Here is a 72,089-nt window from a genome sequence, read left to right on the forward strand (position 1 = left end):
CCTTGCTCCATTTGACAAGAACTGCAACCATACTCCCTATTTTTGTTTCCTTTTTAAACTGCTACAAGCTTTGTTCAGTGTCCCCTTGTCCAACTGAAGAGAGAGTGAACAATATATCCTCATTTCCTTTCTCTGTGCTGCCATTTTTCATCTTCTGTTGTATATTCTCTGTGGTTTTGTTTTGTTTTGTTTTTATTTTATCCAGATAGCAGAGTTCTGCCTCAGTTATCACTACATGGAAGCCAGTCCATGTCTTTGATTATATTTATTACTTCTTCTGATCCTTTTTTTTTTTTTTCAGTCAATGGAGGTTTTTCTCTCCACTACGTACTTCTTAGCTGGAGTCACTGGAAGGTGTAACAGATGTATATTGCTCCATTACCTCATTAAAATATTGTACGCTTCAGTTGTTGCATGTGCATCAGATGATGGATCCCTGTGGATTCCCACAGACATCCACGCATTTAGTTGCCACTAACAATGAGAGGTTATGATTTTCCCACCTTTTTTACAAGATGCACATTAGTTCACAGTATTTTTATGTAACTCACACTTTCTTTGCTTGCCAAGATGACATTAAATAGCATCTGAAGTATTACAAAGGACAAAACATTTCACATTTACTAATTGTCCTGACAGAAATAAAACAAGGCAGCTGTTTCCACGTGGACAATGATGCAGCCACAAGCGACCAGCTCAGAGTGAACAACACCACACCCACCGCGCATCAGCACGCGCATCTCACTTCCGGCCGCTGCCCATCGCATGCGCACTTCCAGGCTGCTACCGCGCATGCGCAGAGCGCCGGGTACCGCCGGCGGCCCGGGCGGTCTCGGCGGTCTCGGCGCTGCCGCCGCCGACGCCGCTATGGGCTGAGAGGAGCGGTGCGGCTGTCGGGGGCTGTCGGGCGGGCTGCCCCGAGGATGGAGAGAGCCATGGAGCAGCTCAACCGCCTCACTAGATCCCTGCGTCGCGCCCGCACCGTGGAGCTGCCGGACGGTACGAGCTGAGGGGAGGCTGCGGTCGTAAGGGATCGGAGCCCGGGGTTAGGGGGAACGCTTCGGCTCCGGGGGTCAGAGCCGGTACTGAGCGGGGCCGCACGGGGAAGTGAGAACGCGCTCCGGGCACTGTCACTGCGCTTCTTCACGGAGTTGTTGTTACGGCTGAACCTGGCTGTGTGGCTGCCGGCTCTCGTTTCCCGCTTTGTGGGGATGGAATAGGTCTGTTTTCGGCTTGCTTTTCCTCTTGGGATTTCCTGCCTGGTACGTGGGGCCTTCTGCTGCTCCTTATCCCTGCGGATGGCTTCAGTGCTGCGGTGCGGTTACTGATACATGTCCCAACGGTACAGATGCTGCATAGGGACTTTGCTGCTTCTCACAAGCTCTAAAATAGTGGCAGTGAGTGTTGATCTGGTACTGCCAATGTAGGATCAAACTTGTGGGAATAATGCGATAACAGTTTGACCAATTAAAAATTGGCAATATCATAGCATCACCAAGGTTGGAAAAGAGCTCCAGGATCATTCAGTCCAAACATCCAGCAGTCGACAAAATATCCCACTAAACCATGTCCCTCAGCACAACACCTAAGCATTTGAACACCTGGGGACTGTGACTCCACCACCTCCCCTGGGCAGCCTGTCCCAGTGCCTAACCATTCATTTGGAGGCGTTTTTCCTAACATCCAACCTGAATCTCCCCTAGTGCAACTTGAGGCTATTACCTGTAGTCCTGTCACTAGTTACAATGTGAATTACATTCCAAGATAACCTCAGTTCAGTGACCATCTTCCTCTGGTCCATATAATGTCTCCTTTCTGGACTTGGCCATTCGTTGGCCTCCTCACATTTTTGAGGAGCAACTCTTGTGTAATCAGTTTGGGATTCAGTGCTTTGCTCCAAATGTGTGCTGACAGGATTGGCTTAGAATATACCACTCCCAGTCTGGTATGACACGTGGTTTGTTGGCTTCTTGTGTGCCATGAATCACTTTAATTGTAAAGATGTAGAGTTCACCTCCCCTCTCCCTCCTTAATTAAGTGTTACAGTATTCATAGGAAAGAATGGAGGAGTGGAGAGAGCACACCATCACAAGAATACTGTCCCTGTAGCAGTGGGTCTAGAGGAGTTCAGGAAGCGTGTAGATGTAGCACTTAGGGACATGGTTTAGTGGGCAAGGGTTGATGAATTAATTGTTGGGCTAAATAATCTTAGAGGTTCTTTCCAACTTTAATGATTCTATGAGTATGACATGGTGTGTTTGAACTTCCTTATGCTGATGAAGTTGAAGCTATGTGTTTGTTTTCCTCTACATGGACTATAGCCATTAGAGTGCTTCTTTAAGATGTTGATCTCTGCTAAATTCAAGCCTGTTACGAAATAAAACAATATGTGCATTTTGTAGAACTGGATTCTAGATGATGAATTTTAAGTGATTTTTTTTTATTTTTATACAAACATTACCTTGTAAAGTCCAGCGCCAGTGAGTACACTGAGCTGACCTTGCCAACACAAAAATATTTGTAGTATTTTTTATCACTATTCACTAGGCATTTTTTGGGCGCATAAGAGCTCAGCACAGATATCTGGATTCCACTGGAAAGGCTCAGTGCCTGAAAGCCAGGCCTTGTAGCCTGATGCTGCAACTTTTAGACCCTTAATAATCGTGAAGTGGAAGCAAGTTAGATAATGAGCTCTGTAAGTTCGTGAGGTATATAATGCTTTCCTCCCTTGTATTATGTATTTTTATTTTGAGTCAGTAAGAGCTTGTTTATGAATAGGGATAATATTTACAAAAAATAGGCACTAAAGCTCTGTAGTTAATTAGCTCTGTATAGAAAAATTCTGGCAAAATCAGTGTGTTGCAATGTGTACATCCTGTTAATGGAATAGGAAAGGGCTCCAGCTAGTAACTGTGTCATAAACACCCTTTGTGGCCTGGCTATACTCATATTTAACTACTGCTTAGAATTACTTGATGCTAACAAGTTCTGTTGTTGTTGTTTTTTAAGCAGACTTTTATTTTCCTGCCAAGAGGCCTTTGGAACAGAGCTAAAGCAAGAGGTTTTCTTTATTTTATTTTTATTTTTTCATTTTGTTGGTTTATTTGTGAGATAACCATGTATATTTTTCAACAGCTCCTCCCATAGGGCTGTTTTAGTAAATTAAAGTCATTTTTAAGTTTTGTCAAATTAAATTCTTCTTAAAAATAGTACTTCACTCCAGAAACTCGGTAAGTGATCAGACAGGAGGATCTCCATGTGTGTTATTTTCATATGTGAAGTGGTAATACTGACAGAGACTGTATTGCATCAATTTTCATCATTGATTGGCATCTTTGTGTTCCAGTGTTTTTTCATTGCAGTCAGATAAGGAATATGAAGAATTAAAGTATACTGTATTCAAGTTTCAAGATGAGAGAAAAATAAATGATTGTGGTGTAACTTTCACAAACTCATAGGTATGAGGATTATAGTAGTCACCTTGGAGCATGGGAAGTTTATGTCTTCCTAAGATACATTTTGTAATATTTTTTCTTAATGAACGTTTCTTAAGTGCTTCAATGTAGCAGAGTTATCAGTTAAAATAAATTGATGGAAAGAGAGAAAAATGCTACGTTGAAGTTCTGCATACTGCAGTCATGTTCATTACCTCTTTCTGAGTATGTTGCATCTTTCTTTATGATGTAACTCTAGGTACCTATAACCTGTGTAATAAGAGTGATCTATTGAACAGGGGGCACTTTAAAAGGTGAATAATTGCTGCTGGATTAACTTATGTTAGGTAAAATATTTCTATATGATAACCGAGTCATTTAATTTCTTTGCAGATAATGAAACTGCTGTTTATACTCTAATGCCAATGGTGATGGCTGACCAGCACAGGTGAGAGCTTCTTTACATTTCATATTTTTCTTTTAAGATCGTAGAAAGCAGCATCTTTGTTACAGCTACAGCCGCTGGAGTGTTCTCAGTGGTTCTAGTGCTGAATTGAGGTATCTTTTATAGCTGAAGTTAGTAATTGACTGGGACTGGCTGAGAAATCTAATTCATTTTATACTTTAAACTGCAGCTGCATCGTTTTCTGATGCTCAGAGAGGAATTTGCTCCAGAGTAAGGAAAAGATAGTTTTTTTAACTAGGTTGTAGCTCCAGGTGTGTATTTCTTGATGACATAAAAGCTGTTAGTCATATCTAGATGTCTTCAGAAAAACATGGGATGAATGCTGGACCGTGGGATTGAAGCTTCTGGGATTCCTCAGATGAGCAGCTGTTTCTCTCACTCAGTTGCCCTCAGTGTGTTTGAGATATGTGAGCTGTACAGTGCCGACAAAGTGGTGTAGGCAAGCAGGTAGTACCTCCTGCTGAAAGTAGAAATTGCTTATCTAATCAATATAAACATTTGTTATACATAATATCTTGTTGATACTTTGTGCAAAGGTTTTGCATTATGTGATTAGTTCATAACTGGAAGTTGAAATGACCAGTTCACTTGCAGGCTGACCTACTTAGAGATATTGTGTCTTATCAATTGAAGGGTTGTATTTAAATTTGTCTTATTATCATACAACATGTCTTCCTACATAATGATCTCCTATACCAGTCTTCCTTCTGAACTTTGTTTATATTTGGGAAAGCTGGTAGATATCTCAGCATAGACATCCTATTCTAGTAGAGGAAAATGAGAGTAAGTAGTTTTTTCAAACATAAGCATGTGACACAGGCTTGTTTTCTCTCTGTAAGGATGTCATTTGGCCATTTGGTCTAATGGCTAGTAGTGCACATTTGAAACAGTTGCCCATTGTCACAATTCCTTTTTATGTATAGATCAGAAGTGAAAGAGTTAAAGTATCTGTTAATATAGAAATGATTGAATACTGTTGGAACTCTTGTTCAGAAGTTGGTTGTGGGGAAAAACATTGTGATCAAGTAAGAAACAGAGTGCTTGTGTACAAGCTGTGGTACATACTCGGTGATTGTGAGCTATTTCTTTAACGTCTGCTATTTCTGTTGAAGGTCTGTCTCAGAGCTGCTATCAAATTCAAAATTTGATGTGAATTATGCGTTTGGACGGGTGAAGAGAAGTTTGCTTCATATTGCAGCAAAGTAAGACTTATTTGAGTCCAGTCCAGAAGTTAACAATGAAAATAATACCACAAATCTAAGGCATCAATGTAAGCTGGAAAACTCTGTAGTATCAGTATTTGTTTTTGCACTTCTGTATTTTTTTTTAATCAGTGTGCCTGTCTCCCTGTTGGGAGACAGGTGTTGTATGTGATATCAAATGGCTTTCCAAATTCTGCTGAATTCAAGTATGTTGGTGGATACTTTTTTTTTTTTTTCCTTTCTGGGAAGAAATGTAGTGATTCTATATTTCCTTAATAGCTGGGCTACCCTTGCCTCTTGATTCAGAGAAGCATCTGCCTGCTGTGTGTAGGTGCTGCTTGCTTTTTGAAGTATTTTGAAACAGTGGGAATCATTTGGGTGCTCGTTGGGAAGCAGCTGTTTTGAGTTTCTTCATTATCTTAATGGAAGGAGTCATTCACTTCTAAGATGTTTTTAAATAATAAATATCTCTCCTGGATAAAAACAACTTGCATGCAAATTTCAGATGTGTGACCCAGATTTCTTATTTATGTTGCTCTTCTATGGGATAAATCCACATTGCCAAAAAAACAGGTTAATGTCCTTAACAGAAATGAACCAGATAGTTTTTGTAACAGCCTTTTAGGAAACTCAACTTTGTACTAATAAGAGAATGCATTCTATTTGATTCTCATCTTCATTATCTTGGAAGTTCTCACATTTAAGCCAGAAGAAAAAAACAAAGTAGTAGTACTGCAATAAATAGCAGATGTGTGTGTATATATATAAGTACATGTAAACAGCAGATATTTGGGCACAAGTTTCAACTTTTTCAGTAGATGATTTAAAAAAATGCAAGTAAATTTTTTGCATTTGTCTTAGAAGCTTCTTTGAAATGCTAGATTTTTTTTATTGCAATACACAAGAAATTATGTTGTTTGTCGATTCTCTTTTATCTTGGCAATTTGTTGGATCATTAAGAGGTCATCAAGATGCCATTTTTTGCAACCTATTGAACAACCAAGCTTCAGTTTGTGTTAATTGCAGTCTGCATGTAGTACTGCTGTTGTCTTTATGTCAATGTAAATTCGGTCTGTAAATATCCTTGTTAACAGTTTTTTTCTTTGTCTTGTTCTTAGCTGTGGATCAGTTGAATGCCTTGTTCTATTACTAAAAAAAGGAGCAAATCCAAACTATCAGGACATCTCAGGTTGCACACCTCTCCATTTGGCAGCAAGGAATGGGTAAGAAAAATGTTTTAAAAACTTAAAAAGGTTTTGCTCATAGTGCACTTCATATGCCATGATGTTACATGCCTTCACTATTACTTCTGTTTACTTTTTGAGAAAGCATCAGATCATATTTTGTCTTTTGAAAGATTTTCTCCTTTCTTGTGAAAAAATAGCCTTTAGCCTGACTAATGTGTCTCCCAATTGCTTAATAGTTATTTTGAAGGTAAAGTTTTGCAGTGCTAAAGATAAAGCAGTTCCAACTCTTGTGCTAGTGATGTCTTTCTCTCTTCAGTTGTTACTGGCATTTCTGTAAGTCTGTTTTTGGTAGCACATTATGTTGTTTTTCAGTAAAACTTGTCAAAATTACTGAACTGTTAAAATATTACTTAATCTTTAATTATCTGCTTTCTCAAATTATGTTATGTGAAAACACACAGCTGATTATGGTAATAGTTGCTTTTTTTTTCTAGAGCATCTGTATGTTAGTTGTAACTGAATTGTATCACAGCTGTTTGATCAAGAGAGGAGGAGAGTGTTTAGTAAGGAGCAGGAGTGTCTGTAGGAGAAGGAAGAAAGAAACAGCCATAATGAAACACCATAATGAAATAGGGAAGTTCATACTGGATATGTGAAAGGGAAACATGAGAAAAGGTGTGAGAAGTAGTAAATAAAAAGAACTGAGAGTAAAGTCTTGTGGGTAAAGCACTTTGAATATTAGAGAGCAGTAAAAGACCAACAAAACATGAAAGAGGAAAAACACTCCTACTTTGATTAAGGCTTTTTTTGTACTTGCTAAAAACGCATGTAGTGTTACAATGCGTGTCTGATTAAATAGTGATTTAAAGTGGTTTACTATAAATATATTCAGTGAAGTGTATAGATGATGACAAGCCTTATGGATTTCCATTAGCTCCAGCAACTCGTCTTGAAAATGTAATTCATGCTGAATGGAAGTTGTTAGAATGATAGTTCTTTGTACACTTCTAACAGAAACATTCAGCTACACCGTTGTTTTTTGTCCCTTGTTGTCATGTCACACTTACTAGACAATCTCTGATGCTATTAATGATTATTTCACTCTTTCAGGTGCCTCAGTGCTGTAGTCTTTTGTAAAGTAAAACTGTCTGCTGTTGTTTTTTAAATGATGAATTAGAGTGGAGCTTAAGAATATGATTTTGCCTTGCTCAATTTTAATGTATTTTTTGTTTACAGCCAGAAAAAATGCATGAGCAAGCTGCTGGAATACAGTGCAGATGTCAACATTTGCAATAATGAAGGTTTGACTGCAGTAAGTGCTGTTAATTCTCATGTTGAACTTAAAATGAACTCAGAATTTGAAGATCCTGATTTCTTAAGCTTCTGCCATCTTACTTGTTACTAGACAAAACTCCTGTGTTCAGTGCTTTTAGGAATCAAAGGTGTAACTGAAATATGCAAATATTTGATATTCATAGCTTCTCTGATGAAAATGTTATAAATCTGCAGTCAGATTTAAAAACTTATTTATGAAATATTTGTGTTGTTGCTAATGGAAATATATAATTGTTTTGTACTTAGATTCATTGGTTGGCTGTCAATGGACGGACAGAATTGCTTCATGACCTTGTGCAGCACGTCAGTAATGTAGATGTTGAAGATGCAATGGGACAGACAGCCCTTCACGTAGCTTGTCAAAATGGACACAAGACAGTATGTTTTTAACTTCATTAACTCATTACAGGCACAGAGAATTGGGTAATGCTTAAGTGTTTTTGCATGTTATTTTTTTTCAAACTCCAGGCTAGTCATCCATGTGATGATGGTAAAATGTGAAGAGCTCTATTGTCTTAATACTGACTCTATATTCATCTTGTAGAGATAATTGATGTTGCTGTTTCTGAGACTCCAAATGACTTTATATACTCAGACTTACTCTATAGATGTTCTGTATTATTATTGCCTTGTTGACAGCGGGTTTTGATGTAATGGTAAAACAAGGAAGATGTTCTTCCTTGTTACTTGTAATAGCTATAATTGTACCAGCTAACAGCTATTATAAACTTTTGACATCTGAAATGGTCTTAATTTACTCTGAATAAAACGTGCACTGAGTTTGATCAGGTATGCATTTAAAGTTAGATGTAAACAAATTCACAGACTCTTCATTTATTGATGTACATGTCTGTAATTGTAGATGTGGTCTTGCATTAGAGCTGAATTTGTACTCTGAGTACAAGTCTAGATGCTGTTTGTACTTGAGCTGCATCAAAGACATATAGAGCAGTGATCTTGAATTATACACATAATTGCCTCCAAAACTACTTAGTCTGAAAAATTGTCTTTCTACCCAGCTCCTTTCTGTTGTCATTGTCAGATCTTTACTTTGGAGGTGAAATTTTGTGGAACTAGTATCTGTTATCTTATTTACTTCACGTGAACAGAATACAGCAAAAGTTGTTTGAATATCAGCTCAGTATTTTCATTACGCTTACATACAAATATATCTTTTCTTTTGTCTGTATGTTTAAAGCTTAACCTTGAGGTAAGCTGTCCTTAAATTGAGGATTGCTTCTGTATTAAAACAAACCCCAAAACATTTGTAATTCCAGGGGCCTGAAGTTCAGTAAGAAGTGTTGTAATGAAAATAAGATCTGTAACTTCTGACAAGCATGGTTCTCCATGCAGTGTTCAACAATTTTGCTTTTGAGATTACTATAAATTAAATCCTTCAGTGTAATTAGATGTGTACGGTGCTATCTAGTTCTAAGCCATTAGACCTCTCTGCTGCTGTCTCTCTAATGGTGTTTTTTTGTTGTTTCAGACAGTACAGTGTCTGCTGGACAGTGGTGCAGATATAAACAGGCCCAACGTGTCAGGGGCAACTCCTCTCTATTTTGCTTGCAGGTATGTACTCTTACAGTTTAAATATCATGCTAAAGGTATTTTTTTTCTCATCAACAACAGCGATGCAAAGGCAGGAAAAATTAGGAAACATAAAAGCTGACTTTAAAATCTTTCCTCATGTTTGAATGTAGTTTGATGCCTTATCTAAATGTTTACCTTGGTTCTTCAGCAGTATATACTTCTTTGTAACAGACACATTAAGCGTATAGCTGTGCATGTTACAGCAAGAATCAATGACTCAAGAACTTTTTTCTGAAAAAGAGGAGATCTATCAACCTTGGTTATTTTGATGAATATTTTTCTCTTTCTTGTGACAATTTAAAACCTGTGTATTTTATGGTAATAATTCAAGTTGCTCTTTGTACTGGATCAGTATTCTGTGCATTAAGCTCTTATGCATGGTTAAGATAGATAAGCACTGATAACCTTCCCAGCACACTTGTAAATACAAGTCTGCCAGGCAGATAACTTTAGTGACATTTTCAAGATATCATCTAAATTATTTTTTGTCTAATGTGAGAAGACCCCACATGTTGATGCATAGGTACAATTAAGCTAATGATAGCTACATTATTAATTTTGTAGAAGTGCAAGCTTTATACAGCAGTTTTGACTATTTGTTAATGTGTTACGATGTTGTAGCATACACTGTTCAACTTTATTTCAAATCTTTATGATAAATGATTGTTTTTAATTGGACCATTTTTACTATTATTTCTTTTGAAATTCTATAATCCCTAGGCTGTCGCTATAGGTTAAATAGTTCACTTGTGATTAAATGTTAACAAAAGCAGAAGGAGAAGTGCTGGACTACTAGAAGTTCCATTTTGGGAGTCTTAGTTTCTGGAGCTTTGGGGTTAGTGTGTGCTGTTTCTTGGCAATTGATAAGGAGGGAAGTAGAGAATGAATAGTTGTTAGATTTTGGCACCCACTTTAAAAGATGAAACCAACTTTGTCTCAGCTTGGAGCTTTTCCATGGGAAGGGAATGCATTGCAAGTCCATTGTGATATTCTTTTAGAAGCAATGGAGAAGCTGGAAGGGTAGAGTGGACAGAGCACATTGTGGAAGTAAGCGTTATCAGAAGTGCCAACTGATGGTGCTACCAGCCAAGGAGAAAGTTCACTGAGGACAGGGTGAACAGCAGTGGCAGTGGCTGGTAATGGCTGGAGAGAGGGTATGAGTGCTTGAAGTCTAACTCTGATATCCCTGTTTTTCAAGGTGTGGAGACTTACAGTGAAGAGGTGCTTCATAAGGCAGTTAATCTTAGCTCCTATATGAGATCTGGTTGCTGTCTGTGTGTTTGTATTAGGGTGAAGTCTGGTACCTTAGTTTAACCTATTGGTTTCCTGATCTGCAAAGACATGGAGGAGGCAAACTCAGCTGGACACTATTGAGATGACTAGTTTGTGATCTGAAACTTTATTGGGCAACTTTATCTATAGCCTTAGTTACTACATTTTTTATCTTTTGTTATAGCAACTAGATACTTAAATATTACATTTTTGTCAGATGTGCAATTGAAATCAACAGTTAACTAGGCTTCAAATTTGTTTTTAATTAAATCAGCATGTAATAACTGGTACTTAATTTTTCATTTTCTTCAGGGAAAAAGGAGTTTTGGCATAACTAGATAATGTATTAGTTGAATAATGGTTTTTTTTCCCCCTAAATCTATTAGGAGTGAGCGAAGAACTAATTTAGCAAAGAAAGCTTTTCAGTGAAGTTCTCCTGGGTGCAGGAATTGGAGCTCATAGATACTTATTAGGCAAGGATGGTACATTTCTGAATGATGAGGATGACTCTGGTTGCATAAATGGGCCACATCTAATTTTCCACTAGGCTTCTGCGGTGACTTGGAAAGGTAGTGGTGGGGCATGTGAGTGTCACATTGTCTTCTGTCTTGTGTTTCTTAGTTTCTTATTATATAGCTATTAGTTTCCTCCTAATTTTTTGTTGCCTGTTTGTAAGGTGTAATAAAATTCAACTCGTGACAATGCATAACTGCTCTGTTAACTCTTTTTCTTCTTTTGGATAGTCATGGTCAGAGAGACACTGCACAAATTCTTTTGATGAGAGGAGCCAAATATTTGCCAGACAAAAATGGCATTACTCCACTAGATCTCTGTGTACAGGTACTGTTACTAATACTCTTTTTTTAATAAGAACTGTCAGTTGCTAACAATATCAGTTATGTTTAGGCCAAAGAAAGATGATAGTTCTTTGACAAAACAGAATTGCAATATGTATGTATGTATATATATATTCAATGAAATCGCAAATTTTGTTTTGGAAATTTCCAGTTTGTACCCTATGCAAAAGTTTGTAGTGGGGATCTCATTAACATCTTTGCCAGATAGGAGCTCACAAGAAGCATAGGAGTTTGCAGAAATCCATTTGACTAGAAAGTCTGGAATCTTTGTCTAATGGTAATAGGCTCTGTCTAGGTTTTTGTGCGCTTAACTCTTAACAAACAACAGAAGTTGTGCTGACTTTCAAAGGTTTCTGAATTCAATATCTGGATGATGAACAAAGAACAAAGCTGCAAAATCTTATGTATTTTCAACTGTTGTGCATTTTGTGTTTGGTAAAATATTATTCATGCTACTTGCTAGTGTGTCTTTTCTTGATCTGTGAACACTTACATAATTTTATGTAGGATCAGGTTGAGGATAGTGTGTAAATAAATGAAGGGAAGGAAGATTTTGAAACCTTTGCCAAGTAATCAGAAGACTAGAAAACTATTAACGTTGAACTCTTCTGTAAAGTCTTGTTTTTGAGTGCGATGTGTGAGTCAACTGTAGCTATATCTGATTCATACTACCACTGGAAAGGCTTGTGAAGGAAAAAAATGGGAGGGGAAAATCCTCCAAAGTGTGACTTAGAGATATCTCTAAGGAGCAGGAAGTGATCCAGAACACTTGAGAAGTAGATCCAATTGCATTTCATCTTAAACTTTTGCTGATGAGATCTCTAGAAAATGGTGAGGGTTGTTTTAGAGGAGATCCCTCACTCCTGCCTTCTGTAACTCAAACCTTTAAAAGCAATGTAAGGCATCAAAAATAAATGAAGTATATTGAATGTGCCTGAAAACTGCTTAGAAGTACCAGTTTCCTTTACTGACTCACTGATGTCTTTTCTGTGAAGCTCAGAGGAATGTATTATGTCATCATTATGGCAGAATGACTTACTATTACTGTAAAACCACACTGTACTTGACTTTTGAGGCTTCTTGTAGCCACAAACCTGTAAGGAAGTACAGCAGTATGTACTTAGTGGTACCATTCTTATTTCTTTTTTGTGATTGGAGTATCAAATATCTGCTTCAGTTTCCAGATCTGCAATCCCTAGGGAAGTAGAAGAATGAATACCACTCCAGAATTCTTTTTTTTTTCCTTCTTAAGTTGTGACTAGTGACATCTGGTGTTTGCAGTTTTGTAGGGAGGGTAATAGTGTGTTTGAGATCCTCTAGGCAATACAAGCTTGTAAAAAATAAAAATAAAAAAAGAGAAAACAAAATATATTATTTCTTTTTACATCGGTAGTTTTATTTTTTGATTATGGATTTGGTTTTCAAAGTAGATTTGTGCTTCAGGAAGACTGAAATTATAGATCTGTATATTTCTTGCCAGTAAAACCTTGCTTTTAAAGAGATGACATTGATTAATTCTTGAGGATTAAGAATGGTTTAGATTTGAATACATAAGTTCTTGGCAGTAGGAGCAATTTAGTGAATCTGTTTATGAATCTCCTATCACTGAAGTGTGTTCTAAATTGTTGTGCACAGAGAAAGATACTCTGGAGTTACAGCTTTTAATAAATTACATCTTTCCAGTTTGTGACATCTATTCAGCTGCTAGGTGTCATTTTAAAAATGCAGCTGTTGAATAAAATTTTATAGAAGTAAACCACAAAGTTCTGTTCTTTCCAAATAACAAAACTGAGAAGAATGTTGATTAATACTATAGTTCTGGGGCACACATAGAATCATACATGTGTCTTCCTTTTGAAGTTAAAAAACCTTTTTCTATGTTCATCCTGGTTTTAATTTTAACAAATCAGATTCGTACCTTATGAAACAAGCAGGATTTGTTTCAAAGGGATTAAATTTCAGGTATACTTAGGTGGTTTAGTGTCATCTACCAGCAGAGGGGCTAAATGTCGTGCTGTATTTAATCTCTTTGGTGAGTTGCTGTGAAAGTTGTTTAAGTGTAATCTAACTTTGATTTTCCAGGTAGGAGAACTTATCCACTCCATTAAAAAAAATACAGGATATGTTTGGTCTAATGTACTGAACTAACTTGATTCTGTCTTTTCTCAAACATTTAGTGATGTCAAACATTGATGCGTTTCTGATTTTATTTTAGGATGTCTGTAGTCAGTGTTTAAGTGTTTTCAGTCCTCAGTAGGTCTTAATGCCTATACTAGGATAAAGCCCAATTTGAATACTTCTTTTAATTAAGAACTGTTTTGAACTATTGTTTTTTAGGGTGGATATGGAGAGACTTGTGAAGTCTTAATACAGTACCATCCTCGGCTTTTCCAGACAATAATTCAAATGACTCAGAATGAAGATCTACGGGAAAACATGGTAATATGGTATTATGTTTTGTAGACCTACCAGAGGAATGTTAGTATGGGTTACTTTTCTTCTCTCCCAACTTAGATGGCTTTTTTTTTTTTTAATATTCTGTTTACTTGAAAGGAACTGCAAACAGTCTTGCAGACTGTTAGATTAAAAAGAGAAATATTAAAGGTTTGGTTGCCACTTCACTGAACTTGGTGCACTAGATTGTGGAAGTTTTTATTGATTTATGTAATCCCATTACCTGCATTACAAGGTTGAGGACATATGTCTCCATAGTTTGATAAAGTGAAATGATACAGAGGTGAGAATTGCCAGCATGTATTTTAGAAACATGGGAATATGGGGTAGATAATTACAAGTAAAAGGAATGTTAAAGGTTTAAAACCATGGAACAAAAATGGCTTTCCACACAAAGGTAAATGACAAAGCACACTATTGTGTATTGCAGAAGTGAAGACAATAAGAAGGGAAAATGGGTGTTTCATCTGAGCAATCACAGCAGTGTGTGTGAAAATCAGATCTGAATGGAAATCCATGTAAAATATATCAGATGATTCGTTGTATAGTTATACTGCTTGTAAAAAATGAAGCTTTAAGTATGTTTTTTTTCAACCAAGTCCAAACTGTTTTGCCCAGGGACTTGGGTAATGGCCAGTTCATATTAACTGAAAGTGGTGACAAAGATTTAGAAGTTAAGTCTCACGTTTTAAATATTCTTGACAAACTGGAAAAAATACTGATAAACAGTAGAGTGAAAGAATGGGTTTCGCAAGTACAGTGCTCCCATGCTTAGGTAGGAACAATCAGTTTTGAAATAGAGTATGGGAAGCTGTTGCCTCTGGAGCAGCTTTGTAGAAAAGGATCTGACATTTGTTGTAGGCTACAAGTTGTGCTGACACGTTGGTATCTTGCTTTTGAGCTTGTGAGAGTGAGGAAGAAGGAAGGAACTTCTGTTTCCTTTAAGAGACACAAAGCTGTCCTGCTGCACAAGTTCTCTTTTCCTATCTTAGTTGAAATATTGCATCCAACTTTGGGAACTATGTTCAGAGGAAGATGAAGACTCCTAAGAATTTGAAGAAAATAATAAACACAAGAAATGGGTTCTATAAGAAGGTTTACAGTTATGTAGCCAAAAGAAGTTAGGGGTAGGAAGAGGCTTGCTGACTACCTTAAATACATAGAAGGCCACTCAATATTATTTTACAGTAAACATAACAAATGTTTTGTCTTAGACATTTATCGTTAGTTATTCAACTTAGCACCAAGAAAGACTTTCATGTAGTTAAGGATAGTGGAGTATTAGAGAAGAGCATACTGAGTCTGCCTCGAGTCTTAGTATTTAAATACAAACCAGGCAAATTGGACAAACTGTTATGTTCTGCTATGGGAGCAGAGTGTTGGACTAGACTGCCTTTGTGAAGTTCCTTTCCATTTTATCTCTCTACACTGGATTGCTGAACTTTCTGAAAGTTGGAGTGACAGAAGTGAAGTAAATGAGAAGATTGTAGGAATGCATGATGAGTGGTGTCACTGAAGAGTTAATTGTGAGAAAATGCCTAGGACAGAGAAAAGTGTACAACAAAGGAGTTAATAAAGTGCTAACTAAAGTTAGGTTAGACGTTCAACAACAGAGGTGTGAACATTAACATTTTTAGAAATTAGAGCTAGACTCTGTAATAATATTCTAAATTAAGCTTTGTTCTGACTGTCGGTGCAATCTCCTTTGTTTTAATGAACCAGTTGCGGCAGGTTCTGGAACACTTGTCTCAGCAGAGCGAAAGCCAGTATCTTAAAATCCTGACAAGTCTTGCTGAAGTTGCTACTACTAATGGTCACAAGCTACTGAGGTAAGTGTGAGAATTCGTTGACAGTCTGCCAGGTCGTTCTCACTGCTTAATAGATTTAATAATCTAAACCATCTGATGTTGGGCACATGCTAGAATAAATGGATCTCACATCTAATTCTGTATAACAGGACCTGCTTAGATCACTGTCTTCACAAGGATCTCACTTGAGAAAGTTGGTATCTTCCTTGTGTAGCTGCTAGGACCAGGAAGATGGAATTGCAGAGAAGTGGATTTTTAATTTTTTTAATTAGTTTAATACATCTAGCTTTTTAGCAAGCCATCATTATTACTTCCCAGCCCCTCTTCTATTTTTCTCATAACTTTTCTTTACTTCCTGCATGTTTTCCTCTTGTGTCCAAGAAGAATTTTGTGGGTTTTTTTTCAGACATTTGTATCATGTCTGCTGGTTCTGTTTGTCTTCCATGGTTACTAATGTATGTATGAAAGCACCTGTACTGCACCAAAGCAAAAATAGCATCAAACAATGTGCTATCTCAGCAGTGCTAGTAGCAGTTAGCTGAAGAAACATGTTAAATGTTTTCCTAGTATGATTTCCTAATTTTTGTGGCACTTGTTAAAGGCAGTTTATGCAAAACACCTCATCTGTAATGTGTTGGAACTTCAGATGTGTTTAATGTAAATTAAACTGACAATTTTGTATTTCTCTTTGATTTATTACTATTATTGCTCCATGATATTGAGCAACATTCTCTCACTGTGGCTCTAGAAACAGACTGTAGAAACAGCTTGTACATGTCTCAGAATATGAGTTGCTGTGTGCTCTGTAGTTGCTGAATGTGGATTGTCTAGCTCAGGCTGAAGACAGATTAAAAGCACTCTGTTGAATGGGCTGACATTTCTGGAGATGCGTGTACCGAGGGTGTTCTTTAGGCTCTTACTGACCAACTTCTTTTTGGTATATTGTCACCAGGGATATGGAGTAATTTTTCTATTACAAGATATAAATTTCAAAAACTGCAATCAGTTTGTGCTTCAACTAAGTATATCTCAGTTGCTTTTAGCATTAACATAGTGAAGCTGAAAGTACTACTTGGTAAAAAGACTGCTGAGCTACAGCCTCTTTCCTGTCTCTCTTCCTTCCAGAAAATTGTTTGGGAAATACAGTCAATGTATTTAAACTTCTGACAATGTTACTCTTGTGTGGCTGAACCGATATCACTGGAGTATTAGTTTCCTGGACAATAACTTACAGACCATTGCTGTTTTGTTCATTGTTTAGTTTGGAATCATCTGAAGTAAATTTTTGTAACACTTCTAGCATGTAGCCTGGAGTGACTGTGTATGCAGACTTCTGCCTTAAACACCCACTATGATCACATGAAATTAGCATCTCCATACCCTCCATTGCCCATTTCCTCTTTCCATGAAATAACTGTAGTTGTTTGGTCTTGCTGGTTTAGATTGGGTTTAGCAAAATGTTTCCAAATAAGCTAGTGAAAGCAGCAGTAAACTATTGACAGCGCTTAAACACTTTTCTGTTTAAGTGAGTCCACTTCCTGGAGACTGAGAGATTTAAACTGTTTCACCGAGAAAACACTGTTGCTGATGGTAAACTTGAATTTAAATTCTTGAATCTTGAATTTTGCATTCTTGTATTAGCATACTGTATTCATAGATTGTTTTGGTCTGTGAGCAGAAATTTTTTTCCATACTAATTTTCAGCTGTGACCAGTACTTTCGGTAATGTAACTAAGGCCAACTAGTCAGGAGATTTATGTTACCAAGTTGAAAATTAAACTTTCTCATTCTTGCCATGTTTACCATTGTATTCCTTTCTTATCCAGATTTATTGAAAACTTCCCTGGTTCAAGTCAAAGTAATGACAAGGAAGTTATGCTTTCTGTAGTAGTTGTGTAGTAGTTTCCTTAGGTAGATGTATGAGTGTGTTGTTTTTTATTTTTCTTAACACTTCACTGACAGTCATTAAAATGTTATGCTGTGAACAATAAGTCTTTTGCTTTTACCCATACTGTAGGGAAGCAAAGTCACAATGAAGGTACGGTCGTGCTACAGTTGTCCTTAGCAGTGTTCCAACAATATTATGCATAACTGATGTTAGAAATTTCTAATTCTGTTTAAATTTAAGAGAGCTATGTCATATCTGTGTCATATGTATGATCCTACTGTGTATATTTCAGTGCTTTTTTTTGTTTGGGGGGTGGGAGGGTGTTGAGTTGTTTCAGTAAATTTGCCTGCAGCGCACTGAGGGAAGAGCTGTATTCAGAAGTACAGTTAGATTCTTGAGTTTAGATAGCATGAAACCAGCTGTGAGTTAGCAGATAAGTCATTGCATCAGCAGTATACAGCATCCTCAAAGGGTCAGTCTTCTGGTCTGTATTGATCTTATAGTTAGAAAGCAAGTACTTCAAGGATAAAACTAAATAAATGTGTGTGTGTATTATGGAGTGGTTTGGGTTGGAAGGGACCTTTAAGAGCATCTAGTTCCATTCCCCTACTGTGGGCAGGGACATTTCCCAATGGATCAGGTTGCCATTGTCTCTATCCAACTTGGCTCTGAACATTTAAATGGGTAGAACATTCACAACTCCTCTTGGGAGCCTGTACCAGTGTTTCATCACCCTATGAGGAAAGCATTTCTTAAATCTTCCCTCTTTTAGTTTAAAGCCGTTACCCCCTACCCAGTTGGTAATGCTCCCCAATAAAAAGTGAGTGTTTCCAATTCCACACTTTGTGGTGAGAGAGTTCTTACAGATTTCAGTGTTAGCCAGTTAAAAAGGCATCAAATTTTATATATATTAAATAAGTAAAAAGCCAATACTCTTACGTTGCATCTTCTAGGTCTCTTGTTTTCCTTGAGTAAAACAGTGGCATTTATCATCCTGACCCTGTAGCTGATTAAGGTAATTAATGGACATTTAGGACAGGAGTTAGGTTATGGATGAGCTGTGGCAGTATATCTGCTTAATCGTTACAGTTTTACCATTGGATGTGATCTCTTCTGGAATGAAAAATGCTTTTAAAACTGATTAACCCAATTTTTTTCATACATTGAGATCTTTACTGTAATAAGCTGAACTTCTTACCCATGACCTATGCAGGAAATAAAAGTTCAAATGCATTAGGATTTAAAGACTAAGATTTTTTTTCAGTGTGTGTGTGTCATACCGTAACATTAAGATTTCTTACTCCTTAATATACTACTTTGTTTCATCCAGGAAAACAAACTTAAATATTCCATTTCTTCCCCCAGCTTGTCAAGTAATTATGAAGCTCAAATGAAGAGTCTCTTAAGGATCGTGAGGATATTTTGCCATGTCTTTCGCATTGGCCCATCCTCTCCCAGTAATGGAAATGACATGGGCTACAATGGAAATAAAACTCCAAGAAGTCAGGTGTTCAAGGTCAGAAAAGTATATGATGTTGTTAGGAAGATAGACGTTAAAGAGATGAATTTCACAAAGCATGCATTCATTAATCAGACATCTCATGAACAGGAAGTAAGTTTGGTTGATGTCCCTCTCCCTTCTTAAGTTAAGTTTGACTCTTTCCTTTTCTTTAGTTATTTTTTCCACTGGATTCATTTAAACACTGCACATTTCACCTTATTATTTATGTTTATTTTATGTTTGATTTTCATGTATTATTTATTGGATGTTAAAAACTTAGTTCTCAACTGGTTTTGGTAAACTTTGTTTTTAGTTTTAATAATTTATTTAAGAAAGTAGTGATCTCAAAATGTGGTAATATTAAGCAATATAGAAGTCACTGTATTAATGTTAATTCAAAATTAGGAGTTCTTATTCAGTTTCTATTCTGTTTGTTGTTATCACTCTGATCATGAAATTTTTTCCCGAGTTATTCTTGAATGTTGTTATTGTATGCTTTAAAATGAACTACCACTGCAAGATTCTTGATTTATAGCTGGTTTCAAAAATGTGCTTTAGGCTCTACCCATTTAGGTATTTAATTTCTAAAATTTTTTAAATACTCGTTTGTGAGAAATCCTGTCAAAAATTATATCTTTACTTTCTGTAAAGCCGTCTCAGTTGCCTGCATGACACTCCATCTACATTCGGAGTATAACTGATAAGCTTTTCAGAGCACCCGAAGAATAAAAACTGAAGGATATATGTATTTTTTCTTTTCTATTTTTCTTTCTTCTTCCATATTCTTGATGACACAGTTGATATCACCAAATTTAGATGCCAGTGATTAAATGATGAGAATATTCCTTAACCTTCACGTTTCTTTCAGGTGTTCTAAAAATGGGGTATTTTGAAATTACTGCTTTTATTTTTATTTTATTTGTGATCTGATATGTTTATCAGATTATTTCTAATGAATTTTAAAACAGAGCTATGTTAATAAGTTCATGAAAATGACACTAATTAAAGGTTGGACAGATACTACCTTTTTTCTTTTTATTTTTTTCCTTGGGAGTAGCTTTATTTTGTTCTGCTCCATTTTGTTCTGGATTATAGCCTAAAATACAAAGAACATTCTTTTCAACTCATTTTTTCATCATTTCAAAACTCACTGTAAAAGTAAAACAAAGAATAAAACAAAAATGTCACAGTTTGTGAAGTAAAGCTGTATTTCAGCAAAGTTAGTTACCTGTTTGGCCATACTGTTTTATGTGCTGGGGAAATTGTTTCAACATTTGGTTTGTAGGTTAGTTTTGTGCAGTAGACTAATATTATACAACTGGCAAAGTTACCCCAGAAAGTATCATTAATTCTGTGTTCTGTAAAAACAATTTTAATGTTTTCTTTTTTTTTTTTTTAATGAAAGTGAAGAGTATAAACTGTTGTTGCATGAGCTAACAAAGCAAAACATTCACGAAGATTTAAAATTTGTTATTGTTCCTTTTTAATTTATTTTTGAAGTTTTAAAACTTGGCTAGACCCTCCTCGGGGCCAGTGCTTTCTCCAAGATATTTTTAAGGTTGATTTAAGTTTTGGAGTAAACTGTGGAAGATAGTTGATGAGAGTTTGGTCTGGTTTAGGAATGGAGTACACTGGTCTGGCAGTGCAAATTTAAACTTAGTTGCAGTTGGACTAGCCTGTAATTTTCTGGATATGCTGTAACTGGATAGTTACTGCGAGATGAGACGGTTTGAAGTCCATTGAACTCCTCTTTGTATCTCTTAGGTTATTATGTTGGTAATTACTGTAGCCATACTTAAAGAGACCTGGGAGTTGCCTGTCTTCATTGATACTAGCGTCACCAGTGCTTTCTTTGAATGCTGTTTATTTGAACAAGTAAAGACCTATAGATACTGTCTTATTTTACTGTGTAGGATGCTAATCATTTGTCCAATACAGTCTCCTTTCAAGAGTGGATTGGGAAACTTTCATTTGGGGGATGATGTTCAGGTAGCAGTGGCAGGAGTTCTGTCTTCTGGCACCCCTGTGTGATACACAAAGGAATATTTGTTAGGTGTCTGTGACTTTTTTTTCCTTTCTTCTGAACATATTCCCTTTATGTTCTAATAGGTCTGTACATGCTGACTTTTAAAAATCTGATGCAAAAACATTTTATCCAGTGTAAGAAATGAAGAAAAGGTTTTTTTTTTTTTTTTTCCAACACTGTGTTATGGTTTTCTTCTGTTAGTGTACTGGAGCGTGTCAGACATCCTTAGTAATTTTGCCACGTCTTAGAAATTTTGTAATTTTTTTTGAAGGGTTATCACTGTAATCTAGAGTAAAATTGAGAATATGAATATGTATTGATTTGAGGCTACTGATAAGTGTTGTTTCTTGGCAAGAGCAAGAAAACCACAGGGCCATCTTTGCTTTACTAAGGTTCCCTTTATGTAGTTTTCCACAGGCCATCTAGAGAGAACTGTGGTCATTATGAGTGCAAGATGTTAGTTTCATATAGTATGTAGAACAGAACCTACCAGACATGGAGACCAGGCTAGCTTTCTTTCCTCAGATTTCTTATTGGAGAGAATGGAAGTGTTGGAGTTTTTTAACAGTAAAATTCAACAAAAGTTTTTAATACTCAGCTTTCATGGAAATTGATTTATTCTGGGAGCATATGGTTATTGGATACACTGACAGTGCTCCAAACAATCTAGACTTCTGATACTCTCTGCTGCAAATAGCTGTTAATATTCAAAAGCAGGGTTAGATGATGAGAACATACTTTTAATTACCTGCTAAGTCCTTAAATTCCCTAATTGGTTAAAAATGTTGGTTCAACAGTAATATATGGAAAAGAGAACGTGTTAGATGTTTGCTTTTGCTTTTGGAATATTATGGGTGACTTCAGTCAAAAATATCTCCCTCTACTCGTAGAATGTACCCTTGTGAATTGCCCTCTTAAGCAGCGTTAAGGAGTGGCACAGTTGGGCCTCATGTTTTTGAAATTCCTGTGAGGAAGCCACAAGTGTCTCAGCTCTTCCCATCCTCTATTGTAGGCCTCACCTGAGAGCAAATGTGTAACAATGCAATTGTGCCAGGTTTGCATTACATTGGTTATACTGGTAGTGTAAAGAATGACTTTGTAAAGCTATGCATTTCATTTGAACAAATTGCTATGACATCCTGCTAATGTTATTTTTATTTCATGAAGGTATTAGTGACCCCCAACCTGAGATACTATCACAATGAGCTGTATGATCTCATATTGTGCATAAAGCACTAGATGCATGTATTGATCTGAATATATTTGGCTCTGTTTAAGGTTTGCTCCATCCACTTTTTAAGGAGAGCTTTTTTAATCAGGACCTTAAGAAAGCACTGTAAGCTCTCAGTCTTAAAACTATAGGTGTGCATTAATGTCTCTGATTGAATGCAGCTGTTGGGCAGAGCTGTGCTGTGTAAGAACAGGGAGGCCAAACTGTGTTAAACAGTTCAGTGTTTTGACCCTTTAAATTATTTTACCTTTGTTTTGTATCCTCCTTAATTGTTTTCACTCCATGTGAGATTTACTCGTTGTGCTCTGTGGTAGAGAATTTTGAGGAATATTTTACTCTGATGTCTAATATGACTTCTGAAGTATTATTTAGAATTTTTAAATGTGAATGATGTTTATTTGCCTTAGTATTAATGATGTGCTGATCATATTATCTAACGTGAACGTGTTCTTTTTTTTCTTTTTTTTTTTTTGCATATTTTATTGCAGCCACTAGAACTGCTCTGGCACTCTTTGGACGAATGGCTAGTTCTTATAGCCACAGAGCTGATGAAAAACAAAAAGGACTCTGCCAACATTACTTCTATTTTGCTGAAGCAAAAAGGACCAGATCACCAGGATGCTACTCCTACGCCTTCCTTTGCTGCTGCAGGATCAGAGAGCAGAGAAGAGCTATCCTCTGACACAAGAGACTCGAAAACATATGAAGTTGCAGGGAAGCAGGAAGCTTATGCTGATTGCCAGGATGTTATCTCCATGACAGCAAACAGGCTAAGTGCTGTCATTCAAGCATTTTATATGTGCTGCTCCTGTCAGATGCCTCAGGGGTAAGGAGAATACTGTTCATTAACTAAGCTATTACAATTTTAAAATCATATGTGCTTTCTTGGAAGGGTGCTACTGTTGACCAGATGCTATTAATGGCAGTCAAGGGCACACATCCTGATGCTTTCATTAGTTCAATTATTTAATCTTTTTTCCTGCTTTAATGACACCAAATGGTACAGCAGACTTTACTTAATGCTGTTGGTGACTGCAGTGGAGCAGGTTTCATTTTGACTGCCCTTTTTAATCATGTAGGATACGTTCAGGAAATGTAGTTTTGATCTTTTGAAATTTAGCTGTTTCTGCTGTTGGTTCTTTGTGTGGAAACATCCCTAACCTGCAATAAGTATAATTGATCTCAGAAGAAATGTGAATTGTGTATGAAAGTGGCAGCTGGAGCAAGACTCATGTGGTTGTATTGCAGAAGTTTTCAAAAGAAGCCTTTCATCTCAAAATAATGCTCACTTGGAATTCTGCCCCAGGTTAGCAAGTATTATTTTGTGTGGAATAGGCATGACATAACTTATGTAAATTAGGTATCATCAAGTGTCTGGTTTAAAACAAAATGTGTCCACTGTAGCTGAGGTCTTGGTCTGTCCAGGCTTGCTTATATCTGTCAAGTGAACTTGCAAGGGAAAAACGCTTTGGCCCTCCGGGTTAGGAAAGCATGGAGATTTGATCCTGGTCCCCGAGGAATCTTGAAGTGAGCTTCCCTCTGCACAGTACTGCTTGATTATTCCTTGCTGCCAGAAGGATTTTTTTCTTTCTCTGCAAATGTAGTGGATTAAAAACTTTCAAGTCAGCCAGTACTGTTTGCCTGGTGTCTCCTCTGTGGGTGTTCTGGAAGATGCTCCGAGGAAAAATACTTCCAACTTGTGCTTTTGGCTTTTAATTCTACTTCACCCTGAATAAGAAACTGCTTCTAAGCTATTCCCATTGAAATCTCCCATTGAAAGCTAATTCCACTGAAATCAAAACTTGCTAAGATAAATGATAAAGCGATAAATAAAGACTATTTATGACAGTCACATGAAGAGCAGAAATATTAACAGAAATGAGTAAGTTTACCTTTTTCCCCTTCAAGTTATGTCTCTACCAAGGTTAAAGTTGAGGCTGTCTGTATCCTGCTGAGTTGCCTGTGGACCTTGCCCAATGCTTCTCTTCCTCTGCCAGCTTTATGCTGTGATTTGGGGAAAAAAGCTGTAGTGGATACTGTGTAGATTGGAGAACTATCATAGAAGCTAGGAGGGTCTGCACTGTTTCAGTGATTTATTGGTAAGTTGGAGAACTTGGGATGCAGAAAAGTAAGGCAGCTCACACCTGAGTTCTGTTTTTTTTGTTTTTTTTTTTTTAGAGCATTTGTCAGACCTTTGTAGAGATGTAAAAGTGTGAGATTTATTCTACTTTACGAGGATTTTCATAGCAATGGGAATAAATGGTGTGTCAGTCTAGCTGCCATCTTCAAATATAATTTGAAGTTCTAACAAATGACATTTTCAGACAGAACATAATTTAAAATGTCTCTAATTTTAGATCTGAGTGTCTTTTATGTTTAATGAAGGAGAGTAAACAGAGCTCTTAGTTTTCCATTGTTTTTAATGTTCACAGAATAAAAGATGACATTTCATGCTTTAATGGAAAATTATCTGGTAATGAATTACTGAGTGGAAACAGAGGGTTAGCACTTGAGCTATGAAAACGTTTGAAGCATTAAGGTTATTTTCATTTGCTGTTGTGATTACTTCTGTGAATGCTCATTGTATCTAGGAATTCTTTGTCAAAATACTGAAATACAATGTTGCAAGTTTTCAGCATCAAAACTGAAGAGTTTTTGTAAATAACATCTAAATGTGTAAATTGAATCTGTAAAGAGAAGACTCTTACAGTTGTTCAGTAGTCTCATACCATATATCAAACCAGAAATAGTGTTTTTAACATGTTCATACTCTGCATGAAAGGTTTTTTTGCTAGTTTGATTTCTGCAAGGACAAGGGAAAGGATATGGTGAAATTTTGATGAAGAAGAGAGTGAAGGAAAATAGCTCAGTTTCATATAAAAATGAGCAGCTCTGTTATCTAAATTGACGTTGAGAGCATTGTTAAATTCAGACTTCTGTTGCTGGAAATCTGTTATTTTCAGCTTGTTTGTGGTAGTTAATTTTCTTAATGAAGTGGAGGTCTAGTAATTTTTCAGAGATCTTTTAGGATTATTGTCTTTGACATTTTAAAAGCACTATTTTTCACTACCTTTCTTAGATACTGGGTGTTTACTTTATCCTCAATTGCAGATGTTCTTGTAGAAACTAAAGGACTCTACGTATTTCTCTCTTCTTGAGAAGCACACAACACAGACAAGTTTGCACCCACACAAATCCCATGTAAATTCCTCCCGTGTTCTCTGAACATATGCAGGAGGAAGATTAAAATTAATGTAATGTACATGCTAATGTACAAAATGCTTGCATGGCAAATAATTTTGTCTATTTAAGAAGCTATTAAGTTTTACTTTGCCCCTTGTTATTAATGAGTTTGCTGTTTGTAATATTATTTCTTCATAACTCTCTTTCTCATTTACTACAATTTATAAAGTGTGTGGTGGGAGTTTTACATAATGAACAAGCACATAGAACAATGTGCATATATTATGTGTACAATAATAGTCCTTTGTTTGTGTTTCCATTGTATTGAAAGCTGGGAAAATTCAACAGAGAAATGTCTTCATATGTGTTAATGCTGCTGAGTACTTAATGACTGAGTAGTTAAAAATGTTTTTTATTTGTGTAATATTGTATTAAAATACATAGCAGTAACACATGTAATTCAAATTCTTTTATGTGTCATTAAATACAACTATATTATCATTTTCTTTCAATAGGATGACATCGCCTCGTTTTATAGAATTTGTTTGTAAACACGATGATGTCCTTAAGTGTTTTGTTAACCGGTAAGATTCAAGGAATGTGTAGTTCCTAATTTGTTTATTTTTTTTACTAATATGGTCCAACCTTGTATACTACTTCTACTGACAGAACTGTTTTGAGGTTATTGTTTTGACATGTAGAGCGTACACACTCTTGGTCCTTCCAAACACTCTTGGTCCTTCCAAATTTGGGAAACTGCATATTGATGATTTAGAGATCAGGATTAAATGAATTCTTCCACATTTGTAAACAAATTTTCTGTAAGATTTGGTGAAATTTTGTGAACAAAATCTTTTTTACGGAGCAACAGAGTAATTTTCTTAACTGGTTACTGTCTCCTCTTTTTCCAAGCTTACTCTTCTAAGGTGAATGACAACTTTCATACTTACAGAAATGTGTTACATGTAGTGACAACTTCTAGCCACTATCTTAGTACATTTGATTGTTCTCAGTGTTTTTCAGGCACTGCCCAGCTTATAATTGTCTTCTATTTGAAGCTCCACTTGTATCCTCTACGTATAAAGGGTGGAGATGGCTTAAGCAATTTGGAAACAAGTGTTAATGAAAACATTAGAAAAAGAAGGGTCTGTTGGAACTGTTCTATAGGAGTAATTGTGTTGGCTATTTAATGTGTCATAATGCATTTTAATTAGATCTTTGACTAGCAGACTTCTAACCCAAAGTATTTTTCTTTCAGGAATCCCAAAATCATTTTTGATCACTTCCATTTCCTTCTTGAGTGTCCTGAACTAATGTCAAGATTTATGCACATCATAAAGGCTCAGGTAAATGTCAAGAGATGTTTTGCTACAATTTCTATGAGTATAAGAGAGTTGTTTTTTTTTTTTTTTTTTTGGCTTGTTTGGTTTAGAGTCCATTTGGGGAGGATAGGTGAACTGTGTCCTCTAGTGCTTCTGAATCTGAGACACTCTAAAATTGAAAAAGAACAGAGGATGAGTACATCATTATTAGTTGATTTCATCATGCTTACTTAATGGGAGCTTCTTCAGTGAATCATTGTATTCTAATTTTAACTTTTGCAGTTTCCTCCCATTTGGTTGATTGTGGGTGAGTCTGCTTTGTTTTGTTGTTGTTTTTTCCAAAGTAAAATCCTGATGTCTTGTATAACCTGAACTCACTTCATGGTTTTATGTGGGATGTGAATTCTAGACCAAAAAACTACTCTGCAGAGAAGTACTGCAGCAAAGTGAAAAAAAAATAGCAAGCAAACTTCAGTATGGAAGCCTGATTTATGCAACACTTCCACATTTTGATATCGTTGCCCTTTCCACATCCCAAAATACTTCATAGCTTACTCATAGTGCTAAGTAACTCAGCGCATCTCAGAATGAATCTGCAGTGTGCGTCCCCATTTTCACAGAATTGCAGACCAGTTGAGATTTGACAGAACCTCTGGATCCATATGTCCAAACCCCAGCTCAAGCAGTGGCAACCAAAGCAGGGTGCCCAGACCCATGTCCAGGTGGCTTTTGAAGACCTCCAGGAGAGTTCACAACCTCCCTGTGCAACCTGTGCCAGTGCTCCGTCACCTGCACAGAAAGAAGTGCTGCCTGATGTTTAGAGGGAACGATGTTTCCTTGCCATGCTTGTGAAGAAGGAATTATCTTGTTGAATGCATCTATGTAATGTTGTTTACCTTTTTGTTTTGTAGCCATTTAAAGATCGTTGTGAGTGGTTCTATGAGCATCTGCATTCAGGGCAACCAGATTCAGACATGGTGCACAGACCTGTTAATGAAAATGACATCCTTCTGGTTCACAGAGGTATTCTTTTAAACAGAATTGCGTGTCTCTGAAATACATGGAAATAAAATGAATTAATGCTTAAAATTAACTGATGCTTTATATTTAGATTCTATTTTTAGGAGTAGCTGTGAAGTTGTCTCCAAAGCAAATTGTGCAAAACTAAAGCAAGGGATTGCTGTGCGATTTCATGGAGAAGAAGGCATGGTGGGTAAAAAAGTGCACGGTTTTCATTTATGCTGCATACAAAAAAAGAAACTAATCCTATTTTTCATGAGTATTGTTTAGGATTAAATCCAAAGTTAAATTAACTTTTGTACCTATATTAAGAAATATGTACATACCTACCTTAACTGGCAGTAAAAGCTCTAGGTACTAATATGTTTTATTCTTTTGACATGCAGGGGCAGGGTGTGGTGCGTGAGTGGTTTGATATCTTGTCCAGTGAAATAGTTAACCCAGATTATGCCTTATTTACCCAGTCAGCTGATGGTATGTCTCTGCTTTTTTTGTTGTTGTTGTTGTTGCCTAATTTTAGGATACATTTTATGGAAGCATTTTTGTCATCCGAGAGTCACTTAATTGATTTCAGAATGTAAGATTGTTAATTATTAAAAGTGAAACTGACAGAATTATATTTGTATGGAGAGAAGTGATCTGTTCAATGTATATTTTTAAAACTGCAAGTGAATTCTTTTTAATGTGAAGTTTCCTTAATTTTTTTTCTTTTTATGTAAGAGGAGAATGAATTGTTGGTTTTAATGAAAACAAGCTATTTAATTATTCTATTCTATTTCTGTCTGGTATAATGCTTTGACAGCAGTACAGAAAGTGTTTCCCTTTTTTCTGAAGCTTTAAGGGAGCTGTAGAGATAAGATATTCCTTCATTTCTCTTTGGAAAACCACAAAGTCAAGCAATTGACTCTTGTGTTAAAATAATGTGTTGGTCTCCATGGGTCTACCTCATATTTGACTTTCTGTGTTTTAGGTGCTTCATACTCAGCAAATCTTTATCAGTAAAAGATTTTGTATCAGCAGTAGTAATAAATGTTTTGCCTTTTGACTTAAAAAGCCTTAGGAAGTGGCAAGGATATCAGTCAACAGCGGAAGTGTAAGTCAGGTTCTGAAAGTTAAAAGGACAAGTTCAGGGATGTCTGTGTGAGATGGTCACTTCCAAAAAGACCAAGGCTGGATGGCCTGCTGTCTGCATCAGGCTGGGTCCAGATGATAGGAAGTGGATATATTCTGATCTTTCCTGTGAGCTTGTTCACAAATTTATAGAAGCATGATCACTCTCATGGGCCAAAGGTGCTGGTAGAAATGAATGACCAAGTTCAGCAGATCGTGCTTACCCTTGTGCTGATGATAATTATTTCAGGGTGCTGCCTTGGAGAGTTGTAATAAGCAGTATTATTATAGTAATATGGTGTCATTACATTGTAATACATTTCTTTCTTTGTCTTTCTGATGTGAAAAAAAACCCCACAACCTTCCAGAATGCCAAAATAAAACTTTGTTTTTAAATGGTTTGTGTGTTTGTCAAATATGAATTTCACTTAGAGTAATCCAATTATGTCCTATTTTGTAGGAACAACCTTCCAGCCAAACAGCAACTCTTCTGTAAATCCAGACCATTTGAACTACTTCCGCTTTGCAGGCCAGATCCTGGGACTAGCTCTGAATCACAGGCAGCTGGTGAACATTTACTTCACAAGATCATTCTACAAACATATTCTAGGTATGATTTTATTAAAATCCTAATTGTTACTCATAACAATTGTCTGAACAGTAAATTTCTTCCTTTTTACTTCTGTGTGTGTTCAGAAGTGCAAAGAATCTTGCTCTGTGTATGTCAAAAAAAACCAGCACAATATGGCAGCGATGACTGTTTCAAATTGAGTGCCTCTTATGAACTGCCACAGCATGCAGAATGTCCTTTCATTTGAAGTGCTATTCCTTAGTCTTCTTTGGAGATAGCTTGTTGTTTCACTCTTCGTCAAGAATGTGGATAAAGTCTTACTTTTCCTCAAGAACCACTCTGTACTTTAAGCCCTGGCAAGGTGTTCAAGGGATTATTTAGATCTCATCCTGATTTTCTGCAATCTGTTGTTTATCTGCGTTCTTTTTTTAATGGTTCATGAATGTGGGATAGATGTCTTTTAACTTCGGACTTACTGTTCCTTTTTCCTAAATGTGATTGGGGAACACTGTTGGTCTCTGAAGATGCAGTGGTCTTTCTCAAGATCTTGCAGAGAATTGGGTTTTGCTTCTCTCCCACCTGACTTGTTGGTTTGTTTCTTCTTTGTTTATTTTTCCCCTCCATTTTGCAACAATAACCTGTTTTTATAGTATGAATTTAAAGATGTCTGCCACTTCTGATGTTTGTTTGTCTAGAGTTTGTCTCATGTTACCAGATTTGTTCTTTTGCTTCTTACTTGTGCCACAGGATGGTTTTTCAAAAGTGAGAAATTAGCACAGTATGTAAATGAGCTGTTGGCAGTGGAAGGGAAAGGCAGCATCTCTTTTAACAGAGCATCTCTCTATTTCAAAACTAAATATCAGTGAATAGGCTCTGTTATTAAGATCTCACCAGTACCTCTTAATAAGGTCTTGCTGTACTGTTGAACAGGCACCTTCTAACCTCAGAGGTTTGACACATTCAGCTCATTTAAGTTCAGAAGGTTCTCAGATTTTCAGGTTTTTGTCTCCTCTTGTTACTTTCTGAACACAGTAAAATGGAAAAATTATACCTCTATTTCCCAAAGTAATTGTTTTTCCTGCACTAGATTGGCTTATTCAAATCAGATTTCTAAGGCTGCTTCCTTCAGCTTTGTGACTTTCTCACTTGAGGAACCTGAGATGCACACCAGCATGTGTTTTTGAGGGGCTTTTGTTTTATTTTATTTTTGTTTCAAGTTAGCTATTGTTTATGCTCACTGTTGTTCATACCAAACGCAAGTTTCCAGGTTATGGATACAGTACAGGTTCCCTTCAGCTACTTGGGGCCCATAAAGAATGGAGTATTAAATATTTTCTTGAAGCCTGAGACCGATTTCATTCTGCTGGTTTCTTACCTAGCACTGAGATTCTTCTTTTTAATTGCCTTTCCTGGTGGTGGTATAGTGTACTGTGCCAAGATCTCCTGTATCTGAGGAATAGTGTGAACCTCTTTCAAAAGAACTCTTCTGTTTAGTCAGCAGACTTGAAGTGGAAGTGCCATAAGTAGGAGCTGAAACCTGTGAGAAAAAATGAGGCTAGTTTCTTTGAGATTCAGGTGGGCTCATCACCTTTTTACACTGATGAGAACTTTCTGCACTGATATTTGGTAGGCAAGGAGATCTCCTTTATGATAACACAGCTAAAACATTGTTTATAATGTGTTAGATTCCTGGCTGACATTACCTTTATTTATGCTTTACTTCATTTTTTCTTTTTGTTTATCAGTGTACTCTATTACAGATGTAGAACAAAGGCTGGAATACAGTTAGAAATTACTAAGGTCTCTTTTGAGGTTTTTTTTGTTTTTTTTCCCCTCAAACTGTCTGCCTTCTGATCAAACAGGGAGAGTCATAGAATGATTATAGAATCATTGTTCATGGATTAATAGATTATAGAATCTATGATCATAGAATCATAGAATGAAGATAATTTCTCTTTTGCTGTTCTCAGGTTGTTCTGTAGTTTTTCCTAAGGAGACAATTTTCTGTTTGGAGAAGGAAACTTCCAGCCTACAAAGACATTTCAGCACTATTCAGATCTTCCAGTGAAATACTATAAAGAAATTTTAGCATTTATGTGTTTGTACAAGCTGTTAACCTTTGAGTTGTCTTATTGTCTGGGGTGCTTCTCTTGCAGTCCATAGCATTTTAAAACCTCAACTAACAGAACATTCATGTGACACCATAAAAATAAACAAGAAGACTGCGAAGCAAAACCCATACTTCCCAGTAATTAGTTTTCCTCTCTAAAGCTATTAACACTTATCTGGAAAAGAGGAAGAGAGTATATTTATTTTGTTAGTTATCTAAATTATCTGTCTTCATAAAGTCACTCAGGTTTGCTTTGCTGTACAATGAAGAGGTAGTTTTTCTGTGCAGACTCACCTTGTTCTGGACGTGTTTGCTCAGACTTGTTCACAAGTGCTATGTCTGTGAAGGGGATAATAAATAAGCAGTTTCCATACTCGGCTGGAAGCCAAACTTCTAGCACCTCTGCTTCTGAGTGACCTGAAGTTCAGTTTGAAAATGTGAAATTTCTATAAATCTGTGGGTTTTTTTTTGACTCAGTAGTAGAACTGATAACAAAAGGTGGGGAAAAAAAAACCCCAAAGACGTGAAGAGTGAAAGAATTTTCAAGTGTACAGTAAGGTATTCATATTTTATTTTTTTAGTTATAAGTCTTTTTCTGGGGAAAGAGATACTATACAGGAAAAAAAAAATAGTTTCTAAAAGTTAAGTGGAAAACATCTAAAATTGTGCAAACTGTTGTTACTCAAGTGGTGTGCCATTTGCTTCTCTGAGGAGAAAAAAAAAAATCCAGAGGAAACTAATGCTTTTAAAATGTAATAAGTATGGATCTGCGGTAGTTTAATAATGGTGAATCCCTCTTTCCTCTTTTTTGTTACTGCATTATTCTGTTTCCACTCTAGAGGGCAATCTTCTACTATATATAAAATTAGAACCCTTTTTATCTTGTGTTTATTTGGGTGGCTTTATCTTTATTTTTCTTTTCAGGCATACCTGTAAATTATCAGGATGTAGCATCGATTGATCCAGAGTATGCAAAGAATTTACAGTGGATATTAGATAATGATATCAGCGATCTGGGTTTAGAGCTAACCTTTTCTGTTGAGACGGATGTATTTGGGGCAATGGAAGAAGTGCCATTAAAGCCTGGGGGTGCGAGTATACTTGTTACACAGGAAAACAAGGTGAGTATACAGATTTATTCAGGGGCTGTCAGTACAGAAAAAATAACTGTACGCACTTTCTGGAAAAACTCAATTTTTTTGAAGAAAGTACATGAAGTTAGAAGTTGCAGGCTCTTTTCCCTTTCTTTTTTTATCTTAATGTGTTACTGAAGTAGCACTATTAAATGAATCTGTTAAGTGTTTAGCTTTGATATTCTTCTTTCTGTCAGAAATTCTGGGAAAAAAAATTCATTTTAATATTTACAGGTATTGATAATTCTAAATCATGACCAAATACCAGGAGGGTAGAACAATAGCAATTACTAAAAAGTAATATTGTAGGTAGGGCAGCATATGGCCCCAGATTGCCATGCAGTATGATTGGTAACGTGAAAAGCTGCAGGAAGCTTTTCAGCCGTTTGCAATTCACTCACTATGTAGTTGTATCAGTAGGTTTATTTTTATATCATTTACTCTTTGGGTCCTCATCGTCTTTGTGTTTTGGCTTTCATTTGTGCTGATCTAGTCTAACCTGCTTTGTGCGGGTGCGGTATTCATTCGGGTTTGCCGCTAGTGCAGACAGCTGTTGTAATAGTCAGTGACCACTGGGTGTCAGCATTTGCTCTCACAAAAGTTTAGTTTCTGTTGGTGCAGTTGGCACTGAATTCTTGTATGCTTAATCCTCGTTTCCATTAAGGCAGAGTGCCATTGCAATAAGTGGAATATGTATTATTAGCCCGATTTTGCCTGTCTCCTGGAATATAGTCATTCATGAAAGAATACAGGCAATAAAACGAGTCTGATTGTGAAGTGAGTGGCTGATTAATTTCTTTACTACCTATCAGAGAATGCAAAGATGTTGATTCTTGTTTCTAGGTGGTCTTGATTTCAGTGTAAAACAGATCTGATGATGAAATGAATTACATGTTGGTTTTTTTTAACAACCATTTAGAAAGCATTTGGCAGTTACCAGTTAGCATGAAATTAGAAGTTTGCCCACATGAGGATTTCCTCAGCCATTAATAGCTCGCATTGTTCCATTACCTTGTGACTTGGGGCACAGTCTGAAAAAGGTGCTTGAATGTGCATACAACAGATACAGCCATGCCAGCTCATCAGTACTGACAGGAGGGGATTGGAGTTTGTGTACCTTTTATTTGAAGGGTAGGAAGAAACAGCTGACTGTTATAGTAGCTTTCATACTGTTGTTATTCATTGATTTTTTTTAATTTGAAGGCTGAAAAATATGAAGTCAACATACATGTAAAACAGGAGACATTGCCCTCTTAATTTCTGTCCTTGACAACAGTGAACCAAGCTGTTGAAAATTGTAGAACTGTGTTTTAGCATGGTTTAGTACTGTTTGGGTATTTTTTTCCAGTTTCTTCAGCAGGACAGGATTTTGCAGTATGTAGCTTAACATCTCTAATAGGTTAAACAGAAAAGAGTGTACTCTAATTTATGCAGTATCTTTTTTTTTTCTTGCAAAGGATATCTTTCTTTTTTTCCTCCTTTACCTGAGGAATAAAAGATTTTTGCTTAAAAATCATTGTATTTACCATACCTCTGGGAGAAGGAAAATTAGCTTCTAAAAGAATTTTCCATGTCTGCATGCTCGCAGATTACCTGTTTGAAGATAACAGATTTTGAAATGAAATTGAGTGAATAAAGATTCACTCAAAACCTTAAAAACCAAACCAACAAACATTCCCAAACAAACAAGCAAAAATCAAACAAGCCCATGGAAACCATCCAAACAATCCATTTTCCTCTTACAGACAAGCAAGAAGAAAAAGCTCTATCGAGGAGTATTAGTTATAGCTGCATAAGCTGTTTGTAAAAAGGTGTTTTCTTTTTACCTCAACTGCATAATAGGTGAACGGTTGTAGGATCATAGGATGTAAATGTTCCAGTCTTGCAATTGGACTGTCTGCATAGCTCCAACTAAAGTCTCTGTTATAGTAGTGGTTCAGCTACCTTTTATGATGATAATGGGGAGACCTCAAAGGGAGATGTCTTGCTTTTTCCCATTTCTTTGCTATGCTGTTTTCTTTATTCTTTGCTGTGTATGTTCTTGTAGATTTCAGCTTACTTTTAGGAAAAATGAGAGGTAAGGTTTGACCATATGCTGTTTCAAAAAGTAGTCCATATTACTACAGTCATATTTCTTTCTCTGTCTTTGGGACCTGTCTGTCTGTGGCCTGACCATGCTCTCTGGCAATAAAAAAATAAAAAACACACAAATATTTCAAACAGCTTTAGAATGTGGCTGCCCCCTAAACCTGAGCATCATAATGGACGTTGATTGTTGTCTCACCCCAGTGTATCAGGTTGTGAAATCAGAGAAGTATCATCTTTGCTTGCTTTGCCTCAAAGGAAAATACAGTACAGGCCGTTGCCCCAGCTAGACTTCACCATTATGTTTGTGATAAGCAACTCACTGAATGAAGAATGTGATAGTTGTAGTTTTTATGCACTATGTAGGACTGTGTACAAAATTATGAAGATTTTTTTTAACATGTTCCTAAGGCTTTGGAGAGGGAATAAAATGCAAATGAAGTGAGCAGAGGCAAAAACAAATTGACTGTTTTTTGCTGGCCTACATTATGTAAATGCAGTCAGACAGGTCTCTCAGCATGCATCAGTTCTTGTAGTCAATATGCTACGCTGTTCCAGGCTGTTTAAAAGATTTCTTGTAATACCTAAAATAGTACTTATATGTACATCATATTTTTTTTCTAATGGATTTCTTCAAAATAAGGTTGTGATACTTTCTACTACCATTTTCTGAATAGCCTAACAAGTAACAGACTTAAAAACAAATATTTTTCCTCAGTGAAGAACAATGTTAACATAACTTCTAATCCTGTTATTGCTGAAGTTTCTTATTTCTCCCCACAGCTCATAAAAGTAGTTGCAGGGATGATTGTACTGCAGTTATTCTCCTCTGTTTACTTGTCTAATTCATTAGACAAAGGAGATGTTTTCAGTTACACTGAAATTAAAACAACCTAGGGAGATTACTAGATTGAAACTAGACTTAATTCTTAACAGCTCTGCAGCTGAAGACATGCTTAGGTATGTCTTTGGAGCTCTTTACAAATTAATTGTCCTCTCAGTCTATTATAATGATAGCAATGCATTTAAAAATATCTTCTGGCTGTGAGGCAAGTGACTTAACTATGTACTTCTGTGCATGTAAGGAACTGCCTTTGAAAAATACTTTGTTTCATGCTTCATTTGATTTGATTTCCTTTTTCTTTTCTTTTTTTTTTTTTTTGAGGAGGAAGAGGGACAGAGTACTTAGTTGTTTTTGTGCAGGTTCAAAAACACAGTGTTACATTAATGATTTTTTAAATTAAAAAAATCTATGTTGCATTTTCATAAGGTCGTTGTTTTGAAGCAAGATGATGGTTGAGATGGTTAAATTGGGAGGTATATTTTATGATTTTGTTACTAGAAATCACAATTAGGAGGTGAAAGCATTACTTTGAAACCATATACTTTAAATAATCCAGAAATAGATTTCTATTTGAGAGGGAATTTTCTTTTCCTGAATATTTCATTAAACTTGCATTGTTTTGTCAGGTTAAATGAGAGGTGTTTGCACAGCCTTATTTCAGGCACTTTTAAATCTGTCCCTTTCTTAAAAAAAATTCCTTTAGCTGCTTCGTAGGCTTTTGTGTTTTCAACAAAAGCAGAGTTCTGGAGAATTCCTTTTCTAACTGAAATCTTTTAAAGCGGACAGAGCCCTCAAATCTCTTAAGCATGCAAAATATTTTATTGTCTGTTTGCAAGTTTATGATATAGATACTGTTGTTTTTCTTCCTTTTAAAAATGGAGGTAGCTTTTGAGACTTTATTTAAAAACAAACAACAAAAAGTTTACAGGGGTTAGACTCCCAGAGACTCAAGGAAAGCAAGCAAGCTTTTTTGGCTCACAAATATTGCTTCTGACTGCTACCTTTTTTCTGAGTTACGTCAGTTAGCTTAACTGTGTAACAACACACATCAGTAATGGCTGTATTATTTGATGCAGGCATGCCAAACCAAGTTTTATTCACTTCTGTGGTCTTGGTCTAGGTCCATCATGACTGGCTGCTGCCATGCTTTGAACTATTGTGTTTGGGAGTTGTCTTTGGCAGAAGGAAGGAAGGGGTGAAACAGAAAGGACTCTGAACTCTAAAATGATCATCTTGGATTGCTTCAGTGTGTGGAAAGTGCACAGGGGACTCTTAATGCCTTAACAGGAGATGAAATTTATAGTATTTGGAGGACTGCATTTATGTCAATATGTATGCATGATCAGAATGTATTTTTGCTATTGTATGTCATAACGTTATTTTCTGTTTTGCAGGCTGAGTATGTCCAGCTTGTCACTGAACTTAGAATGACAAGAGCCATTCAACCTCAGATAAATGCCTTTTTACAAGGCTTCCATATGTTCATTCCACCGTCTTTGATTCAACTTTTTGATGAGTATGAACTGGTAAGCAGAGATGTCTGTACTGTTGGTCAAAGACTTTGTTCAGCATCCTTCCATGGTAATGTAATGGTGTAGGAGCGTAGCCCAGAAAATACATATTTTGTGTCTTTCATTTCAGTCTTTTCATTTGCACCTTATCAGTGAGGATCTCAATATAAGTATTCCTGCTTATCCTACTTAGCTTCATGGGGAAATGCCAGTGATAGAAGCTATAAACTGTACTGTGAGAACTGCTGTCCATATTCATTTATATATATAGTTCTGGAGGACAGAATTTCTTTAGAAGTCATGAGAGGCTGTGTACTGTCTTCACTTTTTGAGTTTCAGAATCAAATCAGAATAGGTTATTTAGGGTAGTTTGTTATTTTGTAACTAAGATATCTCAAGTTTTGTTTCAAGTCTTGGTAGAACTCAGAGCTTTTATTTTTAGGTTCTTTCATCATAATTTCCATCTCTTGATGTAGTATGCTTAAATTGGACAGAACATGTACAGTTGCCTGATTTCAAGAGTCTTTTGATAGTAGATTCTGTAAGAGTGAAACTAAGCAGAAAAAGCATTGTTATTTATTTATTTTTAGTTTAAAAGCATTACCTTTTGAAATAGCATAAACACTTGAAAGTAATTGTTAGTCATACTAACGAAAAGCTGTGTGCTTCTTCTGAAGGAGCTTTTGTTGTCTGGTATGCCAGAAATTGATGTGAATGATTGGTTAAAAAATACAGAATATACCAGTGGCTATGAGAGAGGAGACCAAGTAATCCAGGTAAAATTACTTTTTTTTTTTTTAATAATAACAATAATTTTTGCATTTTAATTCACAAGTAATATTTTTTTCTCTTTCTCTGTGTGTGTGTGTTTTCATGGAAGCTCTTTTTGGTTAAAGTTTGCGGAGTGTTTTTATACTACGCTCCTACATTAAATGACTTAGTTATGTATTCATTTGATGTGAAAATTGCTGTAATTCAGGATACAATGTAATTCAAGAATTTATTGTTTTACTGTTATCTTTTCAAATTCTGAAAGTATTTGAAAGAAAATACAAACTTATTTCTTCTTTAGTGGTTCTGGGATGTTGTGGAAGAACTAACTCAGGAAGAGAGAGTACTACTATTGCAGTTTGTTACTGGCAGGTGAGAAATTATATAACAGCAAATATATTGTTTGGATTCTCTGAAAAAAGTCATCAGACTTCAGATTACATACCTAGAAACTGCTTTAACATTTTGGTGTTCCCTGTGTTTATCAAAATAGATAAAATGTGTTAGTACTTCCGATACATATACTGCCTGTTAGATTGATAATTAGTGATTCACTATGCTTGACTACTTTGCAGGAGGCCTCATAGAATCATAGGATTGCTCAGGTTGCAAAAGACCTTCAAGATTATCAAGTCCAACCACAAACAAACCATACCCTAACTCTTAACAACACACCACTGAATCATGTTCCTGAGCACCAAATCCAAATGGATTTTAAACACACTCAGGGATGGTGACTCAACCACCTCCCCAGGGAGCCTATTCCAGTGCTTAACAACCTTTTCTGTAAAGAAGTTTTTCCTGATATCTAACCTAAACCTTCCCTGGTGCAACTTGAGTCCATTTCCCCTTGTCCTGTCACCAGTGAGAAGAGACCAACCCCACTCTTGCTACAATCACCTTTCAGGTATTTGAAGAAAGCAGTAATGTCTCACCTCAGCCTAAACAGCTCCAGTTTCTTTAGTCTCTCCTCAAAGGGTATATTCTCCAAGTCCTTCACAAACCTTGTTACCTTTCTCTGGATGTGCTCCAGCACCTCAGCGTCCCTTCTGTATTGAGGTGCCCAAAAGAATACACTGCTCAAGGTGGGGCCTTGCCAGTGTTGAGTACAGGGGCAGGATTGCTTCCCTAGTCCTGCTCACCACACCCACCATTCCTGATACAAGCCAGGATGCCATTGGCCTTCTTGGACACCTGGGCACACTGCTGGCTCATATTCAGCTCACTGTCCATCAGCACACCAAGGTCCCTTTCCATCAGGCAGCTCTCTAGCCACTGCTCCCCAAGCCCCAGGGTTGCCTGGGGTTGTTGTGACCAAAATACAGGGCCTGACACTTGGCTCTATTAAAACTCATACAGTTGACTGTGGCCCATCAATCCAGTCTATCTAGATCCCTCTACAGTGCCTTTCTACCCTCTGCCAGATCCCTCCCAACTTGGTGTCATCTGCAAAATTACTGAGTGCACTCAATCCTTTCATCAAGATAAAGATGTTGAATAGGTACCCAGTACTGAGCCTCTGTACAGTTAATTTGCTGTCTAAGGCAATTTTCTGACAAGGAGGTAATGAATTTAATAGCACTTTATATTCATCTTCCTGTTGCATATTTATGTGTCTGTTAGCTTCTCTAGTGACTACTGGAAAGAATCATAGAGTGGTTTGAGTTGGAAGGAACCTTAAAAATCATCTAGTTCCAACTCCTTTGCCATGGGAAGGGACACATACCACTATAACTTTTGAATAAATACAGGTTTTACTATTAGACAGCTAGGTGTGATTTCAGTTGGTGTAAACAGAACATCCTTTTCCCTAAAGCTCAGTTGGATTTAATGTTAGTGCAGCATGTCAAGATCAAGTGAAAGTGTAACCATATGTAAGACTGTTTGCTTTATATAGTATTTCTGCCCTAAATTCTAGTTGTTCTTTAGGGAAAGCCACTTTTGCTTCCTTTTATGGTTTGAGCAGTAAATTTCACTTGGATCTGGGTGTGTTGCCAACTTTGTCTATATAGATAGTTTGTGAAGTGATGTACATTGGCTGAATGTTGTAGTTATTTTTTATTTTGTTTCTTTTCCTGGCAGCAAGTATAGATTACCCCCATCTTCTTAATTTAGTCCTCTCTTCATACTTTAGGATCAGCAGAGCAGTTGACCTTTTCTTTGTTTATAAATTTTGTGATTAAGTGGTGGTAAAATATAAATTTAAATCATTAAACTGTGTCTTTTATAGGAAGAAATTTCACAGTCACAGACATATCATCAAATGGAACAGTCTTTAAATTATATTAGTTTCACTTGATGTATTATGAATTTGATTGGTTTTAGGGATCACAGACAATTTAAGAAGCTAGTTCAGCACACTGGTCTTTCTTTATCCTCTAAAGAAATGATGCCTGCAAGTCTCCCTGCACATCTGCTGCTTATCAGCTGGTGGTCTTCCATTTTTTAATGAACTAGTCCATTTCTAAATCTAGATGGCAAATAAGGATCTTCAACATGTAAAGTTGCGTTTCAAATGCTGCTTTAAACATTCCAAATGATAATGAAGTGCCATTCAGTATGTTCATAGACATTTGGGATAACATCCTGGATTCTCAGGGATACTTTCTACCAAGTAAACAATTATGCTCCCTGATAAATACGCGCTTGAGCACTGTTCATACAATGATGTCCTGGAAAGTTCTAGTTTCTGGTTATAGAAGATTTAGATGGCAAGACGTGAGTTAAAACTCCATTCGATGTCTAGTACAGGCCAGTATTTCAAGTAAAATTTTACATTAAAGGTATATCTGATTTCAAACAGATTTCTTCAATCAGATATCTGATTTCTTTTTTTTTCTATCTGGATGCACCACATTTTTTTAATGAGGAATTTATTTTAAGATTCTGTGTGCACTGGTTTGCAGTCTGCATTCTAAATTTCTATTATTTTTTCCATTTCCCTTTAGTCTCTTCTGCATAGTCACTTAATTGATTTTTTTTCTTTGTGAAGTAGCACTATTCTTACTTTCCAGTTAAAGGCTATAAAATTAATTTTGTGAGTTGAATAACATTAATTACATTTATGACAATATCTTCAGTGTTTCTCTGACATCGCTAAATATTTCTGGAACGTTACCTTTAATCTTTCTCCAGCCTTAAAGCATTTTCTCTTCCATGTAGTAAAGGCTCACTTTGGAAGTTCCAGTGCTGATAGCACTGTATCGTCAGTAATATTAATTTTGAGACTTCTTAAATTTTTGACAGTATACATTCCATGTCACATGTTTTCAGTGTCAGTGTTTTGGAAGTCTTAGCACACTGAAGAAAAAGCCTATATATTCTTGTGCCAGATATTCATGTTAGGGACTCAACATCTCAAACATCAAAGTTTTATTATTGACCATGTAGTTCATAGCTGTGTTTGGCTAAAATATTTGTTAATTACCCTAACTGGCAACTTTTGATCAGGCTTTTAGTTAACAGTTGGTAGGAAGTGCTGAGTACTTACTGTGATACATTTTTACTTTACTAGTATTCTGCTGGCTACAGAGTTTTTAGATTATACTACTGTGGATTTCCACTCTTCTGGTTTGACTTAGGAGACTGCACTTTCTGTTAAGTAATAAGTAAAGTATTATGCTATTTTAAGGGAAACTCAACGTATTTGATAAATGTGATAGATACGATTATTCTTAAAACAAAACAAAGGAAACTGACTTATTTCTATGCTTTTTTTAGTAGGATTATGCAAGATCTATTAATTGAGAGTAGATAGTATTATGATTCAGATGCAAGTTTAAATATTTCAATAGCTTTAATGTTTCCAAAGCTTTGGAATTGTTGAAGGCTATTTGCACATGCAGTATGGATCTTGTGATCTTATTTACACATCTTTGAAAGGATTTCTTTATAATACTGGCAGTGTCTTGTTGAAAAGAAAGCAGATACTTGGAGGTTTAAGCCGTCTATTACTTTCATGCATTGGAAGTCATGATTTTAATCTACTATATGAAAAGCATTTTAGTAAGTTGCATTATAAAAAAGTTAGCTAATAGTGGGCTGTTGACAAAATGATCTCTGTATTTTATTGCTTATTTGAATGTAGAATTCTCCTGGCTCACAGAACAAAAAATCACTGCAGGGGGTGCAGCACTGTGCTAGAAATGCAAGCCAAAAACACGATACAAAAGAGTGTATTGCTGTAAAATCTTTACAACTCTTTTGAACTGTGGCTACAAACAATTGCATTTGTACCTCAGAAATGGTACGCTGCAAATAATCAGTGCTTCTCTTCATGGTGTTTGCCTTACACACCAATGCTAGGAATGATGTGTCAAATAGTGCTGTCATTAAACTAGGTGATTGGATACTATAGCTAGCTCTTAAAGATGTATTTAAGCATGTTATTGCAAGGTCTGTTATAGCTCCTTAGCACCTGGCAATAGCAACCTCTCTTTTTCTGCATTTTTACCATGTAAGTTTACTGAGTTGAAGCCTTTATTTATTCTTCTTTTCCCTTCTTATTCTTGTTTTTCTAATCACTTTTTTTTCCTCCCAATTATCTTTAGTGTATTTTCCTGTAAGCCAGAACACTGACAGCTGTTTTATATTTTATGGAAGGTTTATCTTATTTTGTCAGATCCTTTCTTAGCTGTTACAGAATCGTAGAGTAGATGAAGTTGGAAAGGACCTCTGGAGATTTTCATCCAACTCTGTGCTCAAAGCAGGGTCAGTTAGAACTGGATGTTCGTGGTCTTGTCTGGTCTCCAAGGGCCCCACAGCTTCTCTGGGCAACTTGTTCCAATGTTTGACCGCCCTCATAGTGAGAGAGAAAAACAACACAAAATTGCCCCTCAGGTTTAAATGCAGTTTCCCGAGCTCTGCTTTATTTATTCCCCCCCTGCAGACGTTTAAACACATTGATCTTATTTCTCTGAGTCTCCTTGCCGAACAACCTCACCTCTCTCTCCTCGTGTGGCAGGTGCTCCAGTCCCTTTGTGTTACTTTGTTCATCTTGCTGCAGCATGTCCTTATCTCTCTTCTACTGGAGAGCACTTCCACGTGTTTCCCACCAGAGCTGAACGTAGGCACGATCACCTCTTGGCATTATTCTTGCTGCAACCAAAGAGTCTGCTGTCCTTTGTTGTGAGAATGCATTGCTGGCTCACATTCAACTTCATTAGTCTTTCTCCTTTTGTTGCAGTTTCTAGACTTATAAAAAACATTTGTGATGAAGACTGTAATAACAACAGGTTTTACATTGTAATGCGTACCAACTTAAGCTGATACAAATATCTGAACAATATCTGTATTTGTTTCTGTTAGTTTAAAGTCTGGGAAGGATGCTGGTGACTTCAAATCTGTTATCCATTTACACTTCAATTAATCCTGGAAAATATATTGAAAAGGAAAAAAATAAGAATACACTGATTAAGTGAGAGTGCATTCCTGAAGATGTTAATGATTTTGTTGTGTGTATTTGTATTGCTTTGACATAATTATCACCAGGTGAAAATGTATCCAGTGTGAAGTCTTTATTAGTTAACACCTGAAATATTAAATCTGAAGTACTAAATGAAAAGACATATCAAAACGCTTGGCTCAGTTGATACACAGGCAGTAATTGGGGAATAAACTTTTTTATAACGCAGTACTTTTTAAACTGTAAATGTGAATAAATATAAAAAGGTGTGATAAATGTAGTAATGTAATAAACTGAGATAATGGTCTGTTATGAAAATTAGTTGAAGAAATGAGCTTGCTTTGCAAAAACAGAATTATTCCGAATATTATTCGAATAATTTGATATATAATGCAAAGAAAAGTGAATGCAAATGAGTATTGTAATTGAAAGTCTTTATACAGTGATAATTTTGATACTGATGTGAAAAAGGGAGAACTTTGATAAAAGTATTAGTAACTTAAGAGATATTTGCAGTGTTACTAATGCATTGTTGGCTGAACTATTCTTATGATGATCTAATTTCTGTGAGTATTCTCAGTTCCAGAGTGCCTCACGGTGGCTTTGCCCATATCATGGGTGGGAGTGGATTGCAGAATTTTACAATAGCTGCTGTGCCATATACTGCAAACCTTTTACCAACATCTAGCACATGGTATGTCAACTACTCAGTATAACACCTTAAAAGTAAAAGATTTTTTTTCATTTAAATGCCAGTCAAAAATACAGTCCTTTCAAATATTTTCATTAAAAGGGCAAAAATCCTTGACAGTTCCTGGAGTACTCTCTTGCCAGCATCAGAGTGGTGGGTTTTTACTCAGAGATGATTGTATTTCTTTTTTTTGCTCGTTCTCTACTTCAATCAAGTGGGATCAATAAGGGAATTTTAAAGTTAGAATTATTGTATTAAATTTTACTAAAGTGAAAAAAATATTCTGCAATATACATGAATGCTGCTCAATGGGGCTGTAATGAGGAACTGGCTTTGTTTGCTCTTTGTTCACTGAATGTGACATCTTTGGAATTTTGAATTGGAAAACAAAATTTTACTCTTGTATTTCTTGCTCTGATGAGTTTTCCTCTTCTTTTTTTCTTTTCCTGTTCTTGTTCTTTTCCCTTGTTCAGTATCAACATGCTCAAGTTACCTGAATACCCAAGTAAAGAAATCCTAAAGGACAGGCTTCTTGTGGCATTGCACTGTGGAAGCTATGGTTACACAATGGCATAATGAAGTCCAGAAAGCTCATCTGACTACTGATATGAAATTCACACTGGCAGAAGTTGTTTTTCTTGGAAGCTATTAGTGGAATAGCAACTCAGATGCTGCAGCAGGGCTGACTTTCAGAATTCATACGGGATCATCAGGTTTCTTTCTCCATTAGGTGTTTGTCAAAGGGACTTTGATACTGTCACATAACTTACTTTTCTAAGTATGATGTATTTTCATTTTTTTTAAGTGACAGGTCTGTATGGAAATTGGTTTACATGCTTTTCATTACTACTTCAGTCTGAATTGGGAAGTCTGTTAGAATCTCTTTCCTACTGTCTTATTTTTGATTTTCAACTAGATGGTTGAATGGCATTTGTTTATTTCGCATTCAGATAGCATACTAGTAATGGACAGGCTTGTACTTTATGCCTTGTTGCATGTGAAAGTGCCATTTATTTTTTCAGAGAACACTAGGGAAAGTTCCATTTGGATATTGTACAGTAAGACAGATCTGATGTATTTTCCATTCCTTTGCATAGCAACAGAAATACGATTTTATAACTTTTTAGTATTTTAATGTATATAGTATGTAAAGATTAGACTTATCACTGAAAAATATCAGATGAAATTAATATCTAATTTGTATTAGAATTTACACTATATTCTACTAAATATTTAAGTATTTGTGACTTTATAGTCAACTTACAGTTTAGAATTTGTAAATAGTATTTAAGTTCTATATCTGTTTGTTTGAATGCCTTTACTCTTTCCTTGACATAATGGTATGTTTAAAAGTTATTAAATTTTAATATTTTTACCAGAATCCAAATGTGACATGTTTGTGTGGTTTTGTATATTTGTTTGCTTAGAACATTGTTCATCTTGCTTATGATTTTAAATTGTCATGGAAGTAGCTTTTGAGAAGGTTAAAGTTTACAGACAGAAGCAAATGCACAGGGAAGGAACTTAAGCTTACTGAGAGGTTAACTGTCAAGGCTATAATAATTAGAATCTCATATCAAAATTTCTGTGTAATTAGTTACTCAAGTCATATGCAAAAAAGCACACCTGAAGGTTTTAATCCATCAATATATAAATATATATATAGGTTTTATTTATCTTTATAATTGTTTATGTTAGGTTTGAATTACCATTTTGATTGAGGCTAGGAGTGCATTTTAATTTTTTAATGAATCTGATCATCCCTACTTGCCATGCTTCTACTCAAGAGAATGTGATATGGATTGTTTCCAGCTGAAAATAAACAGAAAAACAATGGCCATAAATGTACCAAATGCTAACAGATGAACATCTAGTAACAAATGCAGGACAGCACTGATCTGAAGAGGTGACACGAGTTAGTAAATGAGTGCAGGCTTAGCAAACACTCCAAAGTGATAAATTTTAGAATTCAGGTGCTCAGCACAAACAATTTATTACTGATCTGCTCACATTCTCCTGCACTGAGTACTAATACAACTATAGCCTCTATAATAGAGTTCACTAGCTGATCTGTATAGGCTGCTTGCTTGATGATGTGTGGTTTTTGTTGTTTTCTTTTTTAGGGGGCTGGATGGGTTGTTTTTAATGTGTTTCTTTCTTTTAATCTAAAACATACATAACCTTTTGAGGGTGAGGGACAGAAAGCCACAGATCATCCGATTCAGTGGTGCCACAGTAATTTTTCTTTAGGCAAAGCTCTAAACGCAGACTTCCCCTCAAGTTCTGCTTGCGTACCACTCTGTACAACTATTGCTTTAAAGTTTTTCTGCATTGTTTGTGAACCTCCATCCGACACCTTAAAGACTGTAATTAGAGGAGAACGCTGCCTTTAGTTGGTAGATGGAAGCCTGTTCTTCCAGCATGGTGTTACCACTGAACCCTGTTGGTTCAGTCAGAAGAGCCCAGGCTGTTGGTTTAGTCAGCAGAGAGACATGCTGTTCCTCTGCAGCATCCTTTAGGAAGCTTACAGAGATTATTTAGAGAGGTTATAAGTTTGAAGATATGTGAGGTTTTAGTGCTAAATTCCAGTTATCTCGGATGTGTCAGCAGAAGCACTTCACTTTTCTGCACAGCTGGGCAGTGCCTGATTCCCCAGCTGCTGAGCTCATGTGTGCCTCTGCTACGCGGACTGACGCAAGGAAAGTGTTTTGAGTAACACATGATATTTGTCAGCGATTAAGTATTTTTTTGTTTTTAATAAATTGGAATGATATCCACATGTTTTACTGTAAATACGGCTGTTTATTTATTATGCAACTACTTTGCTGGGGTTTTTTTTGTTTCACGTGGTAGATAACTCACCAGTTACTGTGATGGGCAAAACAGATTCAGTGTAGGGATATTAATATAATTTATTGCCTATCACTAGCAGCCTAGAGAGCTCTGTGGGCCTGCTCCAGGTGCTGAGTGCCCAGAGCTCCTCCTGCACTGACCTTGGTGCCTGCAGGGCCATTCTCTCCCATCTCTGGCTCCTCTCTCCCAGCTGCTGTTGCACAGCACTTTGTCCCTTCCTTCCATCTGCAGCCCCTCCACTGCCATATAAATCCAATACAGAAAGCACGATGGAAAAAAGTAGAAAATTGGAACAGAGCTCTTGCTGCTGTTGTATCATAAATCCAGTGTCTTTGTTATTAATAGTTTTGGTTGGTTTTGTTTTTTTTTGAAGCTCTAGGCAGGACAGCTGACCACGTGAAGTTACCAGGATTTAATTGCTGCCTTGTAAGACTGTTTTTAGGACACCTGCGCCCTATTAGCAACAGGATATGACAAGCCTGCTGAGAAACTACAACTTAATATAGCTTATAGTTTAGAATGATTAATTGGTTTATATTTGTTCTTCCCCACTGTGCCAGAAGAAGGCGGGGGTGAGTGTTTTATCTGGGAAAGAAAAGAACAGATGTCTTGTCACATCGTAGATCATGAGCGCTCATTAACTTTTATTATCTTTATAAAATGTTAGATAGCAAAGCCTAGTTTTTGATGCTTGAAAATGTGTTATGCATCTAATGTTACAAAACCATTAAAACCATAAACTGTGAAATGTAGTTTAATGACTACTACTGTATGTTCCATGTGAATTACTGCAGTCAGTAAGATTGAAAATGGAATGAATGACAGAATGTGGTTGGCCTGAATTTTCCAGAGACTTGGAGACTTCTGTGTATACAGTAAAAAACTGTATTGGGACCACATCTGCATTGGAAGACTGTAAACTTTCTATTGAAAAGACTAAACTCAAAATTGTAGTTTTATTGTAGTTGGACTGTTCTTGAAGTCTAATGAGCTGATTCAGCTCTGCAAGTACAGCTCAATAATGCCTAATAAAAGCATTGCTGTTGACCTTCCACACCCTGAACAGGAATGGAAGCCCACTTTAGTGACATCCAGCCTGGAGGTATGTGGCAGAGAAGATTGCTTTTCTAAACCTTTTGAATAAGTAAATCAATAACCTTTTTGTCCCTCGCAATGGGCAGGCAAGCTGTACTCCTTAGGTGTTCCTCCAGGTCTTAATATATAGATGGTTTTCCAGTTAAACTTCCTTGTTATTAGACAGGAGACAGTTATAGAAATTGAACCAAGCTTTCACCTTGATTTTGGATACATAGTGGATTGATTTCTCAGGACGAAAATATTTGCAATTCTGCTGCCTGAACACGAGAGGTACTTACTGTTCAGGCAGTGGAAGTCTATTGCTGACACTGTCCTGCTTGTTCCCCTCGTGCCCTCCTTCATCTAGAACCCTCAACAATCAAGACAAATTTGTTTAAACTTAACCAATGCAGTTGCTAGATGCTTGACAGTTTTTGTAACAACTTTATTTTATTTTTTGGTGGGAATTATTCTTGGCATTACTTAAATACATTTAGTGGTTTACTTCTTGGCTCAGCAATACCCTGGGTTTGGTTATCTTCAGTTACTGTCTGGAATAATTCTGATTTCCTTGCAGTCTACTGCTGCTGATTATGTGTCAGCAGATATTAACAAATAGACAAATTCATCAGTTCTCAGGTTTTTTTTACGTTTCTTTCTTTGCAAATTCAGTATTTTGCCCACCATAATCGCAAGTCTGGCTCTAAGACAAGACTCAGTCATCATTTTAAAGACTCTGTAAACAATAGCTTACAATAAAGTTTTTCATTAAACACACATTTCAAGCAGTTATTAAAACAGCAACAGAAACTGAACAAGTATTTTAGCATATCCCACTTTCTAATGCAGTCTTGTGTTAATACTTTCAAAAAGCCTAGTGAATTGAAAAAGGAAAAAGAAAAGTACCTTGATAAAGTAGGACAACAGCTAGTGAATTAAAGAGATCTTAAACTTCTTATTCCCATTGTAATAAAATAGTCCTCAGACATCCAGAATGGAGATAATCTTTATGTGGAAGAACTTATGATTTACAAAGATGAGGGTTCTTTCCTGACATTTGGTTTCCCCTTCCCAAGTTATCTTTTCACTTCTGTATGTTGGATTTTGGGGAATAGTTTTCATTGAAAGGGAAATGATAACGGAGTTCTTGTCCTAGTCATGAGAAAGATGAGATCAAATACAGTAATAATGGTTGTTTCAGAAGGAAGGCATTTCCATAATGTATGCTTAGTGTCTTTCTAATGCTGGCGAGTCAGAGTGGAAAACTTCTTCAAGGTTTCCCCACGTTACAGACTTCTCTTTTAATATATATCAAAATACGGTTTTGGATTATGATTGACACCACTATTATGCTTCTTGATTAATCAGCAGAGATGTGAGGAGGGAGAGAGACCTGTTAGCTTCTAGAATTCTGAGTCAGTGTCAGCTGTTTGCCTGGGACTCTTTACACTTGTCAATCCCTATAAACTCCTGCAATACAAGATTATGTTCTATGAGATGCGCTTTCTACAGAAAATCTTTCTGGAGTGGATACTTTAGTGTTAAATCGAACATGCTACTTATTGACCACTGTTCCTGTATCTTCTTTTCCAGGTAAGAAGTAATGAGTTCCCTTTGCAGAACTCAGGGAAAAAAATAAAGGTGATGCTATCTATATGGGAATTCTCTTTGTGCATTAGAAAGTCTGCTTGAGTAAAACCACTTGATTAATTAACAGGCTGATAAACATGAACTGTGGTAGGAGAAAGTGGATGACCCTGTCTTAATTTGTATCAGGCAGGCATAATTGTGCTTGGTTTAACACCTTTCTGTTTCTACCAAATGCTTTTGAAACATGATGCAGATCTTGAACAGTAGGAGAAAAAGGTATTTTTCCAAGACAGAAGAACTTTTCAGATTTTAAGACTAATTTCTATTTTTCTATAATTTATAGTTTATATAATATACTACAATAAATATTCAGTATTTGCTTTCATTGTATGCATTTAAGTATAAAACAATGATATATAAAAATAAAACATTTTAATTGTGTATAATATATATGTAGGTCTTTCTGAAAGTAATACTTCCTCCTTATTTTCAGGGAAACTAGAACAGATACAAAGAGCACAAGAACATTATTTGATAGTGCAAATTCTCAGCTATGCGGCACACTTTTTCTTTCCACGTGGTCACCACCATTACCTGTGCATTTTTGCCAGTGATGAACAAGAGCCTGCATGCTGCACTCGAAAAAATCTGTGCCAAGATGTACCTGCTGATAAAATCATGTTACCAAATGCATGTCAGACAAGATTTTTTTTTTGCCAAAGAAATTGTGCTATGTTAATATAATTAGAAATTAATACTGAAATGTGTAGAACTTCAGCAGGAGTGCAAATAGAGTTAAGGTGTGCATGGCTGGACCTGCTGTTTGCTGCTGTATGTATTTGCTGCATTAAGTGCTTGTGACAATCTATGCCAAGAGTTCAACTATTGAGTTTCGTATGGAGCCGAGTGATTCATTGGGATTATTAGGATTCTCATGGGATAGCTCCACTGTACCAATTGCCTCTGACAGATCAGTTTGCTTAGATTAAAAAGCAATTGTTGCTGTCTAGTCAAATTTAAAACCTCTGGTAAAAGGGAACTGAACCACTGGGGCTGCCCAGTATGTAGAAGCACCTTGATCTGTGGATTTCATGGCTTGGAAACAAAACTGAATGCTGAAGAGTGTTACTAATATACAAACACATGGGCAGAGATTTCAGAGGTGTCTAGTAGATGGCTTCTCTGTGCTACTTAGCTTGTTCTGACATATTTAAGTGGGTCTGTGCATAACCGTTATTTTAGACTTTTTAATTCTCATTTAGTCTTTTGGATATAAAGAAATGCAGTTATTGCTTAGTATTTGCACTCCTGTATTATGTTATGGCACTATGGCTTTTAGATGCGTGTCATCAGGAAGGAATCACTACAGGAAATGTAGCTGATTAGGCCTGGTGAGCTAATCTAGAGGTGATTACTGCACTTACCTCTGATTTGTGACACATATTAATAGCGCTCGAGATTTGAAACATAAGCAAGAGAAAAGTGGTAGAAGCACGCTCCTGAAAGTGAAGATTATCTTCAGGAAAGAGGTGCGTAGTGTCTCGTGTAATAACAGTGATGTTTCCAATAACAGGCATGTCATTCAGCTAGCAGGTGGGAAAAGAGCCTGGGCCTTCTTGAGGTGTGATGCTTATTCCTTCTCCACCTGGTCTGAAGGCTGCTGTCTGTTTATTGCTACAAGTCTGGGAAAATTAGTGAGGCTTGACAGGTCTAAAGGAGGGTTGGTGGACATGATGAATTCTCTCTATCACATCTGGTGCTAGTCCAAAATCAGTCTTCTGTTGACTCTTTGGTTTGATTATTTTTCTCCCTATGCCTTGAGGTAGATTTTCTTGGCAGTATTTGCTAAAGCAGGTTAAGGACTCCCTTCTGTAAAGACAAGATGCTTCCCATTAAACACAACAGCACAGATAACTTTGCTAAAATGTGTCTCTATTTAAGAAAATTTAAAATCTGTGGGCAGTACACATAGGGTTTAATTACCATATCTGTGCTTTTAGTCCTTAGCTTTTTGATATATTAAGATGAACCTTATGTATGTTGCCTGCATTTGGAAAAATCTGTGTATTTTTTTTTTTGAAGATACTATGAATGCCTTCCTTGCCAGCAAAGGTTCTCCTAACTTTAAAGAAATTCACACATATAAAGGTTGAAAATGGAGTTGGATGAAATTCAAGTAGCTGTCACTTTCTTTGTTTAGGTTCAGTGTTCTTGTGGAAGTGTTATTATTTTAGTATAATAAGAATCTTTGTCTCCTTGTGGTAGTCAAAGAACTGCATTAGCAGGACCAGACAAACATACTTGCTTGGTCTTTGCTCTCCATTGAAGTTTCTTTCCCAGTATTTCCTGATTTTCTGTATCTCTGGTAGTGTTTCCAGAGAAATGGACTCATATTATGAGTAACTTCCATAAACTTTAACATCGAGCTATGCTTTCTGTAAGTTGTCTTAAATGCTTTGATTGCAACTGTACAAAGGATCAGTGTTGAGTTAATTATAACTCATACCTATGTGTATTTTTGTGTGGGGAAAAAGCCTGGTGAAAACCTTTTCCTAAATGTCTTTCATAGAAAAAAAAACCTGTGATCATGTCTTGCACTGCTGGACTGTAGATTTTTTGTCTGTTTCTGTCTTGTCTCCAGTACCAAGCTTTTCCGATACTCATTCTTGACTGATCTGATGCAAGTTCACTAAGGGCTTTTGCTCTGTTGTGTATCTTTGTGCTTAACAGCCAGCACAGTTCAATGGACAGACAGATTATACAGATTGCCGAGGCTTGTGTTTGATGTCTACCTCTGCTACTGACCTCCTTTGTAACCTTAGTAAATCATGCCATGTAATAGCACAGGCCTACGTACAGTATAGGTAGTCTGTAAACTTCTGAGGGAAGGCAGCACCCTTTGTATATCTGTGTGATGCCTCAAAGAACAGATGAGTTTGGTAGCAGCATCTGGTATTAACCGAATGTAGTACCTGTAGTACCTTTTTACTCATGACCATCACTTTGAGACGTACCCTGGACCAGGTCCTTTGGAGTCTCCTCACTTTTGCCACTTCTTGGCACCCCATCAAATCTGCCTGGCAGATGTCCTCTGCTCTCCCCTTGGCTACATGCTTGACAAAGTGTGGGGGGATAGATTAAGTTTCTGTGATCTGTCTGCAAAGTGCTCATGTTCAAGAACCAGTGAACTGGTGGGAATGCTGCATAAGGATATATCTCAGGTGGTTTAACTTGCCCTATTGAGAGGAGGAATCATCCTCTCAGAAGCCTTTGCTGCTTTGTTACCAGAAATGGATCTCTGGAACACAGAGGTTCTTTTGAAAAGCTGAAAATCCTTACAATTTAATGTTGACTCCTTAACTTTCAGATAGATGTTGCTAGTTGCTCTCCATCTTCTGATGAAGTTGCTTTAGAACAGTAGGTATTAATTTATGAGGGATCTCCTCTCAGAGGCCTTGGCATTTTCAGAGGAGCAAGTGTCACCTTTTTGTTTTTGTTTTGGTGTTTCTCTGCATAAGTCCATTCAACATCACCTGGCAACTTAACAAGATAACAACCTAATGATAAACTCAGTCCATCTTGTGTTGATCCCACCTTTTTAATGCTTACAAGCTCTCATAAACACAACCTATTCTTAAGAAAATCCACATTTTTTTCTGTTACATAGTGAATGTGAAATGGGATCTTACATTCACAAAAATCTCAAATAAGCAAAGTCTGTTGTAGTTCACCTACTCCAGTTTTAAACTAAAACAGAGCAGGAAAACCAGCCCTGTGCCAAACATCCTGTAACAGCTTTTTGTAAATGCGTTCAATAGATATTTGCTACAAATATAATTTTTTTGAACTTAAGAAAATAAAGCACGATGCTCATATGTTAGCAGATTTGATCTCACTCAAACTCCTGAGATATTTTCTCCAGGTATTGCTTTGAAATTATGCCTTAAAGCCTCTGTTAGTGTGAATTGTGGATGTATGTGCTCCTTGCTTCAGTTAATAAAACAGCCTGTCTTGTCAGTGTTTTATACAAAGCCAAAAGCAGTTTTTGGACAGTTTAAAGGTACAAGTCAGTGTTGTTTGCTTAGCTTTGCTGTATGTTGTTTCTGTGTCTCTGTAAAATGAATGGTTACATATATATAAAAAGAAATTAAGTCAGTATTCAAAGCAGGCAGCACTTAAAACCAAGAAAAACAGGTGGTCAGGAGATTCTTGGTTTCCTTAAAATGTGCTAGTCTCATTATCCTGGGTCCCATCCTGCAGCGCTACACAGATGCTGCTTTTTCTAAAGATAACTTATTTTTCTGTGACTATGGAATATCTCATCTTGAAATTTCATGCCATACTTCCCTTCAGACAAATCAAACTTTACAGCACTGGAAAGGCTGCTGAGCATGTCTTGTTGAAGGTAAAGATGGAAAGCAGTAAACCAGTGAAGAATCTGTAAGTCTTGAAGGTCTCTCTCTCATTCTGAAGGTGATAGATAGTCAGGAGGTGATACATGCCAAAAGGAGTGCCGGGAATAAATCTACCTAAAGTATTTCCATTGCTTTTTCTGCCTCAGGATAACTGTCTGCTCTGATCCTGCACCACACAACTATGCTTGAACAATGTAGAGGGGAAAAGGACCTGGGGGTGTTGGTTGATGCTCGGCTCAACATGAGCCGGCAGGGTGCCCAGGTGGCCAAGAAGGCCAACAGCATCCTGGCCTGTATTAGAAATAGTGTAGCCAGCAGGAGCAGGGAGGTGATCATCCCCCTGTACTCAGCTCTGGTACGGCCGCACCTCGAGTACTGTGTTCAGTTTTGGGCCCCTCACTACAAGAAGGACATTGAGGCCCTGGAGCGTGTTCAGAGAAGGGCAACAAAACTGGTGAGGGGTCTGGAGCACAAGTCTTATGAGGAGCGGCTGAGGGAGCTGGGATTGTTTAGTCTGGAGAAGAGGAGGCTCAGAGGAGACCTTATTGCACTCTACCACTTCCTGAAGGGGGGTTGTGGTGAGGAGGGGGTAGGCCTCTTCTCCCTGATAAGTAATGACAGGACGAGAGGGAATGGCCACAAGTTGCGCCAGGGAAGATTTAGATTAGACCTCAGGAAGCATTTCTTTTCTGAAAGAGTGGTCAGGCACTGGAATGGCCTGCCTAGGGAGGTGGTTGAGGCACCATCCCTAGCGCTGTTCAAGAAGCATTTAGATGAGGTGCTAAGGGATTTGATTTAGTAGTTGGGTAGAGATAGTGATAGGAGGATGGTTGGACTAGATGATCTTATAGGTCCTTTCCAACCTTATGAACCTATGCTTGTTCCGTATGTCTGAACCTGCTTAAGTAATGGAACTTGCTTATTTGAGATTTTTGTGATGTTTGTATACCAGGAAGATGAGCATCATGAGAAATTAGAAATCACACGTTAGAAATATTTCATAATGGGAGGAATGAGCCACTTCTGTAGGTGGTATAATCTCTTTATCTCAGAAAGTTCATGAAATTCAGATTATGATCTCGAAGGACCATTTCTGAGTGTAGAGAGCTACTTGCAGTACACCCATTTTTGTTGACTCTTATGTTTTCTCCTTGACTAGAGGAGAGCTGAGATATTAGTGGCACCTGGCTTTACAAGTGGTAAGGTTCTGTCACCCGTTCCATTAAATATTATAAGACTTTAAGTTGTTTTTCTGGTATATGATGTTACATTGGAAGGTAAACATCTGGTTTTGGTTTGCTGCACACTTTGTGAAAAGAATGAGTCAGTATCATCAAGCAAAGGGAATGCATTTAAGTGTAATTATCTTGAATTATTTGCTGCTAACTCTCCTTTGCCAGTAGTAGAATGCTCTGATTTCTATCTTAGCAGGATAGTAGGCCTTAAACCTGTCACAAGCAGGACTAAATAGTGCCCATCCTGTACATCAGACTGTTGTAACTTGATGGGGAAAAGCAGGCATCTCTTAAGAAACCTTTGCTCAACTTCCAGTGGTGCTTTGTTTTTAACTTCTGGGAAAAGGCTTGTTTAAGAAAATGGTCTCTTGCTTGAAAATTGGTGTAAGAAACGGAATACAAGGAGCATATAATATTCCTCTGTTGTCTTATATACATGCAGGACAGAGTTTTGCTGAATTATAGAAGTAAAACTAAGGGGCTCTGATAGATCTTAGTGTGCTAGCATCTGTGTCTCCTTGGCACAAAAAAATGGTGAAAAGATAATTTTTCCCCTAAAGAATTTAGTTATATGTTAGACTGAAGTCTATAAATAATAACAAACAAGACAAAACCCCACCTAAAAAAACCCACTCACCAGCTAAGTATGGGATTCACTGTCCTTTGCTTTGTCATTTCTTTCCATTTCTGATTTCTGGTGTTTTTTTTTTTGTTTTTGTTTTTGTTTTTTTTTCTGCCAAAATAGTGTGTTATGTTTTGGGCAGAGACTTATAGGAATCTTTCCTGTATTCAGTTAATACAAACAAGGGCACTTAGAAGAGTCTTTTACTCTTGCTAGATTATCCTTCTCCATTTAGAAGTGCACCTTGAAATGTGAGAGTTAACATCTGTACTGTGATACATATTTTTATATCGACTCCTAAGAAGTTCTTAAAATACTGACTTTTAAAGGAGCATATGGTTCTGTTTATGTTGTCTAAGACCATATTTCCCGTTTATTGCTGGTTCTCAGTTATGGCAGTCTCCAGTGAGAACACCAGTGTTTAGGAAAGATGTTTCTCTAGCAATTTAGAGGGATACCCGGGGCAAACTGGAGATGTGATGTGTGCAGATTGCTGGATGAGGCAGTACGCACCATCCACTTGCTTTGGAAATGGGGTTGCAGGCACCTCTGAAATGCGTGCAGTGAAACAGCTTTACTTGGAAGAGGATAAAATTAATGCAGTGAGGGAATGATGGGCAAACAATGGGACTATAAAATTGTTGAGGCCCCATCAGAAGCACGGAAAGGAACAGACGCCTTTGATTACTAATAGTTTGCAGAACTACAGTACAGCTGCTGTGATGCTGACCTGAGGCCTGGCTGCGTTCCACCTCCCTGCCCACTCTCCATGGCTTGCCTCAAATATTCCTGCTCGCCTTCCTGAGACCATGATCTTGGGGCTCTAATTGTGAGGATAGGTAATTTAAAGGTTGTGACGTGTTAGATAATGCAGAAGTTAAAGTCATGGAGATGCTGGAGGGGACTCTCAGAGGCTATTGTCACAGGAGGGAAAGCGGGAATACTTAATATGAGGCAGTTCTGAACACTCAAGAGAAGTCAGCTGAAAATTAAACCAAGGCAACAGCCCCTTACAGTGCTCCTTGCTCTATTCTTGCTGTGTTCCTGATTGTATTCAGTCTTTCCATTGCATTTCCCAGCTGAGCCAAAAAAATAATGCCCCCCCACAAGATGGAAAGGTTTTGTGGGAAGGATTCTGGCTGTCACTTTGTGAGGGAAGTCTGCTTCCTCTAGAGAGAGAATAAAGCTTGTAACTGCACTTCATTTATCCCCTTAATGTAGATTGCATCTGAGTGAAATTTAATCTATCTTGCTCACCCAAAGCCTGATAAACTAAGGTGATTGCTTCTTTTTGTACCAGCTAGCTTTGGGCTTGGCTGCAAAGCTGACGTGGATGGAGTGGTGGTGCCCAGGCATGGGGTTTTGAACACTCTGCCTAATGCAGTTGTAGGAGTAGAATCCAAATATATTGATATATAAGAGTTCTTCGTATTTACTGCTCCGCAGTCATGCGGCGGTATCTCTGATCTGAGCACCTGACCAGGGCTGTTTATTGCACTTGCTGAAATGGTAATGGTCAGCAATAGATAAGATTCAAAGAAGTCTGCAGGACATGTCTGTCTAAACGTTACTGGGACTGCGGTATTGTTCTTGAAAAGTGAAGGCTGTAAAATTTGTCAGTGCTGCAGTAGATTCTACTGCCTTCTACCCCCCAGCCACCCTGCAGCTCTATTACTGGCCATAAAATTAAGTTGTTTTGTCGCCTGTGGTTATTCATTTTAACTTTAGCTTAGTAAATTTAATGCAGAGACATTTACTTACTGTAAATTTGTCTCAGATGAAACAAAGGGGCACTAACTTTGCAGGCTTATGTATAGAGTATCTGCTTCCATTAAAAATAGTGGATGCTGTGGGTTAGGACATCTTGTAGAGTAAGTATACACACCAAGAATCAATAAGTGTTTTATAAGTGCCTGGAGATTTTTTTCACTATAAAGGGTTTTTTTTTTGTTTTTGTTTTCTAAATGCAGTTGCTATAAAAAGGTAAATAAAAAAGTTAACCATCTATTGCCCGACTTTCACTTAAAATCTTGTACTTGATTGTTTTTTTCTAGGTGAGCAATGTTTGTAATTTTGCCATAACACTGGGGCTTCATGAGAAAATGACTTTAATTGTAAGCTTTTATATATTCAGAGATATTTTCAGCGTCTTAGGTTTTATACTCCCTGTTAGAATTCAGGAAAATACATCGTATTATACTGAAGGAGAAGAAAATTCAGTTTAGCAATATAAACTTCTGCCACTGAGATTCTTGATAACATAGGGGAGATTGGGGTAGCCTTGTGGCAGAAACTTGATTAAAAGCAGATTAATACCGCTTTATCAGCCCATACCAGAGTGAATTAGCCCAAGAAATGTGTTTGAAGTTGCTTAGTTGTCCATATGAAAAAGGTCTCTGGACATTTATTTGGTTATTGCTGAGTACTTGCTATAGGCTTGTCTATCTGACAGCACAGGAACAAACTTCACACCGTGCCAGCCATGCTTACTTTACAGTAATGTGTTTCTTATTACTCTTTGTTATCCCACAGGAAGCTGGAATGTTTGGGAGGTCAGCTACTGGCTCAGGGGGATTATTCCTAGTAAATCAACTTAAAATTAACAAACAGAATTACACTGACATTCTGATTTCACTGATACTGAGGACAAAAAATGCTTAAGTGTTGCTTTTAATTGGAATGGTTCTGTCCTAATGCCTGTTGTAAATCATATTTTTATCAGCAAAAGAAGTCTTTCATTTCCTCTCCTAAGTATAGGAGTGTTTATCTTCAGAGAACATGAAAGCAGCCCAGCAGTTGGGCCTGACAGGTTGACAGATCTACAGATGCATGCAACTAGCGGGCGGAATGGGGAGTCAGTGCATTGGGACCGTGGACGGCCTTTGCTCCGCGTGGGCATTCCAGCTCTGCTCCTGATATAAATTACATCCACATCAAATAAGTAAAAAGTCGGTGGCGATCAATCCATCTCTCTGTCATTTGGCAGATGTGGTATATATCTGAAGTTACAGCCGGTAGTCTGTAATTAACTGGCAGTTCTTAGGATCCGATATTCTTTATTCAGTATAAAGGAGAAATCACACCATAAGCATGCATAAATATAGTGCATATGCCTGTGTGTATGCACGAGATATGTGTGTCTACATGCAAGTACTTTTTCCTTCAGCAGCCTTCAATTTGCTTGGGAAAATGCGTGAAGCAACTGGTAAGTTCAACTAGTCTGAAACGAGGTCTGGATGAATTCGTAGCTTTTTACTGTTATTTCTCCTTGAATTATAACAGAGTTTATTTCTAAATCTCTTCCTTTAAGTTGTTTTTTTTTGCCAGGTCCATGAAAAAGAGTTTACAGAACTGAGCTTTTAAGATATAGATAGGATGTCTGTGGAAATACTACCTCGCTGCACTAAGCTTATATTTGTTAACTGCAATATGGTAATGTGAAAAGGTGCATTCTTAAATGCTTCACTGCAGACGTATGCAAAATGTGTCGTTTTGAATGCATTAATAGCGAAGGCAAATTCTTTGAGTACCTTCCTCAACTAGCTCAAAGAGCATCCTATTTCATTGCTATAAAAGAGAATTAACAGTAAAGAGCCTGGTAAAGCACGTAGATCTTGCTGATGTGAATAGGTGCATTTCATAAAACCAGAAGGGGATATCTGCAGTATGCAGAGAGAAGCTTGCATCTGTGGACAGAGACTGGCGTTTACGTGCAAGCAATTTAAAGCCTATTTGTGAGAACCAAGCGGCCGTAGGGTCAGGACAGCAAGCTGTTTAAAAGGGTCTGATTCAGGCAGAAAAAGCAGGAAGCCTTGTTACCTTGTGAACTGCCAAGATTTCCTTTGTATGAGGTCCTCAGGGGCTCTCCTTTGCCTGTATGCCATCGAGACCAGACACCATCTGGCTTGAAGTATTTGTAAAGTTCATCGTTGCAATAAATGTCATTCTGCAGGAGTATGAGCAGGCTGTTACCCTGCTGCATTACTGGTGCATGTATCATGTTTGTATCCCTAAAACTTTGAGTTTGTTAATACAAGTGAAAGGAAAATGAAACTTTTGGGGAAGAAAACACCAGCTGTGTTCAATTCAGTGCTCTTAAGGGCAGATCTAAGTCGCCATGGTGCTTGCTGAGGACTATGTTTACTGTTTGGGCAGAATCAGTGTTCTGTATGCTGATTTCAGTCTGTGAATGTTCAAGTCTATGGCCATGTTCTTATCTGAACTTTTTCAAGGGAGGTTGCAGTGTATGTTCGTTCAGGAACATACAATTATTTCCTCTCTGATAAGATGTGCATTCCAGAAAGACTGCCAAGAAGGAGGACTGGTGGAGAGTCTATATATATACATATATATCTATATTCTTTTTATTTGCAACTGTGTTTTAGTCATCTGTTGCCTCACTGTTTTAAGAATCTGCAAGTAACTTAAATTTATTTGACTTCAACTTCCATCAGGGCTTGGCTTTTTCTACTCTCCTAAATTAAATATTCTTTCAGCAAGCTGTGCTTTCAATGTCAGTCACTTGGACACCATGGTCAAAGACTTTCTTGCCTTTAACTGTTTACTGAGAATGCTATATAAGCTGAATTCGGTGCTCAGTACTGGTGAGTACTTGTGACTGTGAGGAGGGAGTATCTTATCAATACCTTCAATACCCGACTGTATCTCCATTCTCTGGTACCGTGTGTCCTGGAACACTCTTTCGACCCCATCTTACCCTCTCCAATTTATCAGCTCACTTTTTCCTTTATTGTTGGACTCTGGACTTGGGAGTTATAGATAGTTTTCGACTAATGTTACAAAAGCTATAAACAGGGAAAGGGCTGCTCTATAAATAATGCCTCCCATTTTATTATGTTGGCCTATTATGTAAGAGGAAAATAGTTGTGGTATGGCAGTAAAAGTTGAACCTTCCTGCCAATATTCTATTATAGATTGTTGCTCTCTGACAGATGGCAGCAAAGGGGCAGTCTGACACAGTGGCATTTGACATGGAACTGAATATGAAACAAAAGTGTGGAATTTATTTCCTTCCTGCAGAAAAAGTGGCAGACACTGGCATTCATTGATGCTTGCTGAGTATTTATGAAGACCTAACAGTGGATGAGAGCACTGTGAGGTGGTGAGTGGCGGATCGCTGTGGATCACCTCAGCTGATGCATGGATTTACCAATCAGCATGATAACCTTCTGTGGTGGGTGGTTTAAGGGAATGCAATACATAAAATGCTTGCATGCTGAGGTGCAGAAGGAAATAATGTGAGACAATAGAGAGTAGTTTCAACAAATGAATTTATTTTTTTTTTTCACCATGATGGTGGTCAAATACTGGAACGGGTTGCCCAGAGATATTGAGGTGCCTCTGTTCTTGGAGCTATTCACAGCTTGACTCAAAGGTGGCCATGATCTTGCAGGCCTATTTTGAAAAAGTCAGACCACATGGCCTCTTGAGATCCTTTCCAAACCTTGAATTTGAGAAAGACAAACTGAAGCTTTGCCTAACTGGTATGAAGGGCTCAAATGTGTCTCTTTCCCTTTTCATGAGACTGTCCTAATTGCTGAAGGAAACATTGGGAAGACCATGCTTTGCTTTCATACTAGCCCATTTTGCAGAAAGTGGAGAAATTCTTGGGGATTGCTATGCCCTGTTTCATACAAAAATAATCTTCTCATGAACAGATGAAATAGATCATCACATGGCTTATTATTAAGTAACACTTTTTTTTTTTTTTTTTTTTTACAGTAATGGAAACCAGTACTTTTGGGAGAGACTTTGTTTTATGGCTTTTCATTTCACACATCTTTTATGCTAACCAAAACCACAATTTCCACACACACGCAGAAGATGAAGTAAAGAAGACATACTTCATTTTGTGATTAAGATGGTGATTTTTCTATTTATGTAGTAGACCACATGGAAGTATCTCTGGCAGAAAGAAAAAATGTTCAAGGTTAAGTGTCATAAAAAGAGATCACCTTGTTTAAACCAATCTGCTTTTATTTGCCTTGGAGAGTATATTTTCTATAAGAGATTTGTCTGCTGATTCTTGCAGTTTTGTTGACTTGTCCCTGCAGTCATCTGGAAGAACAAGTTCTGCTTTTCCCCTCAACAAACTGAGAATGTATTTCACTTGGAGAAAGAAGGTGCATTGACAGTTGCCACCTTTCTACCCCAAGACAAGCTGTTTTTCTGGGAAGAGATGTCCTTGCTAGCATAAAGAACTTAGATCCTGGGGCAGGAACGAGTGGGTAACTGTATTGCTGCATCTGTCACAGTGCCAGGCAGGCAACTACTCTCCTTCCAGGGCTGGAGGCAGGTAAAGCCACTGCTTTTACCCTTCCTGCAGACATACACTTCGTTACCTAACATCTCTCTAGATGTGACAAGATCACTGGATGTTTTGTAGATAATCATAGCTGTGTTTATGCAGCCTCTCTCCCACTGTTCATCCAGGATTTGGAAGGGATATACAACACGTTGTCACCCTCTTTATTTTTTATTTATTTTTTTCCCCAAAAACACTATCAGGCCACGTTTCAGTAGAGAAGGAAAGAAAGAAAAATTTCTCCTGACTTCCTGGGCAGCAGTGTAGGCTCTACTTGACCAGGAAGCAGATATGCTGGCCCTGTATGCTCAACCAGTTGTTGGAGCCTTCATGCCACTTATTAAAAAAAGAGGTGAGTGAGTGGAAGAGCTTCAGAACAGTACAAGGCTCTTGTATATTTTCAGATATTTAGCTTAATATCTGAGTTATGAGTGACTTTTGGCACTTCATTTTATTTAATCTGTAAACCAAATGGCAAATGCCAAGGTTTGTTTGAGTTTGTAATACTTTCATCAGGTCATCAGATGGTCCCCTGGAACAGGGACTGCCACTGCAAAGCCCACGGGATTCAGAGAATTCTGAAATAGGGGGCCTCAATGAGATGTCGTTCACTCAGATGGAGGTATCCAAAACTGGAAGAGAAGTTCTTAATTTTGGGGTCAAAGTAATTTCCACGCAGGTCATGAAGTTGACCTGAACCTTTAGACACAAAGTTCAGGTATCAAAAATTGCTTCTTCCTATGGTAGAAAAGGGGTTTTACTGCGCCACAAGTAGCGGGTTTATACGGGCCACGTTTGAACTATTCTTTTTGTCATTCTGTGCTTATATCTTTGAGCAGTCTATAAGAATGTTATTGCTAGAGAGATTGGAAACTGGTAGCTGATAAATAGTGTTACATTGCTCTGTAAAGAACAGTTGATGAATGTTACTATTGTATGTGAAATGTTTCTCTTTTTCTCTTTAATAGCACTGTTTTAAACTACTTTGTCCTGCACAGGGGACTGCTAAGTAAACTACAAGTGACATATGATAAATGTAAAGCTGTGGTTACAGCTCCAGAAATCAATGAATTGCATGTTTCACATGTAAAAGGGCGCTCGTGCTGCTTCCGCTTGTGGAGTGATAAATGTAATTCAATCTATGAGCAGTAAAACATTGTATAACTTGCTAATTCCAATGCACACCTGAGAAAGTAAAGGAAAACTTGTGAGAAATTGTGTTGCTCTGCTTTGAAAGCACCTCTAAAATAATTAGTTCTAAAATTTGCAAGGAAAGGGTACTGTAAATACACATTAACAGGCATGTCAATAGGGAGTGTTTCTGAAACAAATGTGGTTCAGTACACGTAGATATTGTTACTGCATCTCAGCAAAATGTCACTTTGAGAGATACTTAAACCTAAAAGATAAAAAGGCCATAAACAAAAATCATTATTTATAGTACTAGGAATGCAAAAATGAACCTCTACCAGTGACTCACTACAACTCATCAAGTAAGAAAGCATGTCATTCTGACTTTTAAATGATGCTCTGTAGTAAGTGATTTTACAGATTCTAGAATGAAAGGGAAAAAAATGCGGGTTCAAGGGACTAGAAAATGAAGGTAGCCCGCTTTTAGTTTTTTCAGTTCATCCGGGCACCCTGATTTTTATATTTGTATAGTGGACTGATAGATCATATATGGTTTCTGGTAATGACTAGCATCTGTGTTCCAAAAGCTGCTTCATTTTGTTTTCAATTCTGGTCTGAATTCAAATAAACAAAGATTAAATCTTCTCAGAGCATTTCAAGGAAACTCAGACAGCATTACAGTTCACTGAGGTTATGCAGGATTCTGTAGCTCTTCTGTACCTTTTGAAGAAATATTTTTTGATGTTAAAAGTGCTGGTGAGTAATCCAACCACAGCTGCTGGCTCAATAGCAGGACCTTATCAGAAGGCTATTGTCCACAGACCAGTAAGCCATGCCATTATGAATGGGCATGCAGAAGTGGGTAAATTCTTTATGTGGTTCTAATTATTTTCAATGGGATAGTGACCGTGGAGGGGTTAGTAACACACCCATGGACAACTTGGATTGTATGGAAGTGGAAAACATCTAGGAAACGTCTATTCCATCCCATGAGAAAGAACATGAGATGTTTGTTTAAACTATCTTTTCTTACAGGTTAGGGCAGTGACATGAGATATATCCAATCTGAACAAAAGGAAGTCCAAAAGATTTGATTGGAAATGCAGCTCTCTTGGCTTTTGTGTTTTTAATTTAAATACCTTCCTATGCACACAGCTTTTTCCCAGGCCCTGGTTTTAGGCAGTGTAAATGCACATACAAGTCTGTGCTTAGCACCACATGGGAATCCTTTTACATTTCCCAGAGCTTAACTACAAATTCCATGTTGTTTTTGCAGACTAAAATGCACGTGTAATACAAAGCAGACCATGAAACTGAATGGAAAAGCTACAGTACACTGGTGATTTTCTTTTTTCACTCTTCATTTTGATATAATGCACTTTCTACAGTGATTGCACTCTACCTTGATGCTTTAAATGAGAAATCTTCCGCTGTCCTTTGACACTGTGCTTAATGCACCATTGATCTCAACAGAATGCAGTACTGGTTTGATGCTGCATGTCAAGCTATATAGCCTATGTATATAAGGTGCAGATGATCATCAGAAATGATACCTTCTTCTGTAGAAATGCTTGGAGATCCAGGTGATATAGGTGGGTGGGGATCAGAAAAAACAGCTATCCAACCTTCCTGCTTGCTAATGTTGAAAACCCAAAGCTTTATAGCTCTGAAGGCAGAAGGGACTTGTAAGAACTGCCAGGTAATAATTAAATACAATGTGCCTAAGTGGTACTGTATTTTTCATCTTTTTTAAAGTGAGACAGGATAGGATGCAAATGAATAAGCAAAGGCTTGTCTGGTTGCTGCTGTGGAATAGAAAAAGCAGAAATGAAAAATGCATTTGTGATAAACAAGATTGAAATTCCTTGGGAGTGTGTGTGTGTTTAACCTCTGAGCATGAATGTACTTGTTTTTTGTTGTAATAAATTGCTAAAACCAATCTTGAAATAGAAAAGAAATATGAAGATGTGCTCAGGATTATGGTGCAAGTGAATTTAGAAACCCCCAAACTCTAAGAATCCTGATTAGAAGAATACAGCATTGAATTCTGATGCCTCTTAATAGTGGCTGAGTTTCAAATAGTTCTTTTCTTGGTAAGAATATTCCATGAATACCTCCCCAGCTCCTAAAAGATTGCTTTAAGTGGCATTGTATTTAGAAGATGATGTCTGTTATTTTTGAATTTTTTTTTAATATAGAAAAGGATATAACATTTTCAGTGTATACTCACAGTAAACATATTCTATATGCTTGCTATGTTCACAGAAGATTATATATTTTTCTTTCCATCAGTGATATAAAATGAATCTGTGCCCTTGGGAGAAAGCTGGAGCTCTGTTCTCAATGTGTGGCAGTGGACTAACCTGTGACATGGGGTGACAGTGACATCTGTGCCTTGCTGGCAGCCTCATTTCTACCGGTTTCATCTCCCAATGTTTCCAGTCTCAGGCAGTCATCAGCTATGTCTGATGCTTCCCTATCCCTGGCATGCATTGAAGACAGTTAAAACATAGTCAGGTAAGTATTGTGTTAATGGTGATTAGAAACCAAATGCTTCATCATGTTGAGTTTCATTCTTTTGTTTTAAGAACTTGAGCTGATTGCTTTGAAGAGAAACCTAGATTCGAGTATTTTGACATTAAAAACAAAAGTACTTTTCTCTCAGGTGGTTGTTAAAATCAAACTGCTTCTAATGTTGCTAGTAAGAGAGAAATGGCTTGTGTCACAGCAGCTGATTTCTGTCAGACTGGAGTTTATTCTGAGAAGCAATCCCTCAGATTTTGAAAGAAAAAAACAACCCCCCAAGCCTTTATCGTCTGAGTGAGAGAGGTCAGCAGCAGTTCCCCCAAAGTAGGTGAACTTTAAACTTTTGTTCAGTGCAGTGTCTTTTCATAAGGGTAGAACAATTGCTCATCCCCTGCACCAGCACCTTCCCCCTTCCCTCCCAGGGCAGGCTGAGGTGACGGGCTGAAGAAAAAAGCACCCGGCTGACTGTTTGAACTCATTCTTCTGCTGGTGCTACACCCCTTGCTTGCGGCCTTCTTCCTCTGCCTCAGCAGTAGCCAGACTTCAAGACCCTAAACTGGCAGCGCTTTTTGCTCTCTGTCTTTTCACAGATGCACTCTCTTGATTTTGAAAAATGCTGGCTGGCTATTGAGAGCTTGAAGCAAAATGCGGAGGAGCACTTCATGTGGCGTTGCCTTCTGAACCCCACTGGATATGCTGTTTGAAAGCAGATATTCTGATGAAGAGTCCCAGTCTGTGTTTATCCCTCAGTTGTATTTTATACGATCAGACGAAAGAAAACATTCAGTGAATCTGAAATCTCACAGTTTAGCAGGACTTCAGAAGAAAAAACTGAAAGTATTGTTGGAAGCTCCCGAGTCTAATGACCTTTTGCACTTTGCACGCTAAGACAGTACTGATGGGACTTGTTTAAATCTGCTTTCCCCCTCCCTGCAGCCCTGGACCCTGTGGTGTTGGAGTTGATGTTCTGCCAAGCAAAGGACCACTGACAGTGCCAGACAGAGAGGGTGGTTGTCCTTGGCAGCTGAGCTGTAAGTAGCTTTTTGTCAAATCCACTTGAGAAGGCTCTGTCCTGAAGTTTTTTTTTTCTTTCTTTCTTTTTAATATTTTTTTTTCCTCTGTCAGACAAGTGAAATGAAGTCTTACAAAAATGCAAAAGTTGTTCTGCTCTTACTGCCAAGATGATGGTAAGGACATAAGTCTTCCTCCATTCTGGGATAGACCTGTGGAATACCACTCTGCAGACAACATCTGCAGGACTACGTTAGAGTATGCTACTAGGCAGTGTGAATCCTCCTTGCAGGATCCTGTCACTAGATGATGTTCAGCTGAATGTTGCTGGAGTGCTTTTGGCTCCAGCTAGGTATTTTGCCAGGTCGCAGTCTGCAGTGGAGCACTAATGTCTGGGCAGCTATTAGACACTAGGCTTTAATTCAGCTCTGCTTAACATTGGCAAGGCTGCACCTTGAGCACTGTGTCCAGTTCATGGCCCTTTAGTACAAGAGAGACTTGGATATAAACTTGTGAGACCCCATTTGGAGTACTGCATCCAGTTCTGGGACCCCCCCAACACGAGAAAGGCATGAAGCTGTTGGATTGGGTCCAGAGGGGAGCCATGAAGATGATCAGAGAGCTGGAACACCTTGCCTATGAGGGCATGCTGAGAGAGCTGCAACTCTCTCAAGCCTGGAGAAGAGAAGACTCCAAGGAGACGTTATAGTAGCCTTCCAGTATGTGAAGGGGGCCTACAGAAAAGCTAGGGAGGGACTTTTTATAAGGGCATGCAGCGACAGAATGAAGGGAAATGGCTTTAAACTGAAAGAGAGTAGATTTAGACTAGATTTTAGGAAGGAATTCTTTACTGTGAAGGTGGTGAGACACTGAAACAGGTTGTCCGGTGAGGTTGTGAAGCATTCAAAGCCACAGGCTGCATGAGATTTTGAGCAACCTGGTCTAGAGGGAGAAGTCTTTGCCTATAGCAAGGAGGTTGGAAGTAGATGATCTTAAAGGTCCTTTCCAGCCCAAACCATTCTATAACATGTTGTTATATCTATAGAAGAGATCAGAGCTTTCTGTCCTCGCTGATGTCTCCCTACCCCTATTAGCAACATTCACTTAGGCTTTTTGTTCCACCAGTGTGATAAATTTTTACGTTAATAATGAACAAAAACATGAACAGCTGAGATACCTGAGGGAGTAGTTTCCTTTCGTTTTTATTTGCTTTTAAGATTATTCAATATTTTTTTGGCTTCATACAAGTAAATAATACATACTTTCACCCAACAGTCATGTACTTGCTGAATAAACAAAGGCTACACAATACCAGCTCGTGGAAGTTAAGGCCACATTTGGATCCTTAGGCACTTGAAGGTAGCTTATTGATTTAAATGGCAAAATCTTAAGAAAAGTGAAAAGAAACACAACATCATTAGAAATAATAAAAAAACTCAAAAAATGCATAGAAATTGTTTAGTGGCAAGGTGCAACATTTTACAACCACTCTGGGATGGATAGTAGCATGAACAGAAAGGTGGAGACCATCTTCCAGTGGTATGGTGGAAAGGGGCTGGTAGTAACTAGACTGCCTTGCAGCTTTTATTTCTCAACTATCAAAATCCATCAACCTTCAAAGAAAAATAAATCATTCACAAAGAAAATTACTCTTTGAAGAGGCTTGCTGGACTGCCCGCTGCAAGAAATATTACTGCTTGGAAGTTAGCTAGTATTTTCCACAGCTTGCAGCAAGTCTAGATCAGCAGAGTCAAACTGGAAAAAAAAGCTTTCATCTCCTGTTTGTCAGGAAACCGGTTGTGTCTCAGGTATATTTAATCCATATTTTATAGAGTTTGTAATATTCTGCAAACATTTAGTAGAATGTTAGTTGTTGTGCTGTGGTGTGATGCATTTAAACGACCTGATGACTTCACTGATTGAAATTGTCTCTTGATAAGATCCAGGCTTGCATACTTGCCTAGTCTCACACTTGATAAAATACAATTTAAAAACCATTAGGTCATCTGAGAAGGGGAATATCATTAAGAGATTATTTTAATTCAATACTATCTAAGCTTGAAGTAACAGCTAATAACAGCAGTCAGTGCTTAGAAGAATGTCTCTGAAGACATGAAGTGTTCTTTAGTATTTATACAGAATGGAAAGCTGAATTTGAGTTATCAATATCTCTTTCTAGGGGAGATAGAATAAAGAGAGCTACTGTGTGTCAGTCTGTAAATAAATAGCTTTTGTGTTATTTGAGAAAGTGCAGACAGATAACAAGATTGACATCTGAACCGGAAGATTTCAAGTGCTTTGACGCTACTAGGTATTAATCTATTTATCTGAATGCTTTCATGGAAATAACCATCTTCACTGGACAAGTACAGAGGTAAATATCAGGTCTCAGCAAGACAGCTTTTTGAAAGCTTGCCAAATTACAGCAAAAAGACACACAATTAATTATGTTTAATTAACTTGGGCAAAATACAAACTAGGTGTTCTAGAGTCATTTTTTCCTCATAATTATATTCAGAGTTACTGGGCTTCAGTGATCAGAGGTGGATATCTCAGGTGGACAGTTCTCCCATGCAACCGCCGAAGTCATAAATGATTCATTTTCACCTTAGAGAATGGAGGTTGTTGGGAACTCAGAATGGTAGAAATCATCATGAGTTATGTCACTCGTGTGAAGCTACTGCACCTAAAACAAATGTTATTCCAGCACATAATAACAAGGGTTTAATTTCTAAGATAGTAAATGAGTTTTACAAGAAAGCCTGAGACTGCTGCCTTAATGAAGTGAATGTCCAGAACCTTCAGTGCTTTGCTGTCAACACAGGGTCTGTGCAGCAAGAGTGTGCCCAGCTGTATTGATGACATGACAGATGACTTGGGCAAGCAGCCCTCATCTGGGGCTTAGCATCTGCAGTATTAATGATGTGTGTACTGAAATATCCCAGGACAAAAAAGGGATAGCCCATTAACATCATCAAGAAAGTATTGATTAGTTTTACTGCACTCTTTACCTTTGTGTGGTCTCTGAGTGCCAAATCTGCAATCAGTCTTAATCTGACTTTCTGTTGTCAAGCATATGTGTTCAGATATGGTCACCTTCTCGGAGGCCCTTCTTGTGGCTTCTCTGTTTAACAAGGGCACGAATGTAGAGTGCTTCCCTGTGTGGGCTGAGAGTGGGTGGGGTGTGAGGCCAAGGCAGAGCAAGGATGCTACATGACTCAATGAGTGTAATGCTCCACCACTGCTTGTGCCTGAAGTAGTTCTCTGGAAACATTCATGCATCCAAAAATGCAGGTTGAAGTTAAGTTTACTTAAACCTGAAGTTTAACCTCAGTTAACTTCTTCCAGACTCGGTTATGCCAGAAAAATTATCAGCCATCTTAGCTTCTGATCATTCTTTTCTGTTGTTTGCAGCTAATTTTTAGGTAGAGAAAACTGCTCAAGCACCTTCATCTTGTTTCAAGCCAAGACATCCAAATTAGATCATGTACACTGTGTTTTTCCTGAAGCGAGTGTGAAGGATAACTTGCACAAATATTCTGATCAATGTGGAAAGTAACCTTTTCCACCAGCTCAGTTAAAAGGTACCTATACACTGCTCATTTCTTATGTCATCAACTTTTTGTTTTAGTAGAAAGATCCTACAGGTCTCGAGCATATGGTGCCATAGGACAACTTGTACAAGTGTGTTTCCACATCGTCTGAACAGTTCTCAAGTTTCACTGCATTTTGAGAGAACAATATTAAAATTCAGCTAAAGAAGAGGAAGAAGGGAAGCATCAGCAAAACAATGCTGCTCTGTCCGAGTCTTCCTGAAGCTGGCATAAGTAGTTGAACACTGAGGGACCTCAGGACATCAGAAACATCCTATTACACAGCCTTCAGTGCTGCTTTTGCTGAGTTCGCTCCATGTTGGGAAGGAAGCTGATCCCTTGTGTCACGCAGTAGTCCCTGTTTTGTGAACTGTGTGAGTCTGCTGCAGATCTGCCCTTTGCTCCATGGGTGCCTGCTTGTCTACACTGAATGCTGTCTGAAGGCACGTTTGCTTTCAGGTGTTTGCTCAGGGTGACTTTCAGCAGATAAGTGCTATGAAAAATACCTCTTACCTGTGCTAATAGCAAGTGCCTTTCTGTATCATGAAATGAAATCGGGATAAGTAAAATGACATTGAAATTGAACAGAAAATGATAGTAATGAATCAACAGGAAGACAAACAGTACTTCTGCAATTACATGTGCTGTGCAGAAAGTTCTCTGTCAACAACTGACCTCTTCAAGTTATCATGCCTGTCTGATTGTGCTATTCAGCATCTATAGCCCTAAAGGGAGCCAGCTGTCAAGCATCATTTCTTTATTATTATCATTTTCCATAGATTCAAATGCTCTTTGAAGTGATCAGAGATTAATAAATAGAAACAATCGTCCAATCCATCACTCTGCAAATATTAACAAAATAGTGTCCTTGGCAAAACCTTGCCATGACATGTTAACTGGAGTGCAGTGGTAAGGAAGATCTTTGCAAGATTCATGGAAGTCGAGACTGTTTTAATTCATCTTGGGAAAGAATATGGAAAAATAAAATTGTCAGAGTTTTTGAGAAAAATTAGAAGCCAAAATAATGAACAGGCTTCAATTTTTCTTTTGAAAAAACAAAACAACACCAACAACAAAAAAAAGCCAGCGATAACTGCTGTTATCTCTGTTTATCTCAACGGACATGCCCACAACACTTCCATGAACTGGAAAGTAAGGTTAAATAACATGCCCAAATTTATTTGAAGTCTGCTACAGAGAGGAGGAAAAAAAAAAAAAGGAAAAGAAAACTCCTCAACTTGATCATTGAAATCCCAGCCTAGCTGCCCAAGCACTGGAGCATCTTTCCTCTGCCAAGTATTTATCAGACCACTTCACGATTCATTGCCTTTCCAAATAGCTTTTCACTGAGGAACAGTGAGTTGCAAAAGGCTTTGTAGATTGAGCTAGAAAGGTCTTCAGAAGGTGAGCCAGGAACGATTTCAGATATAGAAAACAAAATACTGTCTTGAAAGAGGGCAGAGAAGCAGGTCCACATCAATTCAGTGATGCTGGGAAACCAATATGCTGAACATTTAGCCTCAAATGTGAACTGTGGAGCATCCACCCCACGCCTCCTTGCCCCTGCAGCCTATTCCTTAGGTGCCATTTAAAATTTTTTTAGCTCTTTCATCTCTCACAACAGCCTCTTAGAGCTCTTCTATATTATCAGGGCAGACTTTGCTGTAAAAATGGAATTATGCCAGTTACAGATGTGACTTAG

General features: G+C 37.4%; 1 protein-coding gene across 3 annotated transcripts; it reads left to right on the forward strand.

Annotated features, from left to right (window-relative positions):
- The first annotated feature begins 857 nt into the window (after positions 1-857).
- HACE1 (HECT domain and ankyrin repeat containing E3 ubiquitin protein ligase 1) lies at positions 858-45,390 on the forward strand. 3 transcript variants are annotated; one of them, XM_065735396.1, is made up of 24 exons: positions 858-999; positions 3,828-3,882; positions 5,013-5,102; positions 6,221-6,325; positions 7,526-7,601; positions 7,871-8,002; positions 9,114-9,196; positions 11,233-11,329; positions 13,684-13,785; positions 15,523-15,629; positions 18,862-19,108; positions 22,743-23,080; positions 25,953-26,021; positions 26,696-26,783; positions 27,671-27,782; positions 27,871-27,968; positions 28,166-28,253; positions 29,350-29,499; positions 32,495-32,691; positions 37,027-37,158; positions 37,821-37,919; positions 38,216-38,286; positions 43,899-44,012; positions 44,483-45,390. In XM_065735396.1, exons 1-24 carry the CDS (start codon positions 924-926, stop codon positions 44,583-44,585), a joined length of 2,829 nt encoding a protein of 942 aa, XP_065591468.1. In that variant the 5' UTR covers positions 858-923; the 3' UTR covers positions 44,586-45,390. The 3 variants fall into 3 exon arrangements, with proteins under 3 accessions (XP_065591468.1, XP_065591476.1, XP_065591485.1); XM_065735404.1 differs by having other exon boundaries at positions 18,862-19,012; XM_065735413.1 differs by lacking the exons at positions 858-999; positions 3,828-3,882 and having other exon boundaries at positions 5,081-5,170.
- The last annotated feature ends 26,699 nt before the right edge of the window (positions 45,391-72,089 follow it).

The sequence above is a fragment of the Cyrtonyx montezumae genome, unplaced genomic scaffold (assembly GCF_038088225.1).
Source record: "Cyrtonyx montezumae isolate F1298 unplaced genomic scaffold, pur_monq_1.0 scaffold_0, whole genome shotgun sequence".
In the NCBI taxonomy this organism is placed as follows: Eukaryota; Metazoa; Chordata; class Aves; order Galliformes; family Odontophoridae; genus Cyrtonyx; species Cyrtonyx montezumae.

Bases quoted from the DNA above. Each gene is read 5' to 3' on its own strand.
- HACE1 (XM_065735396.1), top strand. From the start codon at position 924: ATGGAGAGAGCCATGGAGCAGCTCAACCGCCTCACTAGATCCCTGCGT. The intron at 15,630-18,861 runs GTAAGTGTGAGA...TTCTTCCCCCAG, and splicing joins AATGGTCACAAGCTACTGAG to CTTGTCAAGTAATTATGAAG. The intron at 27,783-27,870 runs GTATTCTTTTAA...CTTTATATTTAG, and splicing joins CATCCTTCTGGTTCACAGAG to ATTCTATTTTTAGGAGTAGC.